The 72,089-nt window shown below is 36.7% G+C and overlaps 1 protein-coding gene, 1 long non-coding RNA gene and 1 pseudogene across 6 annotated transcripts; 2 read left to right on the top strand and 1 right to left on the bottom strand.

The window, feature by feature from the left end:
* The first annotated feature begins 28,113 nt into the window (after nucleotides 1–28,113).
* Rpl5-ps7 (ribosomal protein L5, pseudogene 7) lies at nucleotides 28,114–28,802 on the top strand (annotated as a pseudogene).
* Nucleotides 28,803–29,607: 805 nt separating this feature from the next.
* LOC134485951 (uncharacterized) lies at nucleotides 29,608–42,754 on the bottom strand. The gene is made up of 2 exons (XR_010064390.1): nucleotides 42,655–42,754; nucleotides 29,608–30,938 (listed from the first exon to the last, which is right to left on the bottom strand). It is a non-coding gene; the product is annotated as an uncharacterized LOC134485951 (long non-coding RNA).
* Nucleotides 30,183–54,120, top strand: Rnpc3 (RNA-binding region (RNP1, RRM) containing 3). 5 transcript variants are annotated; one of them, NM_001100810.1, is made up of 15 exons: nucleotides 30,183–30,420; nucleotides 31,875–31,922; nucleotides 34,615–34,733; nucleotides 37,178–37,261; nucleotides 37,600–37,711; nucleotides 38,366–38,434; nucleotides 39,428–39,570; nucleotides 41,324–41,449; nucleotides 42,679–42,827; nucleotides 45,972–46,133; nucleotides 48,234–48,328; nucleotides 48,430–48,488; nucleotides 50,442–50,574; nucleotides 51,172–51,242; nucleotides 53,938–54,120. In NM_001100810.1, exons 1-14 carry the CDS (start codon nucleotides 30,229–30,231, stop codon nucleotides 51,226–51,228), a joined length of 1,548 nt encoding a protein of 515 aa, NP_001094280.1. In that variant the 5' UTR covers nucleotides 30,183–30,228; the 3' UTR covers nucleotides 51,229–51,242; nucleotides 53,938–54,120. The 5 variants fall into 5 exon arrangements, 3 of the variants coding, with proteins under 3 accessions (NP_001094280.1, XP_006233273.1, XP_008759647.1); XR_005500373.2 differs by having other exon boundaries at nucleotides 30,229–30,420; nucleotides 51,127–51,242; XR_005500372.2 differs by having other exon boundaries at nucleotides 30,229–30,420; nucleotides 51,127–51,242; nucleotides 52,289–54,120.
* The last annotated feature ends 17,969 nt before the right edge of the window (nucleotides 54,121–72,089 follow it).

Raw genomic sequence — 72,089 nt, 5'->3', positions numbered from 1 at the left:
TTAAAAGGTATTTGAATGCTTCAATAATGATTCTGGCTAATACAAGAACAGAACTACTTTTTTGGTGGAGCAACATATTCTACAGGGTAAATCTTCAAGCTTTGCTTCTTTTGGAGAAACTGATGTTAGGCTCTTTTTCATGTCTTCCCGATGTGTCTTGCTACTTTCACTGTTGATTTAAGTCCTTGAAGAGAGGTTCTCTCAAGGCATTTGCACAAGGCTTGCAGTATACTTTGATTGAACCAACTCTCTTACTTAAAAGGAGACATGCTCATAATCAAGATGATGATTGCATACAGTCAGTATGAGGTTAGTGTAGAACAGTTAACCCTATAGAACCTTCTCACTTGAGAAATGGGGTAGGGAGCAAGATCCGCATACATAGCAGAAATTTTATTGTATTAGTTTTACCACCTATTTTTAGTACTAGAGAAATTTATTTGTATGTATTGTAAGCTACCAGCTTTCCAGACAATTGTGGATTTGCTATATAATTTTACTACCTAAAATAGTTATTAGCAAATATGGACTAAAATCAAATCTTCTATTAGTAGGCATACAATAAAAATTACCATGAAGTATACACAATTTTTGTATTCATATGTAGCTATTTTCTGAATAAAACTAGAATAAAAAATATCTAAGAAAGTCTGCTCCCTAAAGTAGTTAAATAAAAGGTATATAACTAGAAACATTAATAATATTTAAACTCACATTGCCATTTTTAGGAAGTAGAGAAAACATTTTCATAGGTGTGCTGGCTAGTTTTATATCAATTTGAAACAATCTAGAGTCATTGGAGAGAAGGAAGCTCAATTGAAAAAATGCCTCCATAAGATCAAGCAAGCCTGCTGGGCATTTTCTTCTTTATTAATTGTTGTAAGAGGGCCCAGCCCATTGTAGATGGGGCCCTCCTGTATTGGTGGTCCTTTCTGCTTTAACAAAGCAAGTTGAGGAAGCCATATAGAGCAAGCCAGTGAATGGCACTCCTCTATGGCATCTATATCAGCTCCTGCCTTTAGGTGTCTGCCCTTTATAACTTCATTCCTGCCCTCATTGCTTTTGATGATGAACCATTATATGAAAGTATGAGGGAATTAAACCTTTTCTTCCTCTAGTTGTTTAAGGTCATAGTGTTTCATCACAACCAAGTAGTATTAATATTTAATCCCAATTCAGATTTTCTACCTGCCTTTGGCCATTTGGTTCCTGGATAAAGGAAGCACACCATCTTTATATTTACCATAAGCTTTAATCAGTACTAGGGCTGGGCATATATCTACCCTCTATGCTATTAGAATCTATTTCTGATCGATAACCTCAAGTTACTTCATTTGGGCTGCTCTTAACTCCAGTTGGCCAGCCTTCAGGTCCATGATTTCTTGACTTCTAATCCATGGTGTTTTCTTCCTCCCCTTTCACCTTCTCCTCCTCTTCATCCTGGTCTCCTCTGACTCCATGCCTGAAACACCAAGCACTGTCTATCTCAATTCTGCCTGACTATAGGCTATAGGAATCTTTATTTACCAATCAGAAATAACCTGGGGACAAGGTTGCATAGTGTCATTTGGGTGTACATGTGGACTCTTTGTTCTCTGGGGCAACCACATTTTTGAGGCCCACACTTAGCATTTCAACACATAGCAAAAATAAACAACAAACAAACAAACAAACAAACATTCAACACAGCCATAGTAACCTAGCTAATTCAATAGGACTTTGGTTATGAATAAGTATCTCAACGACTAACTTAGAATGAATGTTCTAAGATGAGAACTTGCCCATTTTGTATATTATACATAGTTTCTTTGCTTGTTGTTTATCTTTCAAAAGCATTAGCTCACTCAAATTTAGATTAACACAGATCTTTGAAACTTATTTACATTCTGGAGCTGTGGTATTTGTCTGTCTATTTTAGTTACTGAACTTTATTAATTCAAGACAAGGTAACACAAAGAGGTGGGTGAGAAAACTAAACCTGAAATTAAGAGGGTAGAGGAAGGGGTTGGGGATTTAGCTCAGCGGTAGAGCGCTTGCCTAGCAAGCACAAGGCCCTGGATTCGGTCCTCAGCTCCGAAAAAAAGAAAAAAAGAAAAAAAAAGAAAAAGAAAAAAAAAGAGGATAGAGGAAACTCAAGGCAATTCTGTAAACGTAACTTACCTGATGTAACTGTCAACTCAGAGGCTTACTGCTGAATAAGGTCACATGTTCTAGTTCTTTCTGAACCCCGGTGGGCTGGATCAACTCAGCTGTTCTGGTTCAAACTCCTCTCCAAGTTGGCTGATTCAATATGGTTCTCTCTGCTTCTCATGAAATGCTCTGCTTGGCTTCAAACTGAGTCTAGCAATTCATTCTAATCTTCTTATTCCTTCTTATTCTCTGGATTTAACCACCTCTGCTGATCTTTGCTGCTCTTAAATAGCTTCTGTTTCCTATGTTCTTCTCATGAGAGTTGAGCATATTCTATCTCTGACTCATTCTGTCAAATCTTTCTCTGATTCATCATGTTGTGTGCCCTTCAATTGGATGTCACTTTTACACATGGATGTTTCCTTCTACAAACTAATTTTACCTTAAAGTTATATACTAAGAGAATTTTTGTATTCTAGCCAGATGGTTAATGGTGTGTGATGTGTCCTCATTCCAAGGGAATCCCACAGACCTACCTAGGTCTTTGGATGTGAATCCTTGCCATGTTGCTAGATTAAAATTCTTCTGCACAAATGAGATAAGTAGATTCCTTAAGTCTAATTTCCTCACTCAAATTCATTTCTAACTTGAGTATCATTTTCTAAGTTGAGTAAATTACTAATAAATAATGTTCTCTATTCCTGATGGGTAATTCTGCTGTATAGTTTCTAATGAATGTTTCTTGCATATTAGGAGTGCTATATATCAAGAATATCAAGGTATTTTCAAAAGGAGTCATCTTGGAAGAAGATGCAAGATAAAAATAACTATTAGAATTAAGACATGAGAATTTAGGAAATGAAATTTCTACAAGGACATTATAAAAGATGATATGACCTCTGTTACAAGAAGTTGAACACTAATAAGTAAGAGACCCATGCACTGAAGATAATTAAGGGTTAAGTTATAAAATCAGGAAGTACCTCTGTCTGGTTTTGAATTCCAACTATTTTTAAATCTATTGATATGTTCTATATTAAGTACAACATATAATTCTTGTCACATGATTTGATATGGAGTAGCAAGGTCCACATCTTTATTGTGATTATTGTTGCCAAATCTACCTAAAATTGGCACAGATAAGAATGTGACAAAAGAATAAGTACATTGAGATACTTGACAACTGGCGACTCATAAAAATTTGTAAAAAATATAAACATTTATGGGTTACACAGGACCACATGAAATAAATTTAAATTTTGTGAATAAAATTTTAAAGTTGGACATGAAAGTACCTATTTGTACACTCAGCACTGCACAGCTTACAGAGAAGTATTATGAATATATATATATATGAACCTTGTCTCAAAAAAATCTAAAGAAAAAACTTTTTTAATCATACAGTGTAAAATGCAAAATAATTTTCATGAGATACAGTAACCTAGAGAAGACATAATTATATAAAGTCACTGGGGATTCAGATAAATGGTTTCTAGTGTTGAAATCCTATAAAACAGTAGTTTCATTAATATATTTGTCAATCTACACATAAAATGAAAATTATGTATTTTAATGGAGTATCATGTGTTTATATATTATATAATGTAAAATTAGTTTAAGTGTATTTCTATTTATTATTTCTTTTCTTATGATTAAGCATTTGAAATTCTTTCTTCTGCCTCTTTTGAAGTATGTAATACATTCCTGTTATACTGTGCCTATAAAATGGTACATTAGAATTTCTTACTTTTTGTAACTGGAACCTGATGAACCTCTCTTTGTGCTCCTGTCAATTTTTTCCAGACTCTGATACACATCATTCTTCTTTCAGTTTCAATGGAAACCTCTTGTAGATTTGTACAAACATGTAAGATTGCTTGGTATTGTGTTCCAAGACTGAAATATTCCATTCTGTAGGGCAGCTCTTTCAGCAGGAACAAAAATGGCTCAGGAAGTCCCTGAAACTGACCATATCCACTAGACTCCTCCCTCCCAGATTAAACAAGTCAAGCTGCATATACTCTCAGACAAAACAAACTGCAAAGCAGACCTTGGGACTAGAACTGCAAGAAGCAAAAACAAGCCAAGGTTCATAAGAGAGGTTTAGATTAGAGTAACTTAAAGAAGGACACTCTCCATCATGTGGAATTGCTTGCAGGCTTGAAGTGTGCTCTAGGTTCCCCGCTTTCATGAGGTGTCACTCTTGCTGGGGTGGGACTTAATGATGTAGTTGTCTTTGAGTATTTTCTGTACCTGTAAATAACCCCTCACCAATTATTCCTATGAGTAATCCCAATTAAAAACTTATTAGTGTCTCAAATTATTCTCTGGTGCTATCTGGTGGTCTGTCATGGGCTCCCTATCTAGAATGAATAAGAAGTCCCTATAGTAATGCCATCTTGTCTCTACTTACTCTTTGTCTGCCCAGACTCTTTCTAGCCTTTCATTTCCTCACTGGCCACATTTGCCTTAATGCTTTTTGGACTGTTTGTGATGCTGACTATGGTCCAGATGTAGTAACCAGAATAATTGATGTTTGTGCAAACTAAGCTCCAAAATTAAAATAACTAAGAGAAAGTTTAATTGTCTTGCGGTGACTGAAAAAATGTCACTAAGCTCTGAAAAAAAAATCGGATGTTCCATTGATTCTTCCCACCAAACACTGATGTGATTGTAGTTTTGTCTTTAAAAAATGTTATGGCCCCTGGGATTTAATGACCAAGAGACTTAGAGACATGAGCCTCTATGGTAGATAATAAAAGAATGTATATACTTTTAATTGACTTAATAAATGTGACTGTCAATAACTGAGTTGCATAGATCATGTCAACTGGATGTGTGTATTGTGTCCCCTCAAGAAAAGTTTTAAGCAACATAAGGTACTTGTCATTCTGTGGCTGGCTTGATTCTAAGGATTTCTTATTTCACTGATGTTTTTGCAAGCAACAGAGTATCATTCACTTTATGGCTTAATCATATTCCATAGAGTATTTGTAGCACATTCTCTAGAACTTTTCATCAATGATAGATACTTGCTTCCAGTTTTAGCCATTGCAAATATGAGGGTGCAGCAAACACGAGGGTGCAGATATTCTCTTAATATATCTATTTCCTTTCCTGTGATTAGATACCTTATGGTAGAATTGTTGTATCATTGGTTGTTCTTTTAACTATTTGAAAAACTCTTCATAAAAATTTTCAAAAGGAATCTTAAGTTGAACTTAATGTATGGTTCTATAGTAAAATTTTTTTCCTTAATTTAATTCACAATTACTTAAGAATATACCATTGCACTGCATGTTATATAAATATACTGTAGCCTGTTCATATTTATCAAGTATATTTGAAAGGAATTAGAATAATGGATAGGAATATATTTAGCTTAAGCTTCTAAAATTAGTGGATTGAAATACTGTACATTATTATAACTATTTTGTACAAATTTTAGAATAATCCATTTATTTATTTTTGCTGGCAGGGCTCTAATCCTTTAACTTTTCCCCAAAATTTATTCTTTTTGTATTAATTTTTATTTTCCATACACTAAATTTACTCATGAAAACAGTCCAAAATGTAGAATTTTTCCTTTTCAACAAAGTATGATAAAATATAAAAACCCCAAAAGCAGAATATTTGATATTTACAATTCAAAATCAAATTAGCAGAATATTAACTATTTATAAAACTATATCTTTTAAAAATGTAAAGTTACATGCAGTTTTGTAGAATTGACAAAATAATGACTCAAAAATGAGAGACTCCTCCTTCATTCCTAAAAAGAAAATGTGCCCAATAGATTCTATGAAGGTGTCTATCTTGGTACCAACAACTCCTTTGTGTGTGCATGAGAACTGACCTGTGCTGAAGGCTGGGCCACTGCCCCCTTGTGGCAGAGCAGTGACCTGGCCCTGGCCCTGCCAGTATAGTACATGGTTTTCTGAAATATTGCCAAGTGTTGACTACAGGGGTCTATATTTTCAGTGAAACCCTGGGACAGGTCTTAAACTAATTACATAATATCACAGAAATTATATGTATTAGTGGAGCATTTTGTTGTTTTAGTATGAATGCATAGTGTGGTTCTTAAATCAGGTTAACCATATCTAGCATATCTTTTTGTTGAAAACTGGCAAGGCACTGTTCTGTGACCTTTTCATGGGGAGACAAAGTCTGACTGGAATTTGGCCAGCTTGAATAGGGCAAACATGACTCTAGCAGGCTTTGCCCTTCTCTTACATTCCCTCTGCCATACTAAAAACCACTAGGTTATATTCCTAAAGCTAGTCACCAAGGTCTAGCTCCTTTCATTTTTAATTTATTATTTAATCAGTTTTTTTACAGTCCAGACTTTATCCCCCTCTCATTCCGCCCTCTGACCTTTCCACATCCCATACCTCCTATCCTCCCTTCACCCCCTCCCTATTTCCAAGAGGATGCTTCCCACCATCCCATCTTCACAAGGATGTCCCTACCCTCAACCCCACCAGACCTCCCTACTCCGTAGAACCTCCAGTCTCTCGAGGATTAGGTGCATCTTCTCTGACTGAACACAGATCCAGGAGTCCTCGCTCTATGTATGTGTTGGGGGCCTCATATCAGCTGGTGTATGCTGCCTGTTCGGTGGTCCAGTGTCTGAGAGATCTTGGGGGTCCAGGTTAGCTGAGACTGCTGGTCTTCCTATAGGGTCACCCTCTTCTTCAGCTTCTTCCAGTCTTTCCCTAACTCAACTAGAAGGGTCATTAACTTCTGTTCTTTGGTTGGATGCACATATCAACATCTGACTCTTTCTGCTGCTTGTTGAGTTTTCAGTTGGCAGTCATAATTGGCCCCTGTTTGTAAGTACACCAAAGCATCAGTAATAGTGTCAGGCCTTGGGGCCTCTCCTTGAGCTGGATCCCAATTTGGGCCTGTTGCTGGACCTTCTTTTCCTCAGGCTCTTCTCCATTTTTGTCCCTGTAATTCTTTCAGACAGGAACAATTCTGGGACAGAGTTTTTGATTGTAGGGTGGCAGCCCCATACTTCTACTTGATAACCTGTCTTTCTACTAGAGGTGGATTGACCAAGCCAGCTCAGTCAACTGGATCTCAAGGGAGGAAGTGAATTTTGAAAAGAAAAAACAATTAGACAACTATAGCATGACTCCAGCCAGCACTGAGGCTGAAGTAGACTTATTTCTTCCAAATCTGCTTTTATACCATTTTTAAATACATACAAGTAATAAGATCAGTTCTAGGTCAAGGAATCAGCAAGGCACAAAATCTGTTTGTAGGGGCTTATCAGGATGACCAAGACAAAAGGAATGTCACATATTCCTCAGCTGAGCCTGCCCAGAGCTTTGCATTAGCTCAAATGTAAATATCCTTAATCGAGCCTATTTCCTGAGTCTTGGTCCAAAGTCAAATTCCTGCCTGAGCCTGCTTCCCTGTCCTAGCCCAATACCAAATTCATACAAGGTGGCCCCAAATGATCTCCACAGTGGAGTCTACAAGTTCTCTCACCCCACTGTAGGGTATTTCATTTAAGGTCCCTCCCTTTGAGTTCTGAGAGTCTCTCACTTCCCAGGTCTCTGGTCCATTCTAGAGAGTGGTAACCCCCCCCACCATGTCTGCCTGTTTCCTTTCTTTCTGCTGGTCCTTAGGGCTTCTGTCCTGTCCCCTAAATCCCACCCAATACTTAATCATTTTCCCCTCTTCCCCTTCCTGTCCCCTTTTCCATCCAGGTCCCTCCCTCCTGTGATTGCTTTCTTTTCCCTCCCAAGTGGTATTTGGGCCCTTTGACTTGTTAACTTTGAATTCTCTGGATTGTATACTGGGTATTCTGTACTTTGTTTGGCTTATATCCACTTATTAGTGAGTACATAGCATGCATGTCCTTTGGGGGTCTGAGTTACTTCACTCAGGATGATATTTTGTATTCTATCCATCTGCCTGGAAAACTCATGATGTCCTCAGGACCTCATGAAACTGGAAAGGTTCTGTAAGGCAGAGAACATAGCCAATAAGACAAATTGACAACTTTCAGATTGGAAAAAATATCTCCACTAAACCTGTAAGGCCGGAAGTGAGTCTTAACTACCAGGAGACCCCTCAAGTAAGACTCGAGAACGGAATTTAATGCAAATGCAAGAGGTTTATTTTCCAGTGTGTTGGGTTCAACTTTCAATCAGAAATGAAAGATCCCCAAAGAAAGACCCTTTCTAAAGTTGCGGGAAATCGCGGACCCCAGACATAGAGAGACCATTTTGGATGTAATAAGCAAAGGCGAGGTTTATTACGGAGATCTATTACGGGGATCTCCGGGTCGACACGTATCCTGCGCAGGAGACAGAGGTGTCGACCCCGAAGCTCAAAAGTCAGGGGTTTATATAGGGAAGGCTAGGGGGTTTGGCGCGGTTACACACAATTGGCTAATTTCTGGTGCGGCTATAAGTGATTGGCTCATTTAAACATGGCAGTGAGATTACAGCACAGCAGGAGAGTACGTATTGACTGGAGCATACAGGATCTTAGGTGCTAGGGGCGTATCAGGGTTTGAAGGACATCTGGTTAAGATGTGACTCTGATAAGCTGGGGGAGGTGCTTTTCTGCCAGATGGTTTGGGTCAGTGCTGATAATTCGGGCTGGTTCCTGCATTCCTTTTCTTTATCTTTATGGTCTGTTAGTCCTAGCGGCAGGGTGGGGCTGCCTGGACTTGCTTTTCACAATGTTTAGGCCTGAGTCTGTGAATTTTGAAACTTACTCTTTTAACTTCATATTTTTAAACCTTAAATCTGTATAATTTTCCTTTCAGTACCTCTTGGTGAGTGACTACAAGGTGACTCCAAATGGCTATAACACGAAGTTTTTATACTTTTTAGGGGTACAGGTTACATCAGCAAGGTTACAGTTCAAACTTATTGTTTAAGCATATTGACCTTTGAATCTATTAGCTAGCAAGCATTCATTCCAACTCTATCTGGGACCAGAGGGTCAGGTGACTATCAGTCAGTACATTCTGTGGGTTTTCAAGAATGTCCCTGCTCCTCCTGAGAACTGTGGGTGGAGAATGGAACTTGGCCTAGCCTTGACCCAAGGCAGGCAGGTACTTGGCCTAATCTTGACCTGCAGCAGTGGGTGTAAAGCTGGTAAAAGCCTTTAGGGTCCTTTACAGGAACTCCATAACTTACCTACTTTCTACCAGGCCAAGCCTCTTAATAGCTATTATGCTTCAGTAAGAACTAGGGTCCTTCAACCCCACATCTGATAGAGATCTAACATCCAAAATATATAAAGAGCTCAAGAAGCTAACGACCAAGAAACTAAACAACCCAATCAAAAAATGGGGTATAGAAGTAAGCAGAGAATTCACAATAGAGGAATCTTGAATGGCTGAGAAGCAATCAAACAAATGTTCAAAGTCTTTAGTGATCAGGGAAATGCAAATCAAAATGAGCCTGAGATTTCACCTTCCACCAATCAAAATGGCTAAGATCAAAACCTCAGATGACAGCACATGCTGGAAAGGATGTGGAGAAAGAGGAACAAACACTCTTCCACTTCAGGTGGAATTGCAAACTGGTAAAATCACTCTGGAAATCAATCTGGAGGTTCCTCAGAAAATTGGAAAATTATCTACCTGAAGATCCAGCTATACTACTCTTGGGTATATACCCCAAAGATGGCCCACTATGCCATGGGAGGACGTGTTGTGGTAAAATTAAAATATGATTTCTTTTATCTCACACTTGATCCAGCACCATAGTGTCACATCTGTAAGATATTTTCATCTCAGTCAGCAAAGTGTCTCACCTTCTTTTCTCCATCCCATTCACACTGCTGATGGATAATCACTGAGCCTGGCAACAATCTTTCTACTCATCTAGTTTTCAAGGCAGGTTGTCACCATGCCAGACATACACATCCCAATTCTGTGGCAGCCCAGTGTCTCCAGCCACCATACACTCTCTTGAATTCAATTAAATAGCCACATGAAAGAACACACAACACAATAACCTCTGATCCAATTGATAAAATATAATTGCCCACTTAAGCAAGATATAGTTTGCTTATCTAGACATACAAAGCCCTGTACACACCCATCCCTTAAGAATATTCGTAACAAATTATAAATGTGCGGAGAGGAATCTTAACATCTGCCTCCATGATTTCTCGGCTGCTCCACCAGTCTCCTCCCCTCTCTAAAACTTTTCTCCTGCCCATCCTTCCTTCTCATCCAATGACAGGTCTTGTTCTATCTTGTACCTGCCTTCACCTGCATAATGACATCGTCCTACAGGCATGTGTTCCACTCTGTTCATAGCAGTCTTATTTGTGATAGCCAGAAGCTAAAAACAACCCAGATGTCCCACAATAGAAAAATGAATACCAAAAAATGGAATGTTACTCAGCTATTAAGAACAAGGTGCATCTCCTTATTTGACCTCTTCCTCATCCTAAGGCTGAGTAGCAAGGTCCAGCTACCAAAGTACTGAATTAAAAACTGCCTTTGGCTCATGTAATTAACATGCCTAAATTAAAAACAAACATGCCATCCTAACATGGTGTTTCCCTTTTTTAACTTTATAAACTGTCATTTTCCTATGTGCCATATCTGTTCCTCTATACATACACAAAAGCAGTTTTGTCCCTCCAGAACAAATACTCCTGCCCCCTATCTCTTGTTCATCCCCTACTTCTCCCTTATCTCCTGTCTTTATCTCTTATTCTCTGCTCTCTGTCCCTCTGGGGAAAATAAATCCTCTTTGTGCAGAGAATTTGTTCTTGGGGGGTCCTGAATTGATACCACTATCTTACAAGGTCTTTATCTCCAAAGAGAAAACCACTAAATGATTTAAAAAAAATAGCCAGGCTGTATGATGCACATCTTACTTTTTTTTTTTTTTTTTTTTTTTTTTTTACTTTTTTTTCCCTTTTTTTTTTTTTTCCTTTTTTTTTTCCGGAGCTGGTGACCGAACCCAGGGCCTTGCGCTTGCTAGGCAAGTGCTCTACCACTGAGCTAAATCCCCAACCCCATGATGCACATCTTAAATCCCAGCATTCAAGAGGCAGAAATCTGAGTTTGAGTCCAGCCTGGTCTACAGAGCAAGTTCCAGGACAGCCAGAGTTATACAGAGAAAACCTATCTCAAACACCCACCCCAACACACACACACACACACACACACACACACACACACACACACACACACACGAAAGATCCTACTGGAGAAAGCCAATCCCTGAGAGGAGACTACTAATGGCAGTCTACTATGATTGCAGACAGGAGCTTAGCAAAACTGTCTCCCAGTAGCTGATGGAAGCATACACAGACCGAAAGCTAATCAGGCAGGGCTCCAGAGTGGAAGACTTGAGGATAGGGCTGAGCTAGCTGGAGGGATCAAGTACACTACAAGAAGACCTACAGAGGCAAATGACCTGGGCCGATGGGGCTCACTTAGACTGAACCACCAACCAGAGCCATGCAAGGACTGGACCTAGGCCCCATACATATTTGCAGCAGACATGCAACTTAGTTTTCACATTGGTCATGTAACAAATGGAGAGGAGGCTGTCTCTGACTGCTTTTTGCCATTGAATCTCCTTTCCCTCGCTGGACTCCCTGGTGGGTGAGGATGTGCTTAATACTGCTGCAACTCGATGTACCAGAGCATTGTGGTACCTACGAAAGGCTTTCCTTCTCCAAGAAGGGAAGGGAATAGTGGGGGGAAGGATTTGTGAGGGTGGGACTAGGAAGAGAGGAGGACCAGGGTGCTGCCACTGGCATATAAAGTGAATAAATAAATACATAAATAAATAAATAAATGGCAAAGAAAGATAAGGAAAGGAAAGGGAAAAACAAAAAGGAAGAAGAAAAGAAAGGAAGGAAGAAAGAAAGGAAGGAAGGAAGGAAGGAAGGAAGGAAGGAAGAAAGAAAGAATTCCACTTAAGTCTTGGTGAACCAGTGAATTGAATTAATGTTACTTATAGGAGGATGGACAACTTCAGTGGCTATGCCATTTAAGAAGAAATGACTCTTTCTCCCAGCAACTGTTAATTGTCTATACATGCTCATGGAGGATGTTCAATAAATATTGCTTAAAGTTCAAAAACAATATGAATGTTAATATTCAAGTTTTACAAATATATCTAAACAATATAGGTAACAGGGAAGAAGGGATTATACTACATTGATATTGATTACTGTCAGTATTAATAAAGTTTTATATTTATTTCTTTCAATTTGTTGGGAAATATAGCTTCAACAATGGGTATCAATTGCCTTCAGGAGAATAATAAAGAATATTTTCAAACAGTAATTATTTTTAAACCTTAAGTTTTTGGATGACTTAGTATCGGATATTTGCAGGATAGAACTGAAGCTGGAAAATGTATTTGGATGATTTCTTCTCACTATTATAGCTCATCTCACAAAGCCTCAAATTGGATATAAGACAACTTTGTGATTCCAGGCAATATGAAAGGCAACATAAAAATCAGATGTGACACAGTAATAGAGAGGAAGTAGACGTGAATGGAACATTTCAAATTCATACTCTAAGCTTTCCCAAGAAGTCCTTGCCAATGAGAGTTTTCTTCTGATCTATTCTTTCAACTTGAGAAAGTTTGTCCCTATGCTTGAATTCTTCATCAACATTGGTAATGTCAACATTCTAGCTATTTCTAGGAAAACTTGAAGAAAAATTATCAATAGAAATAATGAAAATTTTACATCCCTGAATTTCAAAATTATATATAGAATCAAGCAATAATTATACTTTTGTCTAAGGAGAGACATTGTAATTTCAATGTTTCTCCTACCCACTAATTAAGATGATGCAACTTTAAGTCACAAGGTGATGTCATTAAAAAGCCTGTGCAGTAGTAACTGAAACAAAAGTTTACTAATGCCCAGGTCCCACAAACCTTCTCTGATTTCTGCCCCATAGTGAGAAAACACCATGTATACAACAGTAGAAAGTGCTTTACACAGCACTCGGGATGACTAGTGCCTTGATATGATGTCTTTTGTCAAACTCAAGGACTGGGAAAATTAAATGCCTCTTGTTTATAAGATACTTAGCACATGATATTTTTCTACAACATCAAGAATTGACTAAGACAGAAGGAAACAATTTATAGCTCATAATATGCCATATCTAGTCATAAAAAGTATGTGTAAAGTTAGTTTTGTAAGTCCATATGATTCAAAAGATAATTCAAAGGATAAATGTGAATAAAATAATTCTAAATATTACTGTGATTAAAGCTATTACCTCTGTTTTACAGTATTATTGTCTATTTTATATGTCCACAATTATAATGCAATTGATAAATTTAATTTGGCAAACTATATCCAATTCTCTGTAATTAATATATAAATTGATTTTAATTATACATATGAGATTAGACACGAACCATAACGTAATGTATTTTATGTGCCAGTCAAAACAAAATGTACTTTTGGACAACTAATAAAGATTCTTAGTTTAACAAGATCCAGAAATTTTAAATGTTCTTTCAAAATATTTTTGTTTTATAATAGGTACATTATAGATGCAAGAAGAGGTTAAAGAAGATGATAAAAATATGCAAAAGGCAGACCCTGTGAGAGAGAGACCCAACCGCCTGGTCAGGTGGGCACTCCTGAGGCTGCAGAGCGGAAGAGACCACCAACACTGCTCACCCCTGCCCACATCCCTGGCCCGAGAGGAAACTGTATAAGGCCTCTGAGCTCCCGGGGGGAGGGCCCAGGAGCGGCAGGACCCCTGCCTGAGACACCGCCAGAACCTGAAGGAAAGAGACCCTATAAACAGTTCTCTGCACCCAAATCCCGTGGGAGGGAGAGCTAAACCTTCAGAGAGGCAGACAAGCCTGGGAAACCAGAAGAGACTGCTCTCTGCACACACATCTCGGACACCAGAGGAAAAAGCCAAAGACCACCTGGAACCCTGGTGCACTGAAGCTCCCGGAAGGGGCGGCACAGGTCTTCCTGGTTGCTGCCGCTGCAGAGAGCCCGTGGGCAGCACCCCACGAGCGAACTTGAGCCTCGGGACCACAGGTAAGACCAACTTTTCTGCTGCAAGAAGCTGCCTGGTGAACTCACGACACAGGCCCACAGGAACAGCTAAAGACCTGTAGAGAGGAAAAACTACACGCCCGAAAGCAGAACACTCTTTCCCCATAACTGCCTGAAAGAGAGGAAAACAGGTCTACAGCACTCCTGACACACAGGCTTATAGGACAGTCTAGCCACTGTCAGAAATAGCAGAACAAAGTAACACTAGAGATAATATGATGGCGAGAGGCAAGCGCAGGAACCCAAGCAACAGAAACCAAGACTACTTGGCATCATCGGAGCCCAATTCTCCCACCAAAACAAACATGGAATATCCAAACACACCAGAAAAGCAAGATCTAGTTTCAAAATCATATTTGATCATGATGCTGGAGGACTTCAAGAAAGACGTGAAGAACTCCCTTAGGGAAACACAGGAAAACATTAATAAACAAGTAGAAGCCTACAGAGAGGAATCGCAAAAATCCCTGAAAGAATTCCAGGAAAACACAATCAAACAGTTGAAGGAATTAAAAATGGAAATAGAAGCAATCAAGAAAGAACACATGGAAACAACCCTGGATATAGAAAACCAAAAGAAGAGACAAGGAGCTGTAGATACAAGTTTCACCAACAGAATACAAGAGATGGAAGAGAGAATCTCAGGAGCAGAAGATTCCATAGAAATTATTGACTCAACTGTCAAAGATAATGTAAAGCGGAAAAAGCTACTGGTCCAAAACATACAGGAAATCCAGGACTCAATGAGAAGATCAAACCTAAGGATAATAGGTATAGAAGAAAGTGAAGACTCCCAGCTCAAAGGACCAGTAAATATCTTCAACAAAATCATAGAAGAAAACTTCCCTAATCTAAAAAAAGAGATACCCATAGGCATACAAGAAGCCTACAGAACTCCAAATAGATTGGACCAGAAAAGAAACACCTCCCGTCACATAATTGTCAAAACACCAAACGCACAAAATAAAGAAAGAATATTAAAAGCAGTAAGGGAAAAAGGTCAAGTAACATATAAAGGCAGACCTATCAGAATCACACCAGACTTCTCGCCAGAAACTATGAAGGCCAGAAGATTCTGGACTGATGTCATACAGACCCTAAGAGAACACAAATGCCAGCCCAGGTTACTGTATCCTGCAAAACTCTCAATTAACATAGATGGAGAAACCAAGATATTCCATGATAAAACCAAATTTACACAATATCTTTCTACAAATCCAGCACTACAAAGGATAATAAATGGTAAAGCCCAACATAAGGAGGCAAGCTATAACCTAGAAGAAGCAAGAAACTAATCATCTTGGCAACAAAACAAAGAGAATGAAAGCACACAAACATAACCTCACATCCAAATATGAATATAACATATTCATAACAATAATCACTATTCCTTAATATCTCTCAACATCAATGGCCTCAACTCCCCAATAAAAAGACATAGATTAACAAACTGGATACGCAACGAGGACCCTGCATTCTGCTGCCTACAGGAAACACACCTCAGAGACAAAGACAGACATTACCTCAGAGTGAAAGGCTGGAAAACAATTTTCCAAGCAAAGGGTCAAAAGAAGCAAGCTGGAGTAGCCATTCTAATATCAAATAAAATCAATTTTCAATTAAAAGTCATCAAAAAAGATAAGGAAGGACACTTCATATTTATCAAAGGAAAAATCCACCAAGATGAACTCTCAATTTTAAATATCTATGCCCCAAATACAAGGGCACCTACATATGTAAAAGAAACCTTACTAAAGCTCAAAACACACATTGCACCTCACACAATAATAGTGGGAGATTTCAACACCCCACTCTCATCAATGGACAGATCATGGAAACAGAAATTGAACAGAGATGTAGACAGACTAAGAGAAGTCATGAGCCAAATGGACTTAACGGATATTTATAGAACATTCTATCCTAAAGCAAAAGGATATACCTTCTTCTCAGCTCCTCATGGTACTTTCTCCAAAATTGACCATATAATTGGTCAAAAAACGGGCCTCAACAGGTACAGAAAGATAGAAATAATCCCATGCGTGCTATCGGACCACCACGGCCTAAAACTGGTCTTCAATAACAATCAAGGAAGAATGCCCACATATACTTGGAAATTGAACAATGCTCTACTCAATGATAACCTGGTCAAGGAAGAAATAAAGAAAGAAATTAAAAACTTTTTAGAATTTAATGAAAATGAAGGCACAACATACCCATACTTATGGGACACAATGAAAGCTGTGCTAAGAGGAAAACTCATAGCGCTGAGTGCCTGCAGAAAGAAACAGGAAAAAGCACATGTCAGCAGCTTGACAGCACACATAAAAGCTCTAGAACAAAAAGAAGCACATACACCCAGGAGGAGTAGAAGGCAGGAAATAATCAAACTCAGAGCGGAAATCAACCAAGTAGAAACAAAAAGGACCATAGAAAGAATCAACAGAACCAAAAGTTGGTTCTTTGAGAAAATCAACAAGATAGATAAACCCTTAGCCAGACTAACGAGAGGACACAGAGAGTGCGTCCAAATTAACAAAATCAGAAATGAAAAGGGAGACATAACAACAGATTCAGAGGAAATTCAAAAAATCATCAGATCTTACTATAAAAACCTATATTCAACAAAACTTGAAAATCTTCAGGAAATGGATAATTTCCTAGACAGATACCAGGTACCGAAGTTAAATCAGGAACAGATAAACCAGTTAAACAACCCCATAACTCCTAAGGAAATAGAAGCAGTCATTAAAGGTCTCCCAACCAAAAAGAGCCCAGGTCCAGACGGGTTTAGTGCAGAATTCTACCAAACCTTCATAGAAGACCTCATACCAATATTATCCAAACTATTCCACAAAATTGAAACAGATGGATCACTACTGAATACCTTCTACGAAGCCACAATTACTCTTATACCTAAACCACACAAAGACACAACAAAGAAAGAGAACTTCAGACCAATTTCCCTTATGAATATCGATGCAAAAATACTCAACAAAATTCTGGCAAACCGAATCCAAGAGCACATCAAAACAATCATCCACCATGACCAAGTAGGCTTCATCCCAGGCATGCAGGGATGGTTTAATATACGGAAAACCATCAACGTGATCCATTATATAAACAAACTGAAAGAACAAAACCACATGATCATTTCATTAGATGCTGAGAAAGCATTTGACATAATTCAACACCCCTTCATGATAAAAGTCCTGGAGAGAATAGGAATTCAAGGCCCATACCTGAACATAGTAAAAGCCATATACAGCAAACCAGTTGCTAACATTAAACTAAATGGAGAGAAACTCGAAGCAATCCCACTAAAATCAGGGACTAGACAAGGCTGCCCACTCTCTCCCTACTTATTCAATATAGTTCTTGAAGTTCTAGCCAGAGCAATCAGACAACAAAAGGAGGTCAAGGGGATACAGATCGGAAAAGAAGAAGTCAAAATATCACTGTTTGCAGATGATATGATAGTATATTTAAGTGATCCCAAAAGTTCCACCAGAGAACTACTAAAGCTGATAAACAACTTCAGCAAAGTGACTGGGTATAAAATTAACTCAAATAAATCAGTTGCCTTCCTCTACACAAAAGAGAAACAAGCCGAGAAAGAAATTAGGGAAATGACACCCTTCATAAAAGACCCAAATAATATAAAGTACCTCGGTGTGACTTTAACCAAGCAAGTAAAAGATCTGTACAATAAGAACTTCAAGACACTGAAGAAGGAAATTGAAGAAGACCTCAGAAGATGGAAAGATCTCCCATGCTCAGGGATTGGCAGGATTAATATAGTAAAAATGGCCATTTTACCAAAAGCAATCTATAGATTCAATGCAATCCCCATCAAAATACCAATCCAATTCTTCAAAGAGTTAGACAGAACAAATTGCAAATTCATCTGGAATAACAAAAAACCCAGGATAGCTAAAGCTATCCTCAACAATAAAAGGACTTCAGGGGGAATCACTATCCCTGAACTCAAGCAGTATTACAGAGCAATAGTGATAAAAACTGCATGGTATTGGTACAGAGACAGACAGATAGACCAATGGAATAGAATTGAAGACCCAGAAATGAACCCACACACCTATGGTCACTTGATTTTTGACAAAGGAGCCAAAACCATCCAATGGAAAAAAGATAGCATTTTCAGCAAATGGTGCTGGTTCAACTGGAGGGCAACATGTAGAAGAATGCAGATCGATCCATCCTTATCACCCTGTACAAAGTTTAAGTCCAAGTGGATCAAGGACCTCCACATCAAAACAGACACACTCAAACTAATAGAAGAAAAACTAGGGAAGCATCTGGAACACATGGGCACGGGAAAAAATTTCCTGAACAAAACACCAATGGCTTATGCTCTAAGATCAAGAATCGACAAATGGGATCTCATAAAACTGCAAAGCTTCTGTAAGGCAAAGGACACTGTGGTTAGGACAAAACGGCAACCAACAGATTGGGAAAAGATCTTTACCAATCCTACAACAGATAGAGGCCTTATATCCAAAATATACAAAGAACTCAAGAAGTTAGACCGCAGGGAAACAAATAACCCTATTTAAAAATGGGGTTCAGAGCTAAACAAAGAATTCACAGCTGAGGAATGCCGAATGGCTGAGATACACCTAAAGAAATGTTCAACATCTTTAGTCATAAGGGAAATGCAAATCAAAACAACCCTGAGATTTCACCTCACACCAGTGAGAATGGCTAAGATCAAAAACTCAGGTGACAGCAGATGCTGGCGAGGATGTGGAGAAAGAGGAACACTTCTGCATTGTTGGTGGGATTGCAGACTGGTAAAACCATTCTGGAAATCAGTCTGGAGGTTCCTCAGAAAATTGGACATTGAATTGACTGAGGATCCAGCTATACCTCTCTTGGGCATATACCCAAAAGATGCCTCAACATATAAAAGAGACACGTGCTCCACTATGTTCATCGCAGCCTTATTTATAATAGCCAGAAACTGGAAAGAACCCAGATGCCCTTCAACAGAGGAATGGATACAGAAAATGTGGTACATCTACACAATGGAATATTACTCAGCTATCAAAAACAACGAGTCTATGAAATTCGTAGGCAAATGGTTGGAACTGGAAAATATCATCCTGAGTGAGCTAACCCAATCACAGAAAGACATACATGGTATGCACTCATTGATAAGTGGCTATTAGCCCAAGTGCTTGAATTACCCTAGATCCCTAGAACAAACGAAACTCAAGACGGATGATCAAAATGTGAATGCTTCGCTCCTTCTTTAAATGAGGAAAAAGAATACCCTTGGCAGGGAAGAGAGAGGCAAAGATTAAAACAGAGACTGAAGGAACACCCATTCAGAGCCTGCCCCACATGTGGCCCATACATATACAGCCACCCAATTAGACAAGATGGATGAAGCAAAGAAGTGCAGACCGACAGGAGCCGGATGTAGATCGCTCCTGAGAGACACAGCCAGAATACAGCAAATACAGAGGCGAATGCCAGCAGCAAACCACTGAACTGAGAATAGGTCCCCCGTTGAAGGAATCAGAGAAAGAACTGGAAGAGCTTGAAGGGGCTCGAGACCCCAAAAGTACAACAATGTCAAGCAACCAGAGCTTCCAGGGACTAAGCCACTACCTAAAGACTATACATGGACTGACCCTGGACTCTGACCCCATAGGTAGGAATGAATATCCTAGTAAGAGCACCAGTGGAAGGGGAAGCCCTGGGTCCTGCTAAGACTGAACCCCCAGTGAACTAGACTATGGGGGGAGGGCGGCAATGGTGAGAGGGTTGGGAGGGGAACACCCATAAGGAAGGGGAGGGGGGAGGGGGATGTTTGCCCGGAAACCGGGAAAGGGAATAACACTTGAAATGTATATAAGAAATACTCAAGTTAATAAAAAAAAAATATGCAAAAGATGAGCTTGTCTAGAAGATACAAGACGAGGTGGAATGAAAAGGAATGAGTCATAAGGACTTGCTGTTGCACGATTGAACTGTCCCCTTTCTGTGATTTTAACAGTCAAAAACCACATATTCAACATTTATCCCTAATGGAAGTCATGCCTAATTTATGAAGGCGTAAAGCAGGCATTTGTGTTGCCTAGACAAGATTGCCATCTAGTGCTAAAGACATGCAAACACAGACTGTAAATTTAAAAAGAAAAAAAAAAAACACTCTTAAAATGATAGTAAAACGATTAATGATTAAAAGAATGCAAACCAAGCAGAATTCAAACTGGGACCTGAAGAGGAAAGTCATCCACATACATTAAAAAAATCAACAAAGTGGAGGAGAGTATTAACATGGAAGAAAAGTCTGGAAAATGGAAGAAAACTGAAGTGTCCACCGCTGCTGTGCTCCATCCTTCCGTCCACACCTCTAAACACCCAGACACCTACCGCCATTGTAAACACCCAGAATCAGAGCCAAACACCCAGACACCTACCGCCATTGTAAACACCCAGAATCAGAGCCATCAGAGACCACCAACTGAGAGCCTTACTGACCAGGTTCCCCTGTGTCCTGCCCATCTCCAGCTCCAGCCTGCCCTCTCTGTGCTCCATGCCGCATCCCACAAGTCCACCTGCATCTCTGGAGGCCTGCGGCTGCCCAGAAGAACCGGAGGCCTGCAGTCATGAGGGACCACCAATCTTACCCACAGCCCAGGAGCCTTCCCCCGCCACCCAGGACAAGCAGCTGCCTAAAGCCATCAATGTCTAGCAGCTCTGCCCGCGTCCCTGGAATCCTGCTGCCACTAGGACAACAAGCTCTACCTGAAATCCCAAAGGCCTAATGGCCTCAGGGACTACAAATGCTACCTGAAGCCCTGGCGGCCTGTTCCCCTCACCGACTACCAGGCTTGCCAACAGTAGAGACAAACAGATGAGTAAAGGCCACTGAAGAGCACGATCATCCTTTATTTCTCCTTTGCCAGCTTGTATCCCCTTGATCTCCTTTTCTTGTCTGATTGCTCTGGCTAGAACTTTGAGTACTATATTGGATAGACAGGGGCAGAGTGGGCATGCTTGTCTTTTCCCTGATTTTAGTGGGATTGCTTCAAGTTTCTCTCCATTTAATTTGATATTGGCTGTTGTTTTGTTGTTTATTGCTTTTTTTATGCTTAGGAAAGGGCCTTGAATTCTTGGTCTCTCCAATACTTTTAACATTTCGTCAAATCCTTTTTCAGCATCTAATGAAATGATCACATCATTTTTTCTTTGAGTTTGTTTATGTTGTGTATTACGTTAATGAAGTTTCACACATTGAACCATGTTGGCATCCCTAGAATGAAGCCTACTTGATCATGTTGAATGATTGTTTTGTTGTGTTCTTGGTTTCTGTTTGCGAGAATTTTATTGAGTATTTTTGCATTGATATTCATAAGTGAAATAAGTCTGAAGCTCTGTTTCTTTGTTGGGACTTGGTGTGGTTTAGATATCAGAGTAATTGTGACACCATGGAATGAATTAGGTAGTGTTCCCTCTGTTTCTATTTTATGAAACAGTTTGAAGAGTGCTGGTATTAGCTCTTCTTTGACGATCTGGTAGAATTCTACACTAAAGCAATCTGGCCCTGGGCTTTTTTTTTAAAATGATTTCTTCTATTTCCTTAGGGTATATGGGCCTATTGAAATGGGTCTGCTCTTGATTTAACTTTGGTACATGGTATCTGTCTAGAAAATCATCCTTTTTATCTAGATTTTCCAGTTTTGTTGCACATAGGCTTTTGTAGTAGGATCTGATGATTTGGAATATCCTTAGTTTCTGCTGTTATGTCTCCTTTTTTATTTCTGATTTTGTCAATTTGGATACTGTCTCTGTGCTCTTTAGTAGCTTAGCTAGGGGTTTACCTACGGTGTTGATGTTCTCAAAGAACCAGCTTTTGGTTTTATTGACTCTCTTTGTTTCTATTTGGTTGATTTCATCCCTGACTTTGACTCTTTCCTGCCTTCTACTCCTCTTGGGTGTGTTTGCTTCTTTTTATTCTAGTGCTTTCAGGTGTACTGTCAAGCTGCTAGTGTATGCTATCTCCAGTTTCTTTAAGTGGGCACTAAATGCTCTGAATTTTCCTCTTAGCATGGGTTTCATTGTGTTCCATATGTTTGTGTATATTCTGCTTTCATTTTCATTAAATTCTAAAAAGCCTTTAATTTCTTTCTTTCTTCCCTGACCAAGTTATCATTGAGTAGAGTTGTTCAGTTTCCATGTTGTCTTTGTAGTTACTGAAGTCTAGCCTTAGTCTATGGTGATCTAATAGGAAGCATAGGATTATTTCAATCTTCTTATATCTGTTGAGGCTTGTTTTGTGACAGACTATATGGTCAATTTTGGAGAAGGTACCATGAGGTGCTCAGAAGGTATATTCTTTTTTCAGGGTGAAATGTTCTGTATATATCTGTTAAATCCATTTGGTTCATAACCTCTATCAGTTTAGTGTCTTTGTTTAGTTTTTGTTTCAATGACCTGTCCATTAGTGAGAATGGGTTGTTGAAATCTCCCACTATTATTGTGTGGGGATCAATGTGTGTTTTGAGCTTTAGTAAAGTTTATTTTATGACTGTAGGTGCCTTGCATTTGGGGCACAGATGTTCAGAATTGAGACTTTCTCTTGTTGGATTTTTCCTTTGATGAATATGAGGTGTCTTTGCCCATCTCACTTGACTGTATTTGGTTGCAAGTCTATTTTGTTGGACATTAAATGTCACCTCCCACTTGCTTCTTGGGACCATTTGCTTGGAAGACTTTTATCCAGCCTTTAACTCCGAGGCAGTGTCTTTGTTATTGAGGTGTGTTCCTTTATGCAGCATATCCAGTCTGTTAGCTTATGTCTCTTTATTGGCTAACTGAGTCCGTTGATATTGAGAGATGCTAAAGACACCTTGGGAGGTGGGAGGTGAGGGGGCACCTCTAGAATGTAGCAGAGATCTGGGTGTAGGAAGAATCTCAAGCCTCAAAGGGAGAAACCTTATATGAGATGCCCAAAAGTGGGGAGAGGGAACTTGGAGAATCCATCTCCAGTAGAAAGACAGGGCATCAAGTGGAAGTATTGGGTTGCAATACCACAGTGAAAAACTCTGACCCAGAATTGTGCCTGTCTGGAAGAACTTTGGGGACATAAATGGAGAATAGACTGAGGGAAAGGAGGTCCAATGACAGGCTCAACTTGGGATCCATATCAAGGGGAGCTTCCCAGGCCTGACACTATTACTGATGCTATGATGTACTTACAGACAGGAGCCTAGCATGGAAACTGAGCAACTCTCTATGCAGTGACCACTGAGTCAAAGAAGAAAGAAAGAAATTAAAGACTTTCTAGAATTCAATGAAAATGACAGCACAACATACCCAAACTTTTGGGACACAATGCTGAGTAAAGGTTACAGTACTATGTGCCTCAATGAAGAAATTAGAGCATTCTCATACTACAATTTTAAAGGACATAAGCTTTTAAGTTTCACTAGGTCCAATTTATTAATCGTGGATCTTATTGACTGAGCTATAGATGTTCTGTTAGGGAAGCTGTTTCCTGTACCAATGAGTTCAAGGTTATTCCCTACTATTTCTTCTGTTAGATTTATTGTATCTGGTTTTATTTTGAGTTCTCTGATCAACTTGGACTTGAGTTTTGAGCAAGATGATAAATATTAATCTATTTCTATTCTTTTACATGCAGACATCTAGCTATACAAGCATCATTTGTTAAAGATGATCTCCCTTTTTCATTGTATAGTTTAACTTCTTGGTCAAAAATCAATTGTCCATAATTGTAAGGAGTTATTTCTGGGTCTTCAATTTGATTTCATTGGTCAATGTGTCTATTTCTATACCAATAACGTGCGGTTTTAATTACCATCGATCTATACTACTGCTTGAAATCTACCTCTGGAAGTTCTTTTATTATGCAGGATTGTTCTAGTTAACTCGTTCAGTTTACAGCTTCCACATTGGGGTCTCACACCTGACTGGAACTCCAGTTCCATGTTTTCAAACTTCATCTTCAGTCCTCTAAAAGTGTCTACATTCATATGAAACAAAAACAAATAAGCAAACACACATATATGGACACAAATAAGAACTTATAAACAAATAAAAGTGAGACACAGTAAAGACTTTGTGTTCGCTCAGTTTAAAGATACACCACATGATGGTGGGGAAGTCAAAAGAGCAAGATCTTAAGGGAGCTGTTCACAATGCATCCATTACCAAGAAGCAGACTGCAAGGAATATTTATGCTCAGCACAGCATTTCCTTTTTAAGCAGTCCTGCATTCCTTACTAGGGAATAGTGCCCTCCACAGTGGGTGGGGTTTCCCAAGTCGATTAATCTACTCATACCCAGATCTCACAAGTATACTCTGAGACTTGTCTCCTAGCTTGTCCATATCTTGTCAAGTTGATAATTAACACTTGCCTTCACAAACAGAATATTCTCTCCAATGGCATGTATTTGTCAACATATTTAAAAAAAAACACAAAGGGATAATAGGAAAATTTGTCATCAAGTACAAAGTTAGACATTCCACTGAAGATTTAACTTTGACAACATCTTTTGGGTTTGGGCCAGAAAGGGTTTGTAATACTGCCTCTGTCCACATGTGAGTGGTGTCTGCATAATGTGCTGAGCCATCAGTAAACTATGAACTAGTTTTCTCTTCCTTGATCAACTAATCATAAGACACAGTCGGTGAGGCTATAGATATATGCTTGGCAGTCTGCTGTATGGAAATAGAAACCAGAGCTATTTAGACATAATTACCATGTAGCCAGATTTTTTTATTTTTGGTTATTTTCTTTATCTACATTTCAACTATTATGGCCCTTCCCAGTTTCCCCTCCAGAAATCCCTATCCCCTCTCCCTCCCCTTCTTCTATGAGGGTGTTGTTCCTCCATCCACTCACCCACCCGCCCACTCCCTCCCAACTCCCTGCCCTGGCATTCCCGTACACTGGGGCACTGAGCCTTCACAGGACCAAGGGACTCTCTTCCCATTGATGTCCAACAAGATCTTTTGAGACAGGAAACCAAACTCTACTGTGGCTACACTTTCTACGTAAACATTATACAAGGGCATGGAAGAAGACTTTTCCCTTTGACTGCCTGCTCCTGTCCTACTAGCACATCCATCCCTTCACTGCCATTAAAGCTTGTTTTTCAGTGTATATGGCGTATTTTGAAGACTAGGGCAGTCATCCAGGCTTGTAGACAGAACAACTACTTGATACTGGACCTTCTGTTCATAGGAAAACACTTTTGGATTAGGACTATAAGCTGCAATTCATTCATTCATATATATATATCTATATATAATATTTGTGACATTCACACAGCATTACTGGTCAATATTCTCGTCTAACCAGCAGTTGTTACTGTATATATAACCTTGGCAAGGTCCAAAGGGATCTTGTAAATTCAAGAGCTTGCTGAAATTTCTAAGTGTTGTTTACTTTCTGAATCATAACATAACTTACTCTAGGCCGGGATGTTTTAATTCTGAGGAAGTGTGTACATGCACATAGGCACACGTGTGCACACACACAGAACACACATACACACAAAACACACACACACACACACACACACACACACACACACACACACGTAATCAGCCTCCAATATATTGTATGGTTTCTCCACAGCCAGGATCCAAAGTTCCAAATACAAAAGGGCAGAAAAGGAATAGTTCTACTGTCTATCACCCCTAGTGACTCAATAAGAATTTTTCTTCCTGTTTCCAGAATTTTATTCTGCTGTGCTAGAACCTTTGGTTCCAGAGAGGGAAGCACTCCTGACAGAAGTCACAACAAACATTCCATTGAACTGAAAGCTTAGACTTCCCCCTGGACACTTTGAGTTTCTGATGCCCTTAAACCAATAGGCTAAGAAAAGAATAACAGTGTAAGGAGGGGTTGTTGATACAGAGTACCATGGTGAAATTGGATTGCTTCTTCACAAAAGAGGTAAGGAAGCTTATGTCCAGAGTGCTGGAGATCCTTTAGGGTGTCTCCTGGTGCCACCATGTCCTGTGATACATGTCTATTGGAAACTATAACTGCCTAATCCAGACAGGCTGACAAAGGGCATAGACCCTTTAGGAATGAAGGTATGGGTCACTTCATGTGATAGTTTGCATATGCTTGGCCTAGTAAGTGGCACCATTAGAAGGTGTGGGCCTGTTGGAGTAGGTGTGTAACTGTGGGTGTAGGCTTTAAGACCCTCATCCTTGCTGCCTGGAAGTCAGTATTCTGCTAGCAGCCTTTAGATGCAAATTTAGAACTCTCATCTCTGCCTGCACCATGTCTGCCTACACATTGCCATGCTCCCATCCTGATGATAATGGACTAAACCTCTGAACCTGTAAGTCAGCCCCAATTAAATGTCGTCCTTTATAAGATTTGAATTGGTCACGGTGTCTGTTCACAGCAGTAAGACTCTAACTAAGACACTCCACGAAACGTGCCAAGATCTGCTGAAGTATTTGCTAAGGGTAGAGGGAATACAGAATGGGTAGCAAAGGAAGGTAGTTATAAATAGAAACAGGGACACAAGGATTCTAATTGGCATGAGTGCTTGCATTTTGTTAAGAATGTGTTTATACAGATATTTATTTTCTTTCTTCAATTTCTTTATCACATAGCATGAATTAAAAGAGTATCAATGGTTATCACATTTAAGTTTGAGATACTAAAAGAATATCCCTCAATTGCCATCTATTTGCAATTTAAAATGTTTGATTCGTTTTATATATATAATGAATTTGAGATTGAATATGGGATAGTTATATCATGTTTAGGCATTATTATGACCTGGTTATTGTTTTAATTTGGAAATTAGTTATGAAATGAGATGACTGTATGCCAAGCTGATAAGGGGTAGACTTGTAGTGGTTATTCTTGATTGTCAATTTGGCTATATCTGGAATTACCTAAAAACTGAAAGTGAATGGCACATTGGTGAGGGATTTTTTTATTATTTTGAAATGGGAGGATCTACTTGTAATCTGGATCTTTGAGGCAGAGAGACACACCTTTAATCCAGATCTAATCAGGGCCAACCAACCACACCTTCTTCTGGAATCCTATATAAACACATGGAAGAAGGAAGCTTTTGCACTGTGCCTGCCTGTTCTCAAATGTCTACCAAGTCCATTCCTTCACTGCCATTAGAGCCTACATCTTTGGGATTCCAGTGAATACTAAAGACTAAACAAGACAACGGACTTGTGGGTGAGCAAGTCCTGGATTCTTAGACTTTTATTCATAGTCAGAGACTGTTGGATTAGCTGGACCACAGCCTCTAAGTCATTCTTATAAATCTTCTTTCCTCCTGCTCCCCCCTCACTGCCCTCTCTCTCTCCTTCTAGAAGTTAAGTTACTATAGAGAACCCTGACTAGTATAGTCACCAACAAACACCATAGGTCTTTTGGTCTTTATCTCTACAGCACTGAGATTACAAGAGCAGATCATGACACTTAGCCTTCTGTTTTAAAATTATAGTATAGTTACAACAATCCTCAGCTTTTACAATGTGGATTCTGTGTTCAAACTCAGGTCTACCTGGTTTCAAGATAAGTATCTTAAGGACTGAGCTAGCCTTAGAAGATTGCTTAATCAAAGCAGAAATCAAAATGAGTATGTAACCTAAGGGAAAGGGCAAGAAAGGGAACTAAATTAGATCATTAGAAAACTGAGTACTTTTTCAGGGGTACTTTTTGAGGTAGTTTCATTAGGCCCAACCAATACTCAATACCTCAGCTACTAAAACACAGAACCCATTTTTTTTTTCTGTTAGTTGAAAAGAACTTCTAGATCAAAAAGTACATGAATATATTAGTTAGGTAAAAATTAAGATGGGCATACAAGACTTGCCCTGCCCTCCGGCCAGTGCTTCCAAGTCTGCAGATCTGAGGTTTTGGATTTCTGTTCCACAGAATGGGATTTGGGAAAGTTGTCAAGAATAAAGCTTATTTTTAGAGATACCAAGTAAGATTTAGAAAGCTACAAGAATGTAAAAATAACTACTATCCTCAGAAATGATTGAGGATCAACAACAAAAATAAGCACAAGATGCCCAAATGTAAGACAGTTCATGTAACTGCTTGATTGTGTATACCTGCAAAGAGGGCATAGGATAGGCTGTACAGTGTATCTATGCGAACTGTCAAAATACAGGTGAAAGTTGGCCTGACAAATTATGCTGTAGCCTATTATACTGGCCTGCTGCTAGCCCACATGCTTTTCAATAGGTTTGGAATGGGCAAGCTCTGTGAAGGCCAGGTGGAGGTGACTAGAGATGAATACAATGTGGAAAACATTGACATGACTATCAATGTCTGGTGCCAGCACTTGCTGTTTGGATGCAGGTCTTGCCCAAACTACAACTGCCAATAAGGTTTTTGGTGCCCTGAAGGGAGCTGTGAACGGAGGCTTGTTTATCCCCTCATAGTACCAAAGAATTCCCTGGGTTTGATTTTGAAAGAAAAGAGTTCAACGCTGAAGTACACAAGAAGCACATCATGGGTAAAAATGTGGCAGAAGAAATATTGGGTTGCTTAAAAGAAGGCCACATTTCCTCAGAGCTCAGAAATGAGCTGCTGAGATCTAAAGCAATTTTCTATTAAGCTTTTTAAAAATAAAGACAATAAACTTATTGACCAAGACATAAACAGTTGATGTACTTTCTTAAGAGTTTATATTTGATATTTGCTCCCATAAAATAATATTATACTGGTGAGAGCATATTAAATGTTTATTGTCTGACACTTGGGAACTAAAAATTTGTGAAATGGAACTAGATTTCCTCTGCGGACTCCCCACTTTTTCTTTCTTCCTTTCCTTTGTTTCTTTATATAACTCTGGTTGTTCTGGAACTCAGTTTAGACCATGCTGGCCTCAAAGCTACTGAGATTTATCTGTCTTTGCATCTTGAGAGCTGAGATGAAAGGTATGTGCCACCATGCCCAGCTTCTGCTTTATTTCTTATAGTGAAATCAAAGTGAGGTTTTCAAATGTAAAATTTAACTATTCCTTCAACACTCAATTTTAAGTGTTTTTGTTCATATGATCAAGGTTCCCTACAAACCTCTAAGGTTCACAAGGTATGAGTCATGCAATATTTTGATTTTTCTCCCCATCCAATGATTCCTCAAAGTGGAACTTTGATGTATTGTGTACTAACTGGCTCATATCCATCGAGCAAATTAGAAGAGAAGTAAAAGACACTCTAGTTCTATGGATTGCACATACGCATTTTGACTAATCTGTAAGGGATATTATTTCGGACCACCCTAGCTTAATCTCAACAAGAGTGTAGACTCTAATTTGGGTGCAAGGGATCAAGATCTCACCTATTGATTAGCGATGTGACTTTATCTACGGCAGTACCCTCACTCGTGAGGCGGTTAGAAGAGAACTTACATACATGTATAAGTATGCCTACACATTTTTAGGTATTTATTCACGAAGTAGCCAATTCTGTTTAATAAATAGTGCCAAGAACTTTCAGCCTGTATATGCCGACTGATGACGGCGTGTTCTCTTGCCTGTAGTGTCTAATCTTATGCTGAATACCTTAGTGTTTCACCACTCCTAAATGATAGGAACACACTTTACATTTCCCAAGAGTTCTCCATTTCACCAGCCAGATTCACTTCCTGAAAATCTGGATTAAGATCGCGGCGAGCAACAATCTTACAAGGTTCCTTCAGTACTTGGTCTCTGGAGCTACAGCCTCTTTGTTTCACAAGACTGACGTTTCTCGATTAGATTTCTGGCTTTCTAACATTGGTGTCTCTTTCAGTCTTTATGTTATTACAACGTCTCCTCAAACTTAAAGCGCGGCTCTAAAAGCTCTCTCTGCGGCAATCCGCGAACAGAAGCGCTGTTCTCCAGAAGGCCACTCTCGCGAGATCAACTCACGCGGGATTTCCGTACGTCCAGAATGCTTAGCGCGAAGCGGAAAATGACTTCGGCTCAGGCTCCGTGACTGCCGGAGTTTGGCCGGCAGCTTGTGCGGAAGGACTGTCTCCGGCTGGTTCTGCGTGGAAGATGGCGGTGCCCGAGCCGTCGATGCCACTGTCGCGAGGAGGCCCAGGTTCCGCTTCGCTCTCTCCTCCCCGAGGCGACCGCACCCTCCTCGTCCGGCACCTGCCGGCGGAGCTGACGGCTGAGGAGAAGGAGGACTTACTGAAGTACTTCGGGGCGCAGTCCGTGCGCGTCCTGTCAGATAAGGGACGCCTGGTAAGCGTGCGCAGCTAGCGGGGGGCGGGGCGGGCCACTGGGACCGTGAGAACCGGGAAGAGGCCGGCTCTCTGCGCGTGCGCAGCTTGCCTACCGGGGCAAGTAAACTTTGAGTTGCACCAAGAGCAGATAGATTAGAGACTGAGTTGCAGAGGGACGGTTTGCGCACCCACTCTCCTCGAATTCAAAATGAGCCTAACTTGGAGGTAATTTCCTTTAGATTCTTACAGATGTATGCAAGTTTTTTGGTTTTGTGGTTTTTTTTTCTTCTTTCGAAGATCCTGAGTTGTAGAACAGGATAGACATGATAGCAAAAAATTGAGTGTAATAGACTTAATAGATTTTTGACAAATCATAAACATTTTCTGAAGTAATCTTTCAGGGAACGGTACTTTTAGAGTTGAAAGCCCTTGTGGGATGCTCAGTTGTTACTATTTTTTTTTTTTCTTTTCGAGAATGGTTGATTTTTCTGGTCACAAAGATAACGATTTTACAAGTATAGTGTACAAGATGTTGGCCTGTAAAAGAACCAGACTTCAGTGGGCTTAAAGTTTCAGGGCACTCTTAATTGTATAGTCAACAGTTTAGCAAGAAGAAAGACCTGTTTCCAAAAGAATATTCGTTTACTCAATCTAAATATACTAAGATCACCTGGGATCATATTGGACATAATTAGACTTCTAGTAAACAACTCAAACTTACCAGTAATATAATTCACTCACTTATTCATGATGTTTTTAAAAATAGGATTTAGATGAGAAATTGGACTTACTGCTGAAACAAACTATAAAAATAAGGTAAAAAGAGAATGCAACTTGAGGGGTAATTTCACAGTTAGTAAATACTTTTAAATTATCTTGTATAGAATAAACATTTAAGGTGTTTAAGTGTAATGAAAAAGGTATTCCATATGTATACATATTTTAAGATTGATCTTTTTTGGAAAGAGAAGATGCTTTAAGCTTTACTTTACTTTTAATTATGTACACTTGTGTATATTTAGGGGGTGTAGGAGTAGCCCTTGGAGGCTAGAGAGGTCTAGAGCTGGAGTTATAGGTGGTTGGTTATGAAATTGCTGGGCATGGATATTGGGACCCCAATGAGGTCCTTGGAAAGAGACCTACTGACTTTTATCACTGACCCATCTCTCTAGCTCCCAGGAGTAGAAATTTTTTTAAGTTGTGGTCTGTCGAACTCTTTGCTGCTATAAAATATATTATGTTTGTCCATGTTCATTTATTTTCAAAGGCAAGGCTTATGAGCTTTCAGGTCCAACAAGTCTGACCCTAGAAGAATCAGAACCACTAGATGAAACCAGTAATCACTTCAATAGTCTAAAATTTCCATCCTGTCTTTACCTATACTTTTATTACTATATCAAAATTGTTAAATGTTATATTTTATTAGACACTTGAATTATATTGAAAATCATATGTGCCTTGATTTTATTTCAGAAACATACAGCATTTGCTACTTTCCCCAATGAAAAAGCAGCTATAAAGGTATGTCTTTTTCTTTATTATTAAAGCTTTCAGAGATTTCTTACCCAATTTTAGGAAAAAAAGTGGGAAGTAATAATAAATTGTCATTTCTAAAAGCAAAATGATTTGTGTTCTAAGAGGCTTTCCAAAAGGACACAATTGGCTTCATAGATAATCAGAGCTTGTCTAGTGTTTAGATACTGAGACTTGAGAACCATAGATTATTAAGTAAGACAAGGATGGCTTCAAGTATAATTTTAAAAGAAATTCTGAAGAATATTAGATAAACGTCTGGTGATTATGGTTCACAAACTTTATTAGTTTTAAAAGGTATAAACCCAATAAATCATTTGTAAAAGCTATCACTTTTGAATTAGGCCTCAAATGAGTCATCGAATTTTGAGAAGAAAACAAGAAATTGAACTTTCATATTTAACAAACAATAGAATTGGCCATGAAATGTGATAAAGCAGTCAGAAGCTAAGAAGCAGTGGTAGAGATAGAACTGAAAGAGTGAGACTATGTTTAAGAGGAAGAGAGGTATTACTCTGATTTCATAGGTGTCCTAAAAGAACCTGGTAGTATTGAGAAGGCTAAAATATGCTCTGACTGATGAAAATGTATGACAGGGCTCATATTTACGTATTGGATGTGAAGTAGAGAAAAATTATAGATAGATTAGCTGTTTTAGAGGCAGAGGCAATATCAATCTGAAAAGGACAGTAAGAAAATCAAGGGAGAGAAGTACATGCATGCCTTGGAGTCTTGTTTTACAGAAATAATTTAGTGGAGTTCTCAAGGTCCTACGTCCAATCCCAGTAATACAAGAGTAAAGTTTATAGATCTTAGTGATAAAAGATTTGAGAACAAAAAATATTTCAGAAAGTGTTTTTGGTTTTTTTTTTTCCCCAAAATTTCTTGTCTGCCACTTTCACACATGTGGAGGTTAGAGTACAGTAATTGGTTTCTTCTTCCACAGCATATGGCTCAGTCTTGGCAGCAAACACCTTTACCAGCTGAGTAGCTTAAATGAGAAATGAATATGAGAGTCTTTGCACAGGCATGTAATGAATTCCCGTGTTATCTGTTAATGTTGAGGTGTCGATGGAGTACTTCTATGGAAACGCTAAACATTTCAAGATATTCTCTAGAACTGAGCAAAGTTTCCTAGTATGGAAATGGCTATGGTGGGCCAAAGGAAAATTAACCAAGAGAAAATTTGGCTTGTTTTAAAAAAAGAAAGAAAAATGAATTGCAAAATGAAAAACATGTTACCTTGATACAAAAAATAATTCAGAGATTTTTGTCATGAGACATCCTGAGAAGTGAGCATAGTCTTACTAGTCAGGGTTAATCAGGGCTCACTTCTGAAACAGTCTCATAATGTCGTCCCGACTGCCCTGGAGCTCACTGTGTAGACCAGGCTTTCCATTGAACTCACAGAGATCTATCTACCTTGCCGCAGTCTCCACTGCTGCCTTCTGAGTTTTGGACTAAATGTGCCACTATACCCAGCTTACAGACTTTTCTTAAAACAGGCAAAAAGTAGAAATAACTCAAATCTTCATGAGGGAGGAATACCATAACTTATCTCAGTTAGCAGATCACAGTCAATTGTATACATTAAACATATAAATGATCTTCAGTCTAAGTGTGTCATGTATGACACATGTGAATGCCATGTTTAGACTTAGATGTTATCTCCATGGTATTTGACTATGATTGCAAAAATATAAAACATGAAAAGATGTAAATATCTGAATTCAGATACCAGCCATTTCAGATAAGAGATATTAAACTTGTTTGCATCCATATTTTGGACTGTAATTGACTGAATGATTTTATATTATTAGGGAATATGGTGTCTGTACTTGAATGAAGCTATAAAACATAATTCCTTTCTTTATATGTCTAGAGCTGTGCTTCTCAATCTGTGGGTTACAAACCCTTTGGGGATCCAGTATCAGATAGCCTGCATATCAGATATTTACTTTTGATTCATAACAGTAGCAAAATTATGGTTATAAAGTAGCAACAAGATATTTTATGTTTGGGGTCATTATAACATGAAGAACTCTATTAAAGTATTTCAGCATTAGGAAGAACTACTGCCTTAGAGGGTAGCGAAAGAAGACGTGAGATGATAAAAGATGGGGTTTAGTAAATAAGTCTGAACTGCTGGATTTAGATAAATATACAGACTATTAATTTGTGATAACAGATGGCACAGTGGAACATACAGATGCAAATGCTAATGGTTGGAAGTGCACAGTTCACATTTAGTCTCCTCACTTGTCTCAAAGAAGAAAGCAAGGTATTCTAAGGGAATGGAAGAAGAGACTGGGAGGCTACATATCAGGAAAACATAAAACTTTTCTCTTAGAGACTAGCGCAATTTAGGTCAGCAGTGTGATATATAATTGTCTGGTGTCAGTAAGGGTCGCTTGAGATTTTTAAGGTTAGAATTTATTGGTAACCATAAGGTTTATTATTTTTGTTTTGTGAGGTTCAAGGAAATTAACAGAGAGTTGGAGTAAGTTAGTTTTCATTTTGCTAGAGTACTTTGATTAGTAATAATGGTAAAATAGCCTGAAATAAGACATAACTAAGGAAATTTAGTAAAAAAGCATAAATTATCTTTTAAGCTGAATAACAAGTGTTTTTCTTTTTGTTCTGTTTTTTTATATTATACTTTATATTGTTGTACCTAAAGGCATTGACAAGACTCCATCAGCTGAAACTTTTAGGTCATACTTTAGTTGTCGAATTTGCAAAAGAGCAAGATCGAGTTCATTCGTCATGTCCCGCCTCAAACGCAGAGAAAAAGAAAAGGTGTGTAGACATTCAGACTTCCTTACCATTTTGAAATAAGAGTGGTGTGTGTGTGTGTGTGTGTGTGTGTGTGTGTGTGTGTGTGTGTGTGTGTTTCAATGAAAATAGGACAAAAATGACAAAAGAAAATATGTTGTAAGCATAATAACATGTTTCTCTAGTATATTTAAAAAGTAAAGCAGTAGTTTTGCTTCTAGTTGTGCTGACAACTGAGCCTTGAAAATTGAACAAATTAAGTGAAAAAGAAGTGGGGTGGATGGCATTCTGCATGTGGTAGAAGGGCAACTGCAGGCTAATTAACCACTGTCCAGAGAGCATGGGGAAATAGTTCTTCATTTGGAATATTCACTAGTACACATTTCATTGCCTTTGAAGTGTTATCCCAAGCCTAAACATGAAATTCATTGGTTTCCTATCTGCCTTATATACATTTCCTGAAGGTAATTTCTGTAATATTTTCAGTGTGTTTGTTTTGTGATCTGTTACTTGAAGTTACCAAAAGAATTTTCTAATTAGTACTGTCTGTTGCCTCAGTTTCAGATTTCATAGCATTTCAGATTTCAACCTATAGTAATAACGCTCTATTAGAGATAATAACAAGTAGAAAATTGCAGCTTCTTTGATGGTGTTCTCACATTTAGACTCTGTATAATGTTTGGCTGTGGGTCTATGTACCTGTTTGAATCTGCTTTAGGAGGAAGCTCTCTGATGATGGCTGAGTAAGCCACTGTTGTATGAGACTAGCAGAATATCATTAGGAGTCATTTTAGTGATCCTTTTTTTTAGACCAGTAATAATTGTTTTTTTCCTAGGTGTTTGGGCTATCTAGTCTTCGGTTCTTGGTTACCCAGGCAGTGTCAGGCATGGGTTCCCTCTCGTGGAGTAGACCTTAAGTCAATCAGACACTGATTGGCTACTCCGACAGGTCCTGTGCCACCACTGCTGTAGCATATTTTTCAAGCAGGACAGATTGTAGGCCAAACGTTTTGTGGTTGGGTTTGTGTCCACATCTCTTTCGGTATCCTGCTGAGTATCTTCCCACACTAAAGACACTAGAATGTAGGGGTAAAGGCTCCATGTAGGCATCAGCTTGACTTTCCCTCCTTGTTCAGTGAGTTTTGTTCTTGGCAGTGAGACCCCACTGCCATTTTGTTAAGACTAATCCTTCATCTTAGCAACAGCCTGGGATGTTTGGGAATTGCCATGAGATTCCCGTGGCCAGCAATTCAATTGAGTGTAACCTCATCCTGCCACCGGAAGCCTTGACTGGCAACAAGAGATGGCAAGTTGAGATCCATGTCTCTGATTAGTAGGTACTACATTAGGATTGCCCTCATACATTCCAGGGAGTTGCCATTTTGCTAGGCACCTCTCAAGTGCCTCCAAGTCTAGCTGTTTCTCCCCCAACTCTGACTCCATTTCATCTTCCCTACAGCCTGATTCCCGTACTCTAGTCCCTTCCTGTCCCTCGTCTCATCAAATCCCTCTCCTCAGAACTTAGGAAATCACAAGGAAGAGGAGGCAAAAAGAGTTTTCAGAGCCAAGGGGAAGATAGAGGATACCAGGAGAAAAAAGCCTTTTGAATTGACTGAACAAGGTGTATACAGAAACTGAAGAAGCAGACACAGGCCTACATGGATCTGCACCAGGTCCTCTGTGTATATATTGTAGCTATTAACTTGGTATTTTTATAGGACTCCTGACTGAGAAAAAGGGTGTATCTGAGTCTTCTTGCTACTCTCTTCCTCCATTTGGGTTTCTGTGTCCAACTTAAGTATAAAGGTTTTTGCTTCATCTTACTATATTTTATTTTGTCATGTTTGGTTGTTATCTTTTAGAAGCCTGTTCTTTAAGTATGAGAAACAGAAGGATCCAGAAAGGAGGAGAGGTAGAGAGAAATTGGAAGTAAAAGGAGGTGAAACTAAAATGAGGATATAATATATAAGAAAGAAAATCATTTTCAGTAAAAGAGAAAATGAATAAATTAAAGAACAATTTTTTTTTTACACTAACTGACCTCAAAGTGTAATAGGCAAAGTATGTTCATTATCCAGGCTCTTGACTGAATTACAGCATGCTAGCCTTTTAATGTAAGATCCAATCTTACTATAGTCAGAAATTTCACAGATGACGATGAAAGAGGTAAGGCCTTGCAAGTCTGGAATTTTGTGGGGGGACACATAAAAAAGTACCCTAAAACCCTTATGATGTAAGGTGTGTTTTAGTCTGTCGTGATCGTTTGGATTCTCACGTTCCTAAGTGTCAGGACTAAGTAGTTTACGGTTCTCCTCCTCAGCAGTACTTGTGTGACAAGTCCTTAAAGTCTTCTGTTTCTCTAATAAAATTGTTTTCTTAATGTCATGTTTGAGAAGATTTTTATTTTCTGTATACAGTTTCTCATTTTTTTTCAAATATCAGATCATCTGTGATTTTGTATGTTCTAGGTTGGATGACACTGTGGAAAATGATAAAGAGAAGAAAGAGCCTGATGTTTTAACAGTAGAAAATGGGATTGCACCAAATCACGGGTTTGTGTTTTTGTTATTTTTTTTTTTTACTTTGTTGCCATGTTTTTTTAATATGCATGTGTAATTTAATGTGTTGAATAAATGTTTTGAGGTATGAGGTTTTTTTCACTGATTTTAATAAAGATATGTCTGTTAAAGTGTTCAAGGATATAAGTGAACTGTGTTAAAAATGCTTTTGTATTCCTTAAGGTAATAGGAATATTAAGTAATAATATAAATATATGACTAATAAGTTATATTGCCAATTTTCTGTGTTAATAGATTATCTAAAATGAGTTATGGGTATGGAATTAGTAAAATGCAATAAGCATGTACCTTAATTCATTTTGTTTTTGTAGACTGACTTTTCCTCTAAATTCATGCCTCAAATACATGTATCCACCACCTTCAAGCACAATCCTTGCGAATATAGTAAATGCTCTGGCAAGTGTCCCTAAATTCTACGTCCAGGTATGCAGAATCAACTTTCACTTTTAGTATGAAGTTTATAATTTGATTCCTTAGATACTGTGCTGATATTCATATGTATTTATAACATTCGAAACAACTCATTCCAGACAGCCAATGTTCTATGTAATGTATTAAATGAAATGAACTGTTACATATTACTGTCAAGTAATAAAAGCTTCATAAATACTTTGTAAATGGATACTAATAGGGGTCTACATTAGGAAATGTAATATAATACAACTGTTACTTCAATGTAGTATTGACTTTCAGTAATCCTTAAAGAAAAGATAAGGTATGTTCATTAGCAAATGTTTGAAAAACTTAACAGAATGTTACTTCTCTGAACTATAAAGATATGTGGTATGCGTTTTCTTTATTTGTTTCATAACCTCACAGTAAAGAGGGACAGTTAACTATGTGAGAACATTTTCAGAGGTTTCACATTGCAAAGACATTATTCTCTAGTAATAGGCATTAAAATCAGTATTTGTAGAAATGACAATCTAGGATTAAGGTTAGTTTAAGAACTATTAAGGTCAGAGAGGGACTTTGGTTTTGCTCAGTAAATCACTGATTATGTTAACCACATTATGTTATATATGTGTTAATCATGACATTAATTCCATGTGACTTTTAAATATTTTACATTTTAAGGTGCTTCATCTTATGAATAAAATGAATTTGCCCACACCGTTTGGACCGATTACTGCACGACCTCCTATGGTAAAACTTCTTAGAATTTTCAGGAGCCATAGTTTTGTTCCCTGACCACTTATTTTTTTTTCCCATAAGACTATGTTTACAAAGTTTGTAACAGCTTTGTATAGTAGACAACTGATAGCAAAGCTGAGGAGTGAAAGTGGAAGAGAGTCAGGTGGAAAGGAGATGCTTTCTTAATAAAGCCAAAATTTCTTCCAGCTTTTTGTCCTTTGGGGCCAAATATATTATCCTATAAATGTAAGATACATTTATTTGAGTTATCTAAATATTCCAGTGCTGTGGCTTTAATTCACATATATCTAACTTTACTTGGTAAGGATAAATAAATTTACAAAAAGTCTGTCAATAATTTGCATAGTAGATTGTCTGCTCTTGAAATTATTTCACCATGATACTGTATATATTTATAAATAATATTAGTGCAAAATTAGTTTGGCTTTTAAAATACAAATAAAAAGGAGTTTTCTTAGGTGTTGGCTACTATTCTGTTATATGAACTATTAGCTTCCTAATTTTTTATTGTAACACCACCGTAGTCTTATTGCTTAGTAATTTCTTAAGGTACTATTAGATAGTGTTAATACAGTAAGGTAGACTTTGACATAGCTGCTCCATTTCATAGAACAGGGAAGGAGGGATGTTTCATTCTTAAGGTCCAAGTTGTCTTCACTGTGTGCCTGTCCATGTGCAGATCAGATGAAAAAGGGAGGATCATGTACAGACTTTTAGACTCTTGTTGCCTGAGCTGAGTTACATGTTGAAATGCAAGGTATATTTGCAAGTATTGTGTAGTTAGAAAACAGTACTGTTGTTGTCTAGCGGTCTGCCCTCACACATATCCCCTGACGGTACACTGAGTTTATAAGAGAAAAATGAGAATCAAGCATTAATGTGAAATGAGATTCTGTTGATGAAAATCAAGAATTCATACAAGATAGTCTGTCTATTCTGTGCATGTCATTGGTTTCCATAGTGCTGTTTTGTTCTTTTCCATAGTATGAGGACTATGTGCAGTTGCATGCACCCCTTCCACCTACATCACCTCAACCGCCTGAGGAGCCTCCCTTACCAGACGAGGATGAGGATTTATCTAGTAAAGAATCAGAATACGAAAGCAGTGATGAGGAGGACCGACAGAGGTTTGCAATCCAACATAGCCATTTTTGTTCTAGGAATAAGGATGTGGAAAAAGTGTGTTCTTCCTATATTTCACATATAATTATTCAAAATTCAGAGTGCATTAAAATGCATTTCAAACCTCCCTCTGATCTTAAGGATATACAATAGCTCAGTGGATACTGAAAATATAGATCTTCATCGGATTATGGCAACGTGGTATTGTGTGAGAAGGTGACAGGATAGCGTCTGTTCTGGTTGTGTTACTACTGTAGTGCAATAAAAGAACCACTGCTATTGAATAAAACAGGTCGAAGCACAAAAAAAATATAGATCTTCAGAAAATTTTTTGGGTAAAGCAATTTTTAAATTGATAATCTTTGTATTACAGAGTATATTAGAACTTCATTGCTTATGGTTCTTTATTTGTTATTTGCTTATAAATTTTTTCTAGCTCCAAAATTACTTGTTTTTTTCTTTAAAAGAAATTTATTTTTTTCTAAATTGGATTGTTTCTTTACAGTGGCCTGTTGTGTTTATAAAGTGTTTTGTAGATATGAATATAAAGAGTGTCCTGAAAATTTTAGTCATTGGACACATAGGCTCACAAATGAGATATAAAGTAGCCAGTTGTTATACTGAAGTGCTTGGGGATTAACTTATAATAATAAAAAGTGTATTTTGGTTTATGATTTGGGAGGGTACCTGCTATGTCCCCATTTTGTTAGGTCTGTGGATAGTCCATGTGACAAATCATACCACAGCATAAACTACTCATTTTACAGCTATAAAACCAAAAGGCAAATGAAGAAATCTTGTTCCCACAGTCTCTTCTATGTAACCCATGGTGCTCACCAGGTTCTACCTTCCTTGTAATCAAGCTTTTCAAAAAATAGGACATGGGGAGATAGTTCATGTCCTAATTATAGCACTTATATCCCAACTTCTTGTTATAACTTACACATTCGTTACATGTATCATATTTTACTAATGGTATACTTATGTTTTGTGTTTTTCACACTTTGGTTTTATTGCTGGTTATTACATTCAAATGGTTTTCATTTAAATGCAGTCTAGTGATGCTAAAAAAAAAAGCGCCTAGCTTTTTAGCCACACCCTCCTCTCTATTTTTTGGTGTTTGTATATTTATTTAATTTTCAAGTTTCACAAATGAAATCCTAAAAGAGTTATTTCAATTGCTAGTTATTTTTAATTGCTCCTCTGTGAAAGATACCAAAATACCTACACAGGATTCATTATAAACATTAACTGTTCAGAACCATAATGGAGGAAAGTTGCACATTGGATACCAGTTGAAAGCAACTTTAGTATTTGGAATTTTTTTCCTTAAGTAGCCACTTTGTTCATATAACGTTTTATTAGCAATAAGTATGTCCAGAACAAGTATGTATTGCACAAATAAAAATATGTAAGAATAAATGTTCTGTTCAAAGAAATACTTTGTTCTGTTTAGTAATTAAAATAAAACCCCAAAATAATACAGTATATTTTGTATCTCCTGTTCAGTTGTATATCATTTTATTTGGCTAGTTAATAATTCATAATGAGATTTTTAAAAAAATTGATAACATAATTAGGTGAATTTTTTAAAAATAGGATTTAAATGGTCTAGGTTAATTTAGAAAGTGAATTTGGTCAAACTGATAATGTTTATTGTTGTACTTAAAGTTCTTATTAGTTTTAAATACATATTGTGTATTAGCAGGATAAGCCATATTCTAGAATGTCAATTCTTGCTTATTTTCCTTAACATAGAATGAACAAACTGATGGAGCTAGCAAATTTTCAGCCCAAAAGACCCAAAACAGTAAAGCCACGCCACGTCAGAAAAAAACGGAAAATAAAGGACATGTTGACTGTACCTTCACCAGCTTCCCAAAGGTGATTTTGTTTATAGTTATGAGATGAAGTTGTCTGTTTGTGCCATGTTTGCCTAACTCAGATTATTCTTCCATGTGTCAGTTGGTAGTTTACCTTGGGGACCTCTGGGTTATTGTTTGCCGAACTAGTAAGTTCTCCCAATTCTCTTTGTTTAGCCACATTTGACAATACTCAGCTTTCATCGCTCTTTAACATCATTTTGCTGATTAGACATATTTAGTACTTCTTACTAGTGATTGTAATTTTAATTTCACTTAACTTTTCTGTTACATTAAAATGTAACAAATTGCATTTTAATAGAAAGAATCTGATGTATAAATTATAACAGCTTACCCTCTTCTGTCTTGACATTACAGTCCTATGCTTTTAATCCCTTAGCTGTCCTGAGCAGCAGACAGATTGTAAGCGATGGATTTTAGTAGCCACATTACACAGTAAAAATGAGCAAGTTAACACAACAATGATAATTATTTCATTAGTTAAACTCAAAATAGTATTTCATCATGCAATCTGTATAAAGATGTTATTGAGCACTTACAGAAATTCACTAATTACATGTAGCTAATGACTACTAAGTTGGCTGCTGGTGTCACAGTATATAATATAAACTGTATTAAAAAACTGCCAGATGATGTGGTGTATACCTGTAATCATAGCACTTGGGAGAGGAATGCAGAATGATTACAAGTTCAAAGTGATTCTCTGCAGCGTACAGCGAGTTTAAGCCTGACTCAAATTGACTGGTAAGATAGTTTTCTGGGTAAAGTTTCTGGAAACCAAGGGTGATGTCTTGATTTTGATCCTAAATATCCACAGGGTGGAAGGAAAGACTTGTTATCCACAGTTTTTCTTCCGAGTTAATCATGTACTCCACCACACATGTAAAATAAATGTCAACAAATAAAAATACTGTTTATACTGACTGAACAAGTGTACCCCTGCTGTCTAAAATCAGTAGATAAGTCCTAAGTTTTTCATTTACAAAATGACTTTAAACTTTGAACCTCCTTTAACCTCTGCTTTCCTCATCTGTAAATTAGGTGTTTAATAGTACCACTGCTAAACTGTTAAGGTTTTTGACCTACTAAGTCTAGTTAGTATATGTAGTGCCTAAAATATAGAGAATGTTCCATAGTGGCAGCCTTTTAAATGAAAGAAAATATGAAATAATGGTCTTAGAATTTTATTTTAAATTATAAACTTACATTGTGATTGTTTGTAAATATTAGTTTGCATCCTGTGCTGTTACCTTCGGATGTATTTGACCAACCACAACCTGTAGGTAATAAAAAAATCGAATTCAATATATCGACCAACGTGCCTGCAGCATTAAACAAAGATTTGGAGACAGAACAAAATAATGAGGAAAAAAATTCTGGTAAGAACATTTTAGTTATTTTATATTGTAACAATTTTTTTATGCTCATATAAATTTTATCTAAGTGTCAGCTTTATTTAAAGTATGAAGTTACAGACTGAGAGTGTAACTCAGCTGGTAGAGAACTTGTATGGAGCTCTGGGTGCCCCCCAGGACTTCATAAACTGAGCATGCTAAGGCAGACTTGTAAATCCAGTGCCTTGTAATGGAAGGCAGGAGACTCAGAAATTCAGGTACATACTTGGCTAGTAGTTGGAAGACAACCCAGGTTAAATAAGACTAAAGTGTGAAAAAAATTTCTTTTTCAAAAATTAAAGTAAATTATATGGCTAGGTGAATCTTAATATCATAGATAATTAGTCTATTTTTAGCTGTTACCTAAATAAAACTTAGGTTAAATGGAAAGATTGTCATTGTTGCTTTTTATTTTCTGATATTTTGAGATAGGATCCTCTGTCCCAAAACTGTATTAAACACATATGGTCCTCCTTTCCCCAGTGCTAAAATCAAGGGTATGCACCAACATTTCTGACTTCTTGTTATTTTTTGCTGGTGGTCATGTATACATGATATTTAGGAGTTTTGCTGATTTAAATGCTTATAATAATAGTATTTCTTATATTAACAACTATTCATTTTCTGATTCTTAAGATATTCTATCATTTTATTAACACAATTGTATTATCTTAAGGAAATAAGTCTTGATACTATCCTGGAGTTGTCAGTTTACACACACACATACACACATGCACACACATGCACACATGTGTGCACACATGTGCACATACATTTTACCTAAAACTCAAAGGAGTAAAACATTTTAATGCTTATTGAAACTCCTAATTTGTTAGTAACAGTGGTATTCTTCACTTAAAAAAATGTATTTTTATTTTTTAATTACATGTGTGAGTGTATTTGAAGGCAGATGGATGGTTGAGTGAAGATGTGTGCCTGCTGAGTGCAGTTGCCTGCTGAGGCCAGAATAGGGCACGAGACTCCTGGAGCAAGTGGTATAAGGCTTGTGAGCCACCTGCACAGCATACTGGGAATAGAGTCTGACCCTTTGCAAGAGCTGTATTTGCTTTAAACTACTGAGCCATCTATCTAGCCCCACAGTGACATCCTTTAAATATATGTTTCAGAATTAATAGATGCTATTTGAAATTTAATTGCAAAATACATATAGTAAAAATTTAAAAAGTTACTATTCTATATTCTTTTTTCTTCAAATATGACTAATTTGTAATAGTCTTTGTTAATGTTATTCTAGCCTTTATGATCTGAGATTTATGTTTGTAACAGAATAACTTACATAGCTTTGAAAAAGGATATATTTGGGTCACAGTTTTAGAAGGTTAACCCTTTTACTTTGGGGCCAGTGAAAGAGAAAACTGACTACTTCAAAATATCCAGGAAGCAAAGACAGTTTGAGGTATTAAGAGGTGAGTATCCCAAAACTCCAAGATCATATGAGAAGACTTCCCACTGGACCTTTCTGTTAAAGTGTTAACCCACCTCACATTATTGCCATGCCAGAGATACAAGACTTTAATATAAGGACACATAGGAGGCATTCCAAATTTAAAATACTTCATCTTGCATATATAAAAGCATTTTTATTTCTTGCTAGAGTTTATTACATAACAAGTTATATCGACAGCCTTCAGAGTTTACAGGCTAGTGAGAATAGCTTATTGGTTTAGAACAAAACCCATATAAACCCTTTATTGCTGTTATAGTCCATAGTATAATCGTATCACTAATTGTAGCTCTTAGACTTGGAAGTTCTTCTTAAAGTAAAGATTTATGTTACCTGTGAGTGTGTATGCTGGTCCGTATAAGTATATGCTCATGTATGGGGTTGTACTCTGAGGCCAGAAAAAGGCATCTGGTGCCCTCTTCTGTCACTTTCAACAGGTTCTCATTTTTGGTATTAGCAAGGATATGGTTGCATGGATCCAAGCTGTAGTCTGCATGGTTCTGGAACAAGCACTCATAACCACTGAGCAGTCTCCACCTAACATCAATTCTTTTTAATTTGTTAGTGTAAATACTAGAATATATTTCTAGTTACTTGTTTGATTGCTTTTGTAAATAAAGAGTTCTAATAAGGATTGTGTAATGTAATAAGTGAACTTTATTTACCTGTTTCTTTTTTTTTTTTTGCCCTTTGCATTAGCTTTATTTCTACTTTCTTTTCTCATTTCGTGTCTAGTCACTGTATGTTAATATATTTTTACTATTAATAAATTTATCATATCTATGGGATATAGTTTTATGGTTCTTTGAATAAAATATTTTATGTTTATGGAAGGTAGTCTGTCATCCCAGAGTTTGCTTTTTAGAGGATTTCATCATATTTTTGCAATTTAATGTTGCTATTTAAAGTAAAAAGTTAACTTAAAAATAGCTAATTTCCTAAATATGAAATAATTGTCCATGAGGGATGAACATTACTACTTACTTTTCTTGGAGTGGTGTCAAGGTAAATAGAACTGTTTTGTTCATTTCAGCTTAACATCCTTGACACAAGTCTTAATTTTTGTTGAAGGGAGTAAGATTATTTTAAGTATTGTGATAAAGTATTATGCAGTTCTCATTGTAGATTATCTTGAATGACTTTGATTTATAGTATTAGTAATTTTATAATTCCAATAATTGTACGTTTATTTTAACTTGTTATTGTTACTGTTTTAAAAATGGGAAGGTTAAACAATCAATTGCTATATACCAATATACATAGTCTTATCTAACATCGAATATTTTCTTCAGATTCCTGTTGATACATCAAACTGAAGATGCTAAAACTTAATGCATTTTCTTTCCTATTTGCCCCCTAACTAGCACTACAGAACAAGCATTTGGCACCTTAGCTTTTGTCTGTAGCTGCCTTTGTGCTGCAGTAACAGAACTGAATAGTCAAAGCCTTGGCCCGCAAAACTATACAACACTATTCTTCAGACATTTATAGGAAAGATGGTCCTGTTTCTGTTCTGAGACAACAACAAACACTAAAAATGACCAAATGGTACTTTAGTGAATATAAAATGGGGAAAGAAATCTAAATTATGTTTTGAAGCAAGAGCTATTTTCATTTGTTTTGTTTTTCTTTTTTAATGACTGATATTAATGTTAAACTCTTAGATTCACCAGACACTGGCCTTGATGATTCAAATACAGGATTTGGAAAACTCTTCCCCAAACCTAATGTGAACATCACAGAAGAGATTAAAGAGGACTCTGATGAAATGCCCTCACAGTTTATTTCTAGAAGAGAGTTGGAAAAGGGTCGTATTTCCAGAGAAGGTAATGTAATGACATAAACCAATACATACTTCATCTTACATTTTGTGTCTTATTTCCATTCTTCATGCTTTTTGAAGTGAGGAATTTTTATGGGTCATTTCCATTAAGATAGACATGTTAATATCTCCAGTTTGTTTGTTGACACTTCTTTCTTAGAAACTCATATCTTACACTGGGGAAGTTCCTTACCATGTAGTACAGTCAATATTGGGTAATCAGTAAGTTCCATGAGTTTGGAATTACTTAAGTTGACAAATCATTATCATATAATCTAAAATAGATACAAGGTGACTATTAAATTTCAGTGATTAGAAATCTGAATTTAGGATATTATATCTCAGCATTATTCTTTATTTAACTTTAGAAAAAGTTATATAAAATTTTAATCATTTTCTTTCTATATGACAAAGTATCAGGACCTAGGCAACAAATGAAAGAGTCACTTAACTGGGCTCATGTTTTCAGAGCATTAGAATCTATGGTGGCAGAGCAAAGACCTCATGGCAGGAATAACTGAGAACTCATATCTTGATCCATAATCTGTAGGAAGGGAGAGCACACTAGGAATGGGTCAAGTCTTTTGAAACCTCAAAGGCTGCTCAGTGATATACTTTGTCCAAAGTTATAACTCCTAATCCTTCTCAAACAATTCTAACAAATGGGGACCAAGTATTCAAACATATGGGTTCAAACCAACACACCACTAAATGATTTTTTTTAATTTCAGTATTTATAAAAAAAATTAGTTATTTTTCGTTGTGTTACGAATACCTTTCTCCACAATAATGGGAATCAGCCTCCAATTAATATCTTCACATATAAAATCTAGTTTCCCAAAGCAGATTTCTGGCAGTAAATAGGAGGAACTATAAAGGACTTTAGAGACTTTGTCTATTGATTTTGAGTGCATCATTCCTACATTTGAATATGAAAGTAGCTAATGATTTGGGAATGCATTTTATTTATTTACTCATTCATTCATTCATTCATTCATTCATTCACTTTCCATCCCATTCACTGCCCTCTTCCAATTCACCCCCTCACACAATCCTCCTGTGTCTCCTCCCATTCTAGCATTTCAAGTTTCTTGGAGGCTAGGCACCTCCTCTCCCCCTGAGACCAGACAAGGCAGCCCAGCTAGAAGAACATACCCCATATACAGGCTACAGCTTTTTGAGATAGTTCCCATTCAGTTGTTTGGAGATCAAACTGCTCATCTGCTGACATGTACGTGAGGCAAGCTCTAGCCCATGTATGTCCTTTGATTGGTGGTTAAGTCTCTTACAACCCCTAGAGTCCAGGTTTGTTGATTCTGTTGGTCTCCCTGTGGAGTTCCTTTCTCCTTAGAGGCTGCAATCCTTCCTCCTGTTATTCCGTAAGAGTTCCCAAGCTCCGTCCACTCTTTGGCTGTGGGTATCTGCCTATGTCTGAGTCAACTGCTGAGTGGGACCTTTCAGAGGACAGACAACCTAGGCTCCTATCTGCAAGCATAACAGTATCGTTAATAGTGTCGGAGATTGGTGCTTGTCCATGGGATGGGTCTCAAGTTGTGTTGGGTTTTGGTTGGCCATTCCTACAGTCTCTATCCTATCCCAATACCTGCATTTCTTGTAGACAGGATAAGTTTTGGGTGGATAGTTTTGTGGGTAGGTTGCTATTCTTGTTGCTCCACTAGGATTTCTGCCTGGCCATAGGAGGCAGCCTCCCTAGTCCATATTGCCAATGTGTGAGTCTCATTGATTCTTGGACCCTTTCTCTATCCTGGGTTTCCATCTCTTCCTGGAGTTCCCCTTCCCCGCCCCCATCAGTTGAAAATTTCCATTCATTCTCATGGACATCCAGCTATCCTCCCTACCCCTCTATACTATACCCTAAACTTCTACCCCCAATTCCCCTCTTGATCTAGCAGAATAATTATATAAGTGGTTATCATATATTTATGATAAAGTGACTCTTCTCAAAGAATTGTCTACTGTTAACATTTTTATAAAGCTTTATTTTTGCCATTTTAGCAGTTACAATAGACTGTTAGGATTTTGCTTAAAGAATTACTAAAATGATTTTAATTTTATATTTTTGTCTTGTTTTGTTTTTAAAAAGAAATGGAAACTCTTTCAGTTTTCAGAAGTTATGAACCTGGTGAGCCAAACTGCAGAATTTATGTCAAGAATTTAGCTAGACATGTTCAGGAAAAGGTGAGGTGAGATTTGATTTTCTTCTTTACTTGTCCCACTAGTTTGTTTTCTGATTTCTCTCTCTCTTTTTTTCTTTTGTTTTTTTAAATTTCTAATTCTAGGACCTTAAATTTATCTTTGGGAGATACGTCGACTTCTCTTCAGAAACACAGCGGATCATGTAAGTAGTAGTTCCAGTCTCATTGTGTCTATCTGTTGAAATTCATCATGTCTTGTCGTGCTTGATTTCCTCGTTAGTGCTCAAACCTACGTGGTAAGTCATCTGTTCTCTTACACAAAAGTCCTTTTAGAAGGGATAGACAAATTGTATATCAATGAGCAAATAAAATTTTTAACATTTCAAATTAGATGATATTTGCTAGTTCAGTTTTTCCTACTATGAAAGTGATATAAAGTGTATATTAAGAAATGTTTCTGGTTATATTCTTTTAAATCCTTATTTATAAATCCATCTTTCCTACTAAGTTTTGTCCCAAAGCCTTTGGCACTTAAGCATTAGTACTCAACATTTACATTGCCTGAGAACTACTTGGAGAGCTTGGTTAGATGGTTTTCTTGGCCCATCTCCAGATAGGTTTTCTAGTTGTCTCAGGCCTCACGGATTTGCATTTCTAACTAGTGACTTTGGCCGTGTAATATTATTTTAATTTTAAGTAAAACCAATACTTTTACCATCTTACCTGCCTTGTGTCTTTTTGGATATAATTTTGTTCGCATGTACAACTACATACAAGGTATATACTGTAAAGGTTATATTTTCAGTATTACTTTGCTCATATTTACAATTTGAGATGAAGGAAAAATTCCATTTAGGCAAAGGTTATAGATTCTGAAATGATTGTTATCTCTGAAACTAGTAACTATACTTTAAAAAAAATTCACTTCATATTTACTTGGTTTATGCATATGTGTGTGTGTATGCGTTTGTGTATATGTGTATGACATACACAACATATAGGTGGGTCATTACTCTGTGGTGTACACCAGTATGTGTTCAACATACGCCCTTCTTTTTTTGCATTTGTTATGCTCTTTTGTTTGAGAAAAGGTTTTTATTGGTCTAATAGTTGGCAAGTTGGCTTGTCAGGCTGGCCAGTAAGTCAGGGGCCATATGTTTCTGTTGCTCTAGTTTTGTAATTATGAGCATATCAACCATGCCTGGCTCCTTTTTTTCTTTGCTTTTGTTTCTTTTTTTTTTTTTTTTTTAAATGAGTGTTTAAAGGGTCCTTTTGTGATCAAAGCAAGCACTTTTTCAGTTGAGCTGTTACTTAACCTTATCATTCGATAGTATCTCTTTTCTATTTTTTGGTTTTTAATATTTGATCGTATTTTCATTGTAACTTACAATTTTTTTATAAATAACCCTTAAAAAGTTCCTTTCAAAAATGTTTATATATAAATATATTGTAGAATAAATAATAAGATATTGGGAGAATAAACTAGGAATAACATGTGACTTAGGCCCTATGCTTGGAAGAGTCATTCTCTCTCTAGGTACCATTAATAAAATGTTGGCTTTGAATATTTGATAAGTCCCCTACTCTAAAATGTCTGTAAATGTTTATAATAATATAAAGCCAATTATGTAAATCTATTACTTGGTTCCTTTTAGCCTTCTATTTACATATTTATTTTTAAATCACTTGAGTATAGTATTGAACTCATTATAAGGTATGTATAAAAACGATAACTAAAAATTTTGCTGGGCAGTGGTTATACAAGCCTTGAATCGCAGCAGTGAAGAGGCAGAGGCAGGTCTGATTTACAAAGTGAGATCCTGGACAGCCAGGGCTACACAGAGAAAATCAAAAACAAAACCGAAAAACCTGAAGCAAACAAAGGAACAAAAACAATTTTAGCTTGCTAAAAGAACAAAGTAAGATATTACTTATATCTCTGCTAGTGGTATAATTTTAAAATTTTAATCATGACATAAATTGTTACTTGTTAAGACCAATACAAAATAGAATTTTCAAATATCTAATTCTAATGTTGAATACTTCTGGTGTTACTTTGAAATAGCAAAATTTTGGCTTGTTATGGCTTTTGATACATGATTTTAAAATGAGCTTTATATCAGAATTACTCTATTTTTACTTTTTTTTACTTCTAGGTTTGATATTCGCTTAATGAAAGAAGGACGCATGAAGGGACAAGCTTTTGTAGGACTTCCAAATGAAAAAGCAGCAGCCAAAGCCTTGAAAGAAGCTAATGGCTATGTTCTATTCGGGAAGCCCATGGTGGTTGTATCCTTTAAACCAGTCCATCCTAAAACTCTATGCTTTTTACCACCTACAGTACCAAAAATTGTTCAAGCTTGGCTTGTTACTTAACAGTTAAACATGCCTTAGCTCAGGTGACAAACTTAATCATTACTTGAAAGTAATGTAACTTTAGCAATGTAAAGTGACGTCCAGCTAAGTTTATACATTTATTCAGCTCTAAATTATTTCCTTATGTTAAATTCAAGGCATACTATCTAGAAATGTACTTGGGAGTCACTAGAAGAGATTTCAGTGTAGTTTAATAAACTCACATCTTTACTTTGGTATTTCAGTGACCAAGATAGATCATTGCATAACTTTCTTGTAGTAATAAATTCAGGTTTTAGATTAGAAATGCAAAGGTATGGATGAGAAAAGTGACAGGTATAAGGAAAGACAGATAGTTTCTATTTTTTTCAAATTGTGAAAATCATGTGAGAGTTAGTGAAAATAATTTTTAAGACTTCTATATTAGATATTAGTTCTGGATATTATTAATTCTTGCATATTAGACCTTGATTATCTTTTTAAAAGATCACTTATCTGTTCATTATGGAGGCCTTAATGTTAACATATTAGCAGTTTGCTCGATCTGCCAGACCAAAACATGATTCTAAAGAAGGAAAACGGAAGTGATACAGACAATAAAGGTAAGTGTGGATAAGACATTCAGTGATAAGACATTTTCTTAGAGTAAATGTAAGGAAATATAAAAATAATACAGGTTACTAATTCAGATATTTTATGAGTTTTTAAGAAAATTTCTGTATACTATTCATTCTCATTAACGTCAAAATTATAACTAGCTTAAAGTAAGCTGTGTGTAACATTTTTTTAGGATTTTATAAAGAATATTGGTCATTATTTTATGTTTTCTGCACAATGATGTTTTTAATATCTAATCTGTGTTGTAATCACTTGGAGAACTGATAAGAACAGATTGCTGACCCTTCCCTTCAAGAGTTTCTGAGTCAGTAATTCTGAGGTGGGTGACCAGTAATCCCATTTATCCTGTCAGTAAGGGATTTGTCATGCAGTAATTGCAAGTATTGCAAGGAACAGTATCTGGCAGGCCAGAGCTGGCTGAGTATCCTGGCACCTGACCAGTCATCCAGTCATTGAGATCACAGGGTAACACTGGGGTGTTTTGTCCAAGGTGCACATTTTCAGAACTGAAGCAAACAGTTACTAAAGTACTGTGTATTTCATCCCATATATTATTAACATTTTTACAAAAATATGATTCTGAAGTATTTTTGTTTAAAACAGGTAGTTTTGGTACTTAAGTGAATGAATGATTTTAAATAGTGGAATTGAATAATATTTTAAATTATTAACTTGGTACTTTGAAAAAAATCAGACAAAAGAATAGTTTCTGAATATTTGGGGGGTGGAGGATAGTTAGAGATAATTTACTTTTAGTTATTCTACTCTTAGAGTCTGAAGAACACAAAAATCATTAGTCAAAATTGCTATTTAGCTGGAAAACACCTATTAAAATAGAAATATTTGCTTACCATTTAATCTTTGTAAGTTTCTTGGAATGTTTAAGTTTACTGTCAAGAGACTCAGATGTCTCAAAATGTTATACAGAAAAAAAGAATGAAGAATTTCAGTCTGTATTTTAGTAAATTGTTTATAAATCTGTTGCTAAAGATTAGAAAAAAATAAACCACATTCTGCTGTTCTTCCTTAGAAGCATTCCTGCGTAAATACTGCTGTAGCACTGTCATACAAGCGTATCCTTTCTTGTCGTATCCTTTTGGAGCAGTGGCTTTGTTTTCTTTCATTTTGTTTTCTAGAAATGTTTGGTCTACCTTCTATCCTTTATCCAGATTAAGTATTTTTTTACTTTATTTAAATGAAACATTTGTCAAATAGTTTTGTTTCCTGGACAAATATTTTCTGTATTTTAAATTCCATGGTTAATTTTCTATGCTATCATATAAGTCAATGAGTTTTTACCAGGGAAAGTTAGTGAATCAGGTCACTTATTATATACAATTGCTTGACCACGGAATATGGTAATATTTCTTATATATGTTAATTTCTTCAACCTAATTCAGGAACATGCTTCCTGTTTTGTGTTATCCCATTTAGGTGTTGTTCTAGTTTCATTTTTGTGGCTGGGACAAATACCCTGACAAAAAGTGACTTAGTGAAGAAGAAGGGAATTATTTGCTTTTCAATTTATAGTTCATTGTTGTAGAGAAGTCAAGGCATGAATCTAAAGTGTAATATCCACAGTCAAGAGCAGAGAGAATAAAGCTATAGCTTGCCTAGTGTAAGCTAGCTTCACAGTCCCCTTTCCTAAGCAATGGTGCTACCCACAATTGGTTGGATATTACATCGGTGAACAGTCAAGACTATGTTATGTGCTCATACCAACATAGTCTAGATAGTGCTTTATTAAGACTTTTCCCAGGTAATCTAATATGTCAAGTTGATAATTAAAACTGCCTAGCGCAGTTGTTCTGTATAACATATAAGTTTTGACTGGGAAATGATCTTTTTCTTATAATAATAAATATATTGAAAATTAAGATTTGAAAAAAAAAAAAGAAAGAAAAAGAAAAAGAGAAAGAGAAAAACCCTTAAGATACATCAAGGTTGGTTGTATGCCTTTCACAAGTAGGATTTCCTTTACTCTTTGTCTTTTCAAAACAAAAAAAACTCCAAAAACAAAATTTAAACACACGTGAAGAGAACAGAGAAGACATGTTTATCTACTTATATAGTTAGTAAATTATCTTCTAGAAATAAGAACAATGATTCCAGGCTATATGACAAGAATCTCCCAGAATAGCCAGTCTCAAATTCTGCACATTTAAATTCTGATAATTTTAAAATATATGATAATGCATTATCCATTGATGTTTAATGTCTTAGAGTTTGATTCTACTATATTAATATAGAGAGAACCAGCAGGAAGATAGTGTATGTACAAATGTTTCTATCTCAGAGCTAATAAATCAGAATCACTTCAATAATGTCTTGTACTTGAAAGTTTTCCTTAGTAATAGAAAGGACCACTGACAAATTTGGATTTTTTTTTTTAGGAAAATAAAAATCCTCAAAATTTTGTGGCAAGTGTTGCTATGCTATTATAAGTGCTTTAAAACTACTCACAATTCTGTTGTCATCCTAAGAGTAGAAGCTTTCTAAAATTGATATTGCAGTCTCTTCATATTCACAATTGAAATATTTTAGTTTTTAGTATTAAAAGTAGCCTTTCTTACATATATCTTATGCTGACATGATTCACTAATTTTCTACATATAAATATTTGGGCTTAATTAACTAATTTATTATAATTATTTTTAATGGATCTTTATGGTGTTTTAGGTTCCTTCTGAATTCTGTATCTTTCAAGTACTGTGGAGCATTGAGAGAAGAAATTGGCCGTCTGGACAATGGAACTGTGCGTAACAACTTTGGAAACATTAAAATATTACATATCTTCAAATTAGTGCTTGGAAATGTATTGTACTGGCCTATTGCATATATAATAAATTATTTTTTTCTCAACATTGTCCATAATTTTTCATTACTTGGTTTATATATCTAAGAAAGTGTAGTGTAACTTAATAAATATGAACTTTTAATAATTTTATGGTTCTATGTACATTTTTCTTTATGATACTTATACTTTAATTTCTATTCTTACCTATATACAGATATAGGTACTTTAAATATTTTTTTCATCTTTATTAACTTGAGTATTTCTTATTTACATTTCGATTGTTATTCTCCTTCCCTATTTCGCGACCAACATCCCCCTAACCCTTCTCCCTCCCCTTCTGTATGGGTGTTACCCTCCCCATCCTCCCCCCATTACCACCCTATCCCCCAACAATCTCGTTAAACATATTTTTATTTAGTTAATTATTTTATGAATAATTTTAATTTTTATTGACTACCGCCTGCTCTTTTGATAGTGGAAGATGTGTTGTAAAGTACTACTAGTTGTGATCTTTTCTGTTTTAGAATGTGAATTTTATACCTCTAAACTTATTTTATGTAAAATCATTGCTCACAGAAAAAGACATGTCTCGTAGTAGATTATTCTCTAATTAGGCATAAGAAAGACTTAGAATGTTCAAAAAAATTGTTGTTGTCACCAGTGAGTATAAAATAACCTTTCCCTGAGAGCTGCTCCCCAAAGGCTTGTTCCTTCATTGAAATACCCTTAAGAATTTTAGCTTTTTTCCCTTCTATTTATGACATTGCAAAATGGTCAGAGTACAATAATTCAATATAGGAGTTAGAAATAGAAGTGAACCCTGGAACATGCTGATAAATGCTTAGCTGGTCAAGTAGGTAAAGAACCAGAAGGAAAAAGAAGGGAAATCTTGAAATATGGTGTAGACGGTAGAAAAAAGAAGAGTGGATCAACATAGTAGTTCCTCAATGAGTCACTAAAGATGAGTTAAGACTAAACTTTATGTGTCCACATGTTCTAGAGCTGAATGAAACTGCTTAGCTAGATAAAATGGGTTACAGTTGGTGTTCAGTAAAGTGATAAAAGAAGAATTTACTAAAAAAAAAAAATAGAAGACAACTCTGAAAAATGGAAATGGGTCTCCTTAATAGGTCTATTTGTTAACAGGTCTTTTTTTTTTTATTGTCAGATTAGTTATTTCTAGTTTGATAGATCATGTTACATTTTAATTGGGATTAATTATGTTCAATTTTTGATGTGTAAATGACAAATATCCGAGAATATCATCCTAAAGGAAGAAAGATTTATTTTGTCTTAAAGTTTTAGAGAGTTTAGTCTATAGATGCTGACCCAGTTATTTCTGGGACTCTGGTGACACAATAGCATATGAAGGCCATGGTAGTACTGAACTGCTACATCGTAACTCTTTAAAATCTAAAAAGACATGGCAATACATAGCTCCTAAGAAAAGCACGTAGTGAGCAATTTTTCTTGATAGGTCCCTTCTAAAATTTACTACACTTCTCAGAATAGTGCAGTAAGTGTTCTAAGTGCTATCATTGAATAGAGTTCATGGTTTGAATTTAGTCAAAGGTGAAACATTCCTTAAGGAATACAATAGAAGTTAAAAAAAATAGCAAGGGACTTTAATTTGCAAAGGATAATCTAAGGAATAAATGAAAAGGGTTGAGACAGGCCAGACCTTGGTGGTGCATATCTTTATCCCAGCACTTAGAGGCAGAGACAAGTGGCTCTCTGAATTTGAGCCCACTAATGCATAGATTGAGTTCCAGGATAACCAGAGCCACACAAATAAACCCTCTCTCCAAAAATTGTTTGAGATTGTAGAAAATGGAATAATTATATATAGATGAATGGTACAGCTGAAGATGTGTTAGTGTTCTCAAGTAGAAATTGAAAATAATAGGAGACACAAGTAGAAATAGAGTACATAAAATTGGGGCTATTGTAGTGTAGTGCATATTAGGCTGTTTGGATGTAGGTACAATTCATATAGAATAATGGCTTTCCATTATGCCAAAAATAGTAGTCAAGTAAGTAAGTATTAAACTATGTAAGTATTAAATATTCAGGAGGTAATAGTTTTTAAAATAAGCTTAATTTTTTTTCCATATTCTACTATGGAAATAGGAAATTCAGTCTTATAATTGTGTAGGGTTTTGTGTTTGTGATTTTGATTGTTTGAAACAGGTCTTACAGTGAGTATAACATGAGGAAAATTATTTGATTCTGTGCGTCATTTCCCACAGTGGTGGCATCATCTATAGTGTTAGTACTATATGTTAGTAAATATTATAAACATAAACTGGTATGACTTAAATAAGAGATTTCAGTTGTTTTTCAGCTTACTAGTCTCTATAGGTACAAGAAAATACCTAAGATTGAACACTTTCTTTAGGTCCTATCTCTTAAGGGCCAAGATTGGTTTGACTTCTACTGGTTTCTGGTGGGGTTTCTTGGTAAGTGGCACCACTGCCAGGGGCCAGACCCAGCTGTTCTTCTTTCTTGCTTCCTCTTGAGGTAGCAGAAGGAGATGAGCATCAGCAGGGGCAAGACTTAGGTCTTGTGAGATATATAGGATTTTGTTTAATAATAAAACGATTTCCTGTCTTAAGTCTAAGTCACTTTGCTATAGTAGCTGAACTGCCTGTCTGAGTTCCTATGAAACCAGAAACTGCAGTCTCTGGCATTTAGCACTTTATCATAAAGTAGTAGGAGAGTAAGTAAAGTAGCCTTTGTTGTCTCTCAGCAGCAACTGCAAGACTAATTCCCAACCTGCTAGTTGAAGAAAAAGGGTATGCTTTGAAAAGTGACTCTCGTCTTTATTTCTAGAGTCTTTGGTTTTCCATAAAGTGTCCATAAAATTTCTCTAATAAGTTCCCTCTGCTCTCTTCTAATCTTTCTCTTTCATCCTGCTCTGATGTCGCAATAATGCCCTTACTCTTGATATCATTACTCCTAATGCTGTGCCTTTTCTCCCAATGCCTTCTCTCTAAAAGTTTTCTAAGAAGGCTCTTTTCTAAAGTTCTCTCTTTGTCCTCAGCACTTGCGCATCTTTCAGAATACATGATCACATAGTAAAGAATTCATCAGAAGTTTACACATAAATTCAAATCATAAATTGAATAAGAAGTTTACAAAAGAGAATGTGTACATGCATATCCATTAGGAGTAAAATGTTATCTGGTTAAACATTCATCATCTGTCACTAGCTCCATAGGTTTATGGAGAGTTAAAGACCATAACTAAGTTCATTGAAATTATATCTTCTGTCCTCCCACCTGTAGTAAGTCCTCAGTTCCCTTTTTATGACCTTTGGTTAATTGTTTTACAGCCCCTTAGAATATGCTCTAAGTTGAAGATGCCTGCTTGCTCTCTCAGAAGCGATTAACTCCTAACACTTGAAGACTGATAGAGTTCTCATTGTATTTTTTAGTATAAAAGAGGACTTAATAACAGCCCTATTATAAAAGCTTAATAATTATTAATACAGAATTAGGAATCTTATAGAATCATTAAGAATTAAATCATCTATTTGTCTATATAGTGTCACTAGAAGACTTTGTAGTTCTGCAGGAAATTGCACAAAAGGGTAGACTAATACCTAGTGATTGTTATGTATATTTAATAATAACAGGAAAAGCATATTAATATCAGGAATCTTTCCTCTGATAAAATCTTAGCCTTGCCTAGAGATGCAAATTCATCCTAACTTTATAGTCCATAGTGGAACTATCTCAGGAAGATCACCTACTAGTTTTTAGCTTCTTGACAGCTCCTGGCACATCAGCATTGTTGGAATGCGTGGTTAGAGGGACAGATTGCAGAGTGAGACAAGAGACAAAGAATGAATGTTGAAGGAGTAATTTTGTTCTTTTATTGCAATTACTTTTCGGGAACTAACTTGGTTTCATGAGAAATAATCATTTCTGAGGATGTGTTTCTAGAGACCCAAGCCTACCTTCCACCTCATAAAAGATCCCTTCATATTAACATTGCCACACCAAAGGCTAAGCCACTAATATGTGTCCTCTTAACAAAAAGAACTGAAACTATATTAAAACTAGTATCAAGCCAACTCAGTTGTGAATTGTATAAAAATCACAAAGCATTCAAGAAATCCTCAGTCATCCTTCCAATTTAATTATCTCTGAGATGCCCTCAACATCCTTTACTTCCCTTTCTTCATCTAGAGCATTGGACTGCTTGATAAGAAAACACATGGTGGGGCCTGAAATACGGGTCACTGTTTAAGAACAGTGGCCTTCTTCTAAAGGACCAGGTTCACTTTCTGTCATCCACATGATAGCTCACAACTGTCAGTAACTTCAGATACAGGGAATCCCAGTACCCTCAGAAGTGCATTGTAGGCAAAACACTTAAGTAATTAGCAGGTAAGGCTACATGACCAGTTGCCAAAAGGGGAATTATAGTTGACAAGTGATTTTTTAGCCTGTGTGTATCTTAGGGTTTCTATTGCTATGAAGAGATAATATAACATGGCAACTCTCAAAAAGAAAACATATTATTGGGGCTGGATTGCAGGTTCAGAGGTTTAGTCTATTGTTAATGTGGGAAGCATGGTGACATGCAGACAGATTTGGTTGGTACTAGAGAAGGAACTGAGTTGTACATTTGGATCAGTGAATAGCAAGAAGTGAGAGTAAACCATAGCCTGGCATGAGCATTGTAACTTCAAAGCCCACCCTAAAAGACATGCTTCCTCTAGCGAGCACATACCTATTGCAACAAGAACACAAGTCCTAATCCTTTCAATAATAACATTTCTGAGTCTGCACGGCCATTTTCATTAATGGCACCACAGTCTAGTCTTGTGTTCATATGTTGGATATGCAGTCCAGTGTCAAAGGTAGAAAATTTATAGACTTCTACATTAGCCCTTTTTCCCCAGTCCAGAGTTCCTTTCCATTATGCTGTCATCCTGATGATGTTCATTGTCACTATCTATGAACCGAAAGTAGAGTTATTACAGAGTAGAAGTGCTAATAATGTCATTTGAATCTGGAGAAAACCCAGCTCATTGAATACACTCAACTGCTTTAAACAAGTCCCTTATTTTTTACTAGAAGAATTATAATTGACTAAATAGATATCAGATAGTGACTACGGAGGTGAAATTTTATATTAAATACATGAGAATATTCTGTAAAGGAACCGTGACATCATGAAATCAAGAGAGAAAACTAGGCAGTAGATGCCTAAAAGTAGTACCTTGGTGTACAATATAAAAAGCTCAATTGCATGTTCTTTCATGTAGCCAGATGTACAATGTGCGATCTGTCAGGACTAAAGGTAAAGAAGCAGTTACTTCCACAAAATTTTGATAATTTCATAATCTTGATTAAGTAAATCATACAGATAAGCCTTGAAGTTACTGTTTCTTGGAAGGTTTTGTAAAGGAAACACTTAGAAAAAGATACACATCTGAAGGAAGAAAGGGACAGATTTTTACCAAGATCTTTGAAAATGTAAAAGTCAGAAAAACCTTTGCGCAATTGCATGTGATATTCAAGAACTTAGAAAAAGATTTCTACGTAAGATGATGATGTTACCTTTCATTGCTCACATGACAGGTTCAAGGAATAGCAACATACACAGTAGCAACATGTATGGCTTGTTGCAATGATTATACTAAGTCTGTATACTTGTTTTAATTTTTAAAATTACATTTAGAGAGTGAGTGTGATGTAGGGATGCATACACTTTTTCTCACTGTGTTCAGAGATCAAATTCAGTTTGCAGACTTGAAACAAACATTCTTACTGAGACTTCTTTAGTTTTCTAGTGTAAATCTTGAGGTTGAGTGAGTAATTCTGTGCATAGCTTATTTTTTCCTTAAGAAATGTAAAACTAAAATTGATAGCATATGCCTTGTTAGCTCAGCACTTTAGAAGAAGAGGCAAGAGGATCTTGAGGTTCTGGCCATGGCTAAATGGAACTTTTAATTATTTTCTTACTAAATAATCTACTCATGAAATTTCCACAACTCTATGTACTGTATGTTTGTTTCTGTATGTATGTATTGTATACACTCTGTTCTTGCACATAATTTTCCCCATATTAACTCAGTAAGAAAACACATTTTGTGAACAAATTAAAATGTTAAATTTATCACCTTAAAGATCACGCAAATAATATTCTTTATCGTAGCTGATTTAAACTTGACTTCAGCAACATAAAAAATTGGAAGTTCTTCAAATTCTTGAATAACAGATTGCTGAACATGAATCAAAGCAAGATGATGAAATGAGAAATTATAAGATGCAGTTAAAGGACTATCTAAAGGTTATTTTAGAATGATGTTTAATTATAAATTAATTGCTTTCTACTTTCTGAAACTAAAGTGAGTAAACTAGTAGAAAAAAAAATAAAGTTTTTAAAATGAACCCACAAATAGAAACAATAGGTGAAAAGGTGTAAACCAATCTGGTTTGGAGAAAACAAAACTAATAAAATTGAAAAGGTTCTAGCCACACTGCTAAAAAAAAAAAAAAAAAAAAAAAAAAAAAAAAAAAACAATAAAGCAACATAGTTTAAAAATATGAAATAGCTTTCATTGAATACCCAAAAGATTCTGAAAATCTTTTGAACATCTTTTTTAAATTTAGTGGATGCATGCACAACATAATGTGTATATATCTATCTAATGATCATAGTCAAAAAGACTGTCAACTTAAAGAGTAGGAGGGGAACATTGGGTTGATTCCAGGAAGAGTAACTGGAATGGATGGGAGTTGGGGGGTGGGAGGGTAATGTAATGCTTTTAATTAATAACATTAAACATAAAAGACCCAGGCTCTGTATGGTTTCACTATTGAATTCTGCCAAACATGAAAGAAAAAATGTTCAATCCTTCCTCTAGTTTCAAATTCATTTGTAATGATAATTCCATATTCAAGACTATATTTAATGAAGACACAGGTCATTCTTGCTTGTGAATATACAATTAAAAATTCTTTAAAATACAATATGTAGAATTGATCATCAGCTTTGCTAAGTGTCATTTATCTTGGGAGATGCAGGCATGTTCAACTTTTGATAAACATTTGAAAATTCATATTATTAATCGTAATATAAAAGGATAGAAATAGAAATTACAAAATTTTCAAAATTTCATTCCTAATAAAAATGCATGAAAACCAAGAGTGGAAGAAACCTTCAAAACAATTCAGACTTTAAGTCCGAAGAACTGAAGAACTTTCATCTGAAATTAAGAACAAGCAAAGGATGCACAAAGTCACTGTTCCCATTCAAATCTTACAGAAGTAAGAAGTATTTTTATTAGTAGTACTACTACTATTAGTAGTATTATAATAACAATAATGCCATGGACAATAGGCACAAACAAAGTACGCTGTTCACATTAAGCATTGCCTTGATAATTGACATGGAAAACTGAAGAATTAGCCAATGGTTTACAGTGACTGTTAAGAACTGTTCCTAGATTTAAAAATAACATGCATATTACAAGTGTCTGGCAGCAAACTATGAGAAATTGAAATTTCTTATGACATATTTCAAATATTACCAAATGTTACAAATAGTAAATCACCAAATTGTGCTTGACTTAAATGTTCAAAACAACATGGTTTATTAATATGTATATTAGTAGACTTAGGATGTCTGCCTTTCTTGTGATTCATCCGTATTAAATATCACAGTTGTGTATATACTGTTTATACTGACAAAATAAGTCTTTGTAAAAGCAACAGTAGACTGAACCCCCGAGTGAACTAGACTGTTGTGGGGAGGGCGGCAATGGGGGGAGGGTTGGGAGGGGAACACCCATAAGGAAGGGGAGGAGGGAGGGGGACGTTTGCCCGGAAACCGGGAAAGGGAATAACACTCGAAATGTATATAAGAAATACTCAATTAAAAAAAAAAATTCACGAATGGAAAAAAAAAAAGCAACAGTAATGCAGAACTCATGTTTGATAACATTTGCATAAATCTAAATAAATCAAAACTAATCAACATGATTTTTTTTCAGAATAAAAGACAAACATAATTGAAAAAAAAAATAGCACCACCAGGAATGTGTTCCGCATAAATGTGGTCAGCTAAGATTTGTCAATGTGAGATGACAGTTTAATAAGCCTAAAAAGTAATGCTTTTGTGTTTTTTAAATATATGTACAAATGGATTATGATATTAACAACCATTGAAAAAAACAAAATACCCTCATACAAAAACATTCAAGAGACATGCACATATAGAATGGAAAAGTAAAAATTACCAGGTAAAGCAGTTAAAGAAGTTAAAGAAGTTGATACAGCAGGATTTTTGATTCCTTTAAGGAACTGATGTCAGACAATATTTTGCTTTTCAAAGCACCATTAAAATAATAAAGACATAACTAATACAGAGAAAAATCTTCATAAAGCTTACATTAATGGCAATTGTATCTAAAATATATAAAGGAGTCAAGATAGAAGAAAAAGAAAATGGACAACACACAAAAATGGAAAGCTAATTTGAATAGACACTTAACTCAGGGGCTAAAGGAGACAGATTAGCACCCAAAATATTTTTTAATGTCTCATACAATTGGAAAGTGCAGTTATAATAAGCAACACCAAATAAATTCCCAAAGTAGCAATGCACAACAATCAGGACTCTCAAACAATATGGAAATGAAACCAACTTTAAAACTTGTCGCTGTGACAGCATTTTAATAAATTATATAAAGGTAGAATAGGAAGTACAAGGCTTTTTAGACAACTAGTCTCAATTCAAATGTAGATAAACAGTTGAGTACAAAATGTGAATTATATTACAGTTCACTTTCAAAGGGTACTTTGAAAAGCACAAATTATGCATCAGACAACAGATTTTATATATGTCAAATGTATAAATAGAACTTGTCCTGTGCCTTTTGTGATTTGTGTATATGCTTGTGATTAGTATTGAAATACTTATGATATGCTTTGATCTGCATGGATATCATTTATTTTGTAATACAGACATTAAACATAGAGTTTTTCTCCCATTATCTTTTGAACATTTTTTTTTAAAGAATGCATTTAAAGGATTTTTCTTAGTCTTCTATTTTGTATATAAAGTGTTGCCAGTTTTGGTAGAGAGGCAGACTCATCACTGATTTTTATTTCTGTAAGCCTACTAGATATATGTTTTTATTATCACTATACATAGAATCATTTTGCCTGTATCTGTAGATGGTAATGTAATTTTGTAAACTCTTAACTCTTGCTTTTCCTGCCTCTCTGAATCTTGATTTCCACAATCATGTGTGGATGACACCAACTCAGTATTACTATTTAGTAGAAATGTTCACCTAAATTTATAAAACATTTGTTACTACTCTAGCTATATATTATGTGTCATACATCATAACTGCATAAGTTTCTGTATGTTAGAAAAATTATAAAGTTATTATATATATATATTACAGAAAAATGCATATTCTGGGAGATTGATACAAATGACCTACTTTATAGTGAAGAAAAATAAGCATGAAGGAATTTACCAAAAAGAATCACAAATTATTGCTCTAATGTTCCCCAAATACAAACCTTCATATAGGGTTTTGTACTAGCCTACAATTTAAAAGGATTTTATTAGTTTGGATTTGCTTTATTTTACAAAACCTCTGTCTTTTTTATTTATTTATTTATTTTTTTATTAACTTGAGTATTTCTTATATACATTTCGAGTGTTATTCCCTTTCCCGGTTTCTGGGCAAATATCCCCCTAATCCCTCCCCCTCCCCTTCTTTATGGGTGTTCCCCTCCCCACCCTCCCCCCATTGCCGCCCTCCCCCCAACAATCTAGTTCACTGGGGGTTCAGTCTTAGCAGGACCAAGGGCTTCCCCTTACACTGGTGCTCTTACTAGGATATTCATTGCTACCCATGAGGTCAGAGTCCAAGGTCAGTCCATGTATAGTCTTTAGGTAGTGGCTTAGTCCCTGGAAGCTCTGGTTGCTTGGCATTGTTGTTCATATGGGGTCTTGAGCTCCTTCAAGCTCTTCCAGTTTTTTCTCTGATTCCTTCAACGGGGGTCCTGTTCTCAGTTCAGTGGTTTGCTGCTGGCATTCGTTTATGTATTTGCTGTATTCTGGCTGTGTCTCTCAGGAGCGATCTACATCCGGCTCCTGTCGACCTGCACTTCTTTCCTTCATCTATCTTGTCTAATTGGATGGCTGTATATGTGTGGCCTCTGTCTTTTAAGAAAATTATCAAATGTTTCAAGAAAATTATCAAATATTAGGTAGAGGTATTGTTACAAGATGAATAGCTGGCCAATGATGGTGCACATCTTTTTATCATTTTATTTACATTTCAAATGTCCCCCTTCCTAGTCTACCTCCATGACACCTCACCCCAATCCCCTCTGCTTGACCTGTAAGAGGGTGCTCTCTCACCCACTCCCTCCTCACCCCTCTAGCAATTCCCTTCTCGGAAGCATTAAACCTTTACAGGACCAAGTACATCCCCTCCACTTATGCCAGACCAGGCAGTCCTCTACTACATATGTATTGGGGGCCATGGACCAGCCCATGTATGCTATTTGGTTGATGCCTTAGTCTCTGGCAGCTCTGAGCGGTCCAGTTAGTTGATACTGTGTTTTTCCTAGGGGTTTGCAATCCCCTTCAGCTTCTTCAGTCCTTCCCCTAACTCTTCCATAGAGGTCTCAGGGTTCAGTCCAATGGTTAGCTGTAAGTATCTACATCTTTTTCAGTCAGGTGCTGGTAGAGCCTCTCAGAGGACAAAACAAAAACAAAAAACAAAACAAAAAAAAAACAGCCAAACAAACAAACAAACAAAAAAGAGTAGAGACCATCCCAATTTGGAATCTATCCCATACGCAGGCACCAAACCCAGACAATATTGCTGATGCCACATTGTGCTTGGAGACAGGAGCCTGGCGTTATGGTGCACATCTTTTAATCTCGTCACTAGGAAGGCAGAGGCAGGATAAGCTGCATCTATAGAGTGGGTTTTTGGCCAGCCAAGGCTACACAGAGAAACCTGGTCTCAAAAACGCCATATAGAATTGATGAGTTAAAATGGAGGATAGAATATTTTATCCTACAGGCCCCTTCTATGTCACATGTAACCTGTCACCCACATCCCACATCATTCTCTAGGGTCCAGCCAGATGATTCCTCCTGACCCTCTCCACTCCCACACATCTTGCCAGGTCTTGTCTAAGTTTCACCTACTTTGTCTTGCCATGAAACTAATATCTAGGCTTTGCCAGGACTTTAGCTCCTTATGCCCTAACACACGGTCCTCTCCCATGCCACATGCAACATTTCCACCCAGTCATATCTACTCATACAACTAATACATTTCAACAATAACTAAATATCAATGGCCTCAATTCTCCGATCCAGGGTGGCTAATTAGATCAAGAAATAGAATTCACCTGTCTTCTATGTACAGGAAACACAGCTTTAAAATAGGCATTGTCTTGGAATGAAAGAATGGATAAAAGTAATCAAATAGGCAAGTAGGTGTTGCTATCCGATTTTCTGACAAAATGACTTCAAACTAAAATTAATCAGAAAAAGACAAGGAGGGACACTTCATTCTAACCAAGGAACCAGTTACTACTGTTCTAAACATCTATACACCAAATTCTGGGGAACCCAATTTAAAAAAAAGGAAAAAAACAAAGAGGCTGGATTTAAGGACACAAATTACTATAAACTAATCAATAGAGTGATTTAAATTATCTACTTTATCTAATAGATAGGAAATGTGAAAAAATAAACATTTATTTCACAAAGTGAAGTAAATCAAAGGAACATATCTACAAAATATTGTACCCAAACACCAAAGAATACACATATTGAAATGATTCCTTTTATCTCCTCTGACCAAAGTGCAATTGCATAAATTTACAGCAAACAAATCATCAGTAAATACACTCATGGAGATGAAACAATTCATTACTGAATGATGAGTATAGAAAAAAAATCAAGAAAGAAAAGATTTCCTAGAACTAACATGACAACATAACAGAACCTCAGGGACACATTGAAAACAACTTCATGAGGGAATTGTAGATCTCCCTGTGTCTAAATTAAGAAAGAAGAACGTGGGGACCATATAACCGAATGGAAAAGGCATTTGACTTCCGGTCAAAAGAAAGAAAACATACATATATAACTTAATTATGGAACTAAAGACTGGAAAAATAAGAATAACCCAAATCCAAACATAGTTTTTGGCATGAAATACTAAGAGCAGACATTGAAGAAATTGAAAGAGACTACAGAGAATTAATAAACTTAAGATCCAGTTCTTGGAGGAGGTAAACAAGACAGACAGACCGTTGGCACAATTAACCAAAAGAGAGAAGACACTAATGGAATCAAAAAAGAATAAGAAAGTATACCAGACACCAAAGAAATTTAGCATATTATAAGGAATGTTTCAAAAACGTGTTTCGATTAAGCTCGGGGAAAAGGAGATAGATGAGGTTCTAGATTCAGTAACCACCAAAATTAGAAACTGAGATGTAAGTCCACAACCTATACATATTCATAATAAAGAAGATTGAAATAGTAATAAATAGCCTTCCCACTAATAATATCCAAGGCCTTATGGATTCACAGCACAATTCTACCAGATGTTCACCTTTGTAAATGATACAAAAACCAGAAAGAGCACTCTCAAATTCCTAAATGCCATTATCATTTTTAATACCAGGGGACTTGACTTAAAAATGCTCAACAAAATACATGCAAACCGAATAGATATGCATTGAAAAGTTTATGTCCTATGACAAAGTTGGTTTTATCCGTCCGATTTAGAGATGAAGAAATCATCCCTGAAGCCAGAATTCAATCCAAAGACTATCTCCCTACTCCTTTTCAGTACTGGGTTATTACTAGCTGAAGCAATAAGGTATGTGGAGAAAAAGAAGCACAAATAGGGAAAAAAAAGAGTCAAATTATGTGCAGAGGACATGATACTATACACTAATGATACCCCAACTTCTTTGCAAAAACTTCCAGAAAAAGTAAATCCATCAATGTGACAGGATACAGAATTAGCTTGAACAAATCAATAGCTTTTGTATTCACCACCAACAGGAGACCATAGACACACTTCTCAGAGATGCTTCAAAGAAAATAAGAAAAGACACTAGCAAATGGAAAGATACACAAAAATTGTGGGTTAGTAAACTAAATATTATGAAAAAAAACTATTTTACAGATGTTAAATATAACCAGTACAACTCCAGCTTCCTTCACAGGAATAGGCAAAAGTACCCTAAGATTCATTTGGAAACACAAAAGAGCAGAGATAGCCAAAAGAATACTGAAAAAAAAACAAAAAGCTTGTGGAGAATTTAATACATTTTATAGAGCTGTAGGAAAAAAATAATATACTGGCACAAAAATGGTGTAGATCTGTGGAACAAAGTTGAACAAACATAAGTACACATAACTTCAGCCATTTAATATTTATAAGCCTGAGTAGAGAAAGCATCTTCAACAAATGATGCTCAGAAAACTGGATGTCTACATAAAGTTGAGTGAAATATGGCCCATACTTGTCACCTTGCACAAAACTTGGTTCCACATGGGTCCAATACCTAAATCAAGCCCGAAAACTGAGTAGAGTACTCTTCATGATATGGGTGTAGAAAAGAACTTTCTAAATAGTACTCCATTTGGCTTAAGTTAGGCCAATGACGGACTAATGGGAATTCATAAAACTAAAAATCTGCAGATACATGCAGCTAATACCAAACAAATGAACTTGGTGAAGAGGAAGCCCAAAATCCTTACCAGATAAACATCAAAAGATTAATATCCAGACTATATAAATAACTGAAAATATAAAAAGGTAATCAAATACCTATTAAAAATGGGCTTGAGACCCAGAGAGTTTGCAAAAGAAAAACAGTCTAAGTAGTATCTAAAATCTATTCATTAGCACTAACAAGAAATATGAAAATAAAAATTCTGAGGGTCCATCTCAACCCAGTTAACATGGCAAAGATCAGTAAAACAACCAACGGTAAGTACTGAAGAGGGGTGAGGGAAAGGAGACGCCACATTCATTGTTGGTGAAATTAAAAACTGGAGCAGTTGTATAAAAACCAGTAAGGAGACTTTTCAAAAGGCCAAAACAAATGTACTATATGTGCTACCTATCACACTATTTGGGTTTTTGGGTACATGCCCAAAATGTGCTATTACACTCCACAATACTAACTTAGCTGTAGTCATTGCTACTATATCTAAAATAGCTAAATTCCCTTCAAACAAGAAATGGATAATGAAAATGTGATTCATACACACTACAGAATACTATTCAGTTATAAGAAAAATGAAATTTACTTATATCTATGAAACCAGGAAAGATCACCTTGTGTGAGATAATCCAGTTCCAGGAAAACGTATGTCACATGTTCTGGCTCTTTGGCGTTTTCTAGCTATATTTTTTCATGTTTTTTTATTGTATATTATCTCTATTTACACTTCAAATATCCCCTTTCTTGGTTTCCCTCCAGAAACCACCTATCCAATCTACCTTCCCTTTGCTTCTTTGAGGGTGCTACCCCCTACCCAGCCACTCCCTCCCTCCTGACTCCTAGTCATGGCATTTCCCTACACTAGGTCATCAAGCTTTCACAGGACCAAGGGCCTCTACTCCCGACAAGGCCATCGTCTGCTACATAAGCAGCTGGAGTCATAGGTTGCTCCATGTGTACTCTTTGGTTGGTGGTTTAGTCCCAGGGAGCTGTGGTGGGGTCTGGTTGGTTGATATTGTTCTTCCTATGGGGTTGCAAACCCTTTCAGCTCTCCAGTCCTTTCTGTAACTCCTCCATTGGGGACCCCATTCTCAGTCCAATGGTTGGCTGTGAGCATCTGCCTCTGTATTTCTCAGGCTCTTTCAGAGCCTCTCAGGTGACATCTATATTAGGCTCTAGTCATCATGTACTTCTTGGCATCTGCAATAGTGTCTGGGTATAATGACTATATAGATGGATCCTCAGGTGGGTTCCTCTCTGGATGCCCTTTCCTTCTGTCTATGCTCCACATTTTGTCTCTGTATTTCCTCCTGTGAATATTTGGTTCCTTATCTAAGAAGGACTGAAACATCCATTCTGTTCTTTCAACTTTTTGATCCTCATGTGGCCTGTGGATTGTATCTTGGGTATTTTGTGCATTCCATGTGTGTTCTTTGGGGATTGAGTTACCTCAGTCAGGATGATATAGTCTAGTTCCATACATTTGCCTAAAATTTCATGAAACCATTGTTTTTTAATAGCTGAGTAGTAGTCCATTATGTAAATATACATATTCTGTATCCATTCCTTCTTTCAAGGACATCTGGTTCTTACCATCTTCTGGCTATTCTAAATAAGGCTGGTATGAACATATTGGGGCATGTGTCCTTGTTTTATGTTGGAGCATCTTTTGGGTATATGCCCAAGAGTGTTATAGCTGGGTCCTCAAGTAGCACTATGTCCAGTTTTCTGAGGAATGCCAGTCTGATTTACAGAGTGGTTGTACCAGCTTGCAATCCCACCAACAATGGAGGAGTGTTCCTCTTTCCCCACATCCTCGCCAGCATCTGCTTTTATTGAAGTTTTGATTTTAGCCATTCTGACTGGTGTGAGGTGGAATGTTACGGTAGTTTTGATTTCTCCTATTGACTAATGATGTTGAACATTTTTTAGGTGCTTCTTGGCCATTTGATATTCCTCAGCTGAGAATTTGTTGTTTAGCTCTGTACCCCATTTTTAAAAGGGTTATTTGATTCTCTAGAGTATATCTTCTGGAGTTCTCGTTCTCTCTCTCTCTCTTCCTCCCTCTCTCTCTCTCTCTCTCTCTCTCTCTCTCTCTCTCTCTCTCTCTCTGTGTGTGTGTGTGTGTGTGTGTGTGTGTGTGTGTGTGTGTATTGGGTATTAGCCAGCTACTGGGTGTAGGATTTTTCCATTTTCCCAATCTCTTGGTTGCCGTTTTGTTCTATTGACAGTGTCCCTTGCCTTACAGAACCTTTGCAATCTTATGTGGACCCATTTTTTGATCCATGATCTTAGAGCATAAGCCATTGGTGTTCTGTTCAGGAATGGTTCCTCTGTGCCCACTTTCTTTTCTGTTTGTTTTAGTGTATCCACTTTTATGTGGAGATCCTTGGTGTTAAGAATGGATCAATTTGCATTCTTCTACATGCTGACTGCTAGTTGATCCAGCACCATTTGTTGAAAATGCTGTCTTCTTTTCTCACTGGATGGTTTTAGCTCCTTTGCCTAAGATCAAGTGATCATAGGTGTGTGGGCTTGGAATACCCAAGATACAATTCACAGACCACATGAAGCTCAAAAAGCAGGAAGACAAAAGTGTGGGTACTTCAATTCTTCTTAGAAGGGGGGACAAAATACTCACAGGAAGAAATACAGAGACAAAGTATAGAGCAGAGACTGAAGGAAAGGCTATCCAGATACGGTCCCACTTGGGGATCCATCCCACATACGGTCACCAAACCCAGACAATATTGAGGATGCCAAGAAGTGCATGCTGACTGGACCCTGATATAGCTATTACCTGAGAGGCTCCGCCAGAGCCTGACAAATACCGAGGTGGATACTTACAGCCAACTGTTGGATTGAGAAGAGGGTCCCCAGTGAAGGAGTTAGAAAAGGACTGAGGTAACTGAGGGGGTTTGGAACCCCATAGGAAGTACAACAATGTCAGCCAACCAGACCCCCCAGTGCTCCCAGGCACTAAACCACCAACCAATGAGTACAAGTGGAGCTATCCATGGCTCCAGCCACATATGTAGCAGAGGATAACCTTGTCAGCATCAGTGAGAAAAGAGTCCCTTGGTCCTGTGAAGGCTCAATGGCCCAGTATAGGGGAATGCCAGGGTGGGAGGTGGGGCAGAGTGGGTGGTTTGGTTGGGGAGCACCCTCACAGAAATTGGGGGAGGGTGGATTGGATAGAGGGTTTCTGGAGGGGACACTGAAAAAGGGGATAACATTTAAAATGTAAATAAAGAAAATATCCAATAAAAATACTTATAAAAAAATTTGTGTTGATGCAATGACCGATACCCATGGCTTCAGCTGGATATGTAGCAGAAGATTGTGGCATTGACATCACTGGGATGGGAGACCCTTTTCCCTGTTGAGGCTTGATGACCCAGGATAGGGGAACAGCAGGCTGCAGAGGCAGGAGTGGGTTGGCAGGCAGGGGAGCACTCTCATAGAGGCAGCGGTTAAGGAAAAGGGGATTCGGGGCTTGTGGAGAGGAAACTGGGAAGGATGATAACATTTGAAATGTAAATAAATAAAATAACCAATAAAAGAAGGAAAAATAGTTGTGTTGAAAGACAGCCCCATTGTAGTAATGTTAAGTCAAGGTACTTTTCATGATTTTCATAAGAGGTCTGCATTCATAATGTATGGTAAAGAGCCCCTTTTTCTTCTGTCCTTTGATCAAAAAGTATTTGCCTGGTTACTAGGACACAACAAAGTGAATGGCCTATTTCAAATTGCAAACCTTTCAATGCCTTGATATCAAATTTATGAAAATTAAGCATTTTATATAAATAATTTTAAAATAAAGATAAAAAGATAATTAAAAATAATGTATAGTATATATGTGATGACAAGATTCATATTTCTAAAACTCATATTTGCCAAGATTTTTTTATTGTTATTACTAATTTTATTCAGTGATATAACTTATGTGATATTTAGAGTATCAAAGGTTATCATCATTAGCTTTCTCTGGGTTGTGTTCTTATCTGGAAGCTTGATGGTGGGAAGATCTATTTCCAAACACATATTGTTTGTAAGTAGAATTTTTTTTTGCTCTCATAGAACCCTGGGCCTTTGGTTTTATGGGATATTGGGAGAGGACATCCACAGTTCCTCAAAACTGCCTTCTGTCCTCATCACATAACTTTCCTACCTGGCTGCTTCCTTTTTTAGCCCTGAAAGGAGAATTTCTAGAGGGAAATAGATGAAGCTCTACTCAACCTGATGTAATGAGGCATCCTATCCCGTTTGTCAGATTC

Source organism: Rattus norvegicus, chromosome 2 (genome assembly GCF_036323735.1).
Source record: "Rattus norvegicus strain BN/NHsdMcwi chromosome 2, GRCr8, whole genome shotgun sequence".
Taxonomy (NCBI): Eukaryota; Metazoa; Chordata; class Mammalia; order Rodentia; family Muridae; genus Rattus; species Rattus norvegicus.
This window is presented reverse-complemented; position numbering and strand designations above follow the sequence as displayed.

Excerpts from the sequence above, each read along its gene's own strand:
- Rnpc3 (NM_001100810.1), top strand. The coding sequence starts at position 30,229 with ATGGCGGTGCCCGAGCCGTCGATGCCACTGTCGCGAGGAGGCCCAGGT. Across the intron at positions 37,262-37,599 it reads GGGATTGCACCAAATCACGG|ACTGACTTTTCCTCTAAATT; the intron begins GTTTGTGTTTTT and ends TTGTTTTTGTAG. Across the intron at positions 41,450-42,678 it reads CCTTCACCAGCTTCCCAAAG|TTTGCATCCTGTGCTGTTAC; the intron begins GTGATTTTGTTT and ends TGTAAATATTAG.